This window comes from Ictalurus furcatus, chromosome 7 (assembly GCF_023375685.1).
Source record: "Ictalurus furcatus strain D&B chromosome 7, Billie_1.0, whole genome shotgun sequence".
NCBI classification, from domain to species: Eukaryota; Metazoa; Chordata; class Actinopteri; order Siluriformes; family Ictaluridae; genus Ictalurus; species Ictalurus furcatus.
This window is the reverse complement of record NC_071261.1, coordinates 21,485,907-21,557,995: the sequence shown is the minus strand read 5'-3', so window position 1 is coordinate 21,557,995 and position 72,089 is coordinate 21,485,907. Positions and strand designations below refer to the sequence as shown.

Below are 72,089 nucleotides of genomic sequence, written 5' to 3'. Positions count from 1 at the left end.
AGAGAAAGCCTAGAAGGAGAAGAGACTGTCAAATCCTTAGCTAGCTGCCATTTTTTGCCACTTTGTTCACCAGTTCAATTATGCAGGTACAGTGCTGTTAAAAAAGTATTTGCCCTATCCTGATTTCTTCTGGTTTTGTGACTTATATTTTCTTCTGTGTTGTGACTTCCTGGATGAGTCGTTGCTGTGCTCTTGGAGGAATTTTGGAAGCTCAGCCATTACTCTGAAAGTTCACTATTGTGCCGAGTTTTTCTATTTGGAGATAATGGCTCTCTCTGTGGTCCTTTGGAGTTCAAGAGCCTTTGAAATAGCTTTGTAACCCTTCCCAGACTGATGTATTTCAATCACCTTCTTCTTCATCATTTCTGGAATTTCTTTCAATTTCGGCATAGTGTGTTACTGGGTAAGACCTTTTAACCAACTTCATGCTGTTGAAAAAGTTCTATTTAAGTGTTGATTTGATTGAACAGGGTTTGCAGTAATCAGACCTGGTTGTGTCTAGTCCAGCTGAACCCCATTATGAATGCAGTTTCATGTTTACAATTAATGTTTTAGTATAAAAAAGTAAGTTACTAGAAGTTTGTAATTTCAGATTATCTTGAACATCATGTAGATTTAAGTAAAATATAGTGTTTGCACAAAAACTGATTTATTTAAGCCCTAGATTTTTATTCAGCCACAAAATCAAGGCCCATTTTCTGGCTATCTAAGATTTTTGCCATTGGTCTGTCCTTGCCTTTATCATGGTAACCAGCAGATGAACTGATTATATTTTGGAATTTATCCAAACAGGATGAAGGTCACAGCAAGGTCAAATGTCTGAAATAGTTTTTCTTCAATAGTTTCCGTCCTGCTTGATGTATATTTTAAGAGTATTAGTAACATACAGGGAAATACTAGTACATATACAATACATTATACAGATTAGTAACAAGAAGGACTAGACTTGTTGCTGGTGGATGCATCCCTGTCAATCCCACTGACGTTGAGTTTGACTTCATTTAAGTTTAAATTATAACTCACATTCAGTCGGTGTCACTTCTTTAGATTTGCACTGAAAAAAAAACAAGTCTATGTGCATGGATTAGCATGCAATCATGTTTTGGTTGATCAGATGCATTTGACATGCCGCATTTCTGTAGTCTTCTCCTTTCATATGTTAAATCTTACCCTCACATCTTTTTTTTTCATAGCAAGTGCCTTTTTTTTTTCTTATAGTACCATTTCTACATTCCGCCCAGAACAGAGGAGGAGGAGAACATTGGAATATTGAGAGAGGGCAGACTATGGATTACCTCAGAGTAGTAAAAGAAAGCACACAACGTTTCCAGTTTATTCCATATACTATATGCAATTATGCTTATGTTTAATACCAACATTAACAATCTTGATGTTTAACCTGTTTATGTCCCCCAGATGCCACTAGGCTATATAAACCTAGACATATGCCTGTCCATTAACATACAGTTGCAGACAAGTAATGAAAAATACTTCACAGAGAGTTCATACCATACTAATTTTATGTTGACCTTATCACAGCACAACCCATTGCATTTTATAAGAAGTAACAGTGATACTAAATGTCAGGCGGGCCCCCATCACCAATCTGAACAAAAAGATTTAAATCATTTTCGTCTATTAAACTAATGACTCGATTCACTAAAAAGAATCAGTTTACTCATCACTAGAATTAGTAAATATCGCCATCTAGCGGACACACCTCGGCACTTCAGTCACGTTTTAAGTTAGACCCTAAACTAAAATCCGAAAATATCGAGTAAGAAACCAACTACAGTCTCGTTTATTTTTTAAATTATCTGTGCATTATGTAAACATTTATTAATTTATCCACGTATACGTCTTTGTTTATCTGTATCTGTCATAGACGCCACAACCATGAAGGTGCACGTGCTCCTATTTGACTGGATTGAGATAGTTAGTGCTTGTAATTTAACAATTAATTTGTCAAATTAAATGATTTTTCGATACTGAATCTAGGATAACGCGCATTTAACCATTTAAAAATGTGTTAACCCATCTCAGACAATTTTAAAAGTAACAGGGTAACAGAATTAGCAAAAAGACAAATTGTGTGTAACTAGCATCCACGCTAATGGTATGAGGACATTAAGGGTGATTAATAATAATAATAATAATAATAATAATAATTTATTTCAAAGTTAGTTTTGACATCGTCAGTCAATACCACAATATCATTTTAAAAACATTGGACTTCCTGTTGAACATGAGTTGTGAATTGTGGAATATCCATTGACTGTATTTCATAGGGGTGACAGTGTTAAGCTTAAGGGCTGGTTAAAATGGTAGACCATCTTTACAGGCTGGTCAAATGGAAACATCGCTACTAATGCAGTAGAAAAGATCAAACATTTGTTGATCAATTTAGTCAAATTATAAGGAAGCTGGAAAATAACTTAACGCCTAGCAAAGGTGGTGTACAAGTTTACCTAGCTCAGTGTGTGGTCAGACCAAGCTGTATTTCTTAGCAGAGCTACTTTTTCAGCCTGACTGTAGGATAAGCCATTGGCATAATTCTATTTTTAGGTTTAATATAGCACAGTTTTGCATGTAACCAAAAAGCCCATATTTGTTTATTTCATAATATGTGGATTTAATAATAAGAAGAAGAAGAAGAAGAGAAGAAGAAGAAGAAGAAGAAGAAGAAGAAGAAGAAGAATTCCTTACATTTATAGAGCGCTTTACTAGACACTCAAAGTACTTTACATTGTATGGGGGGAATCTCCTCAACCACCACTAGTGTGCAGTATCCACCTAGATGATGTGATGGCAGCCATAGTATGCCAGAACGCCCACCACACACCAGCTATTAGTGGAAAGGAGAGAGTGAAGTAGCCAATTCAGAGATGGAGATTAATATGGGACCATGATAGAGAAAGGCCAGTGGGGGAATTTCGCCAGGACACCGGGGTTATACTCCTACTCTTTTACCATAAGTGTCCTGGGATTTTTATTGACCACAGAGAGTAAGGAACTTGGTTTAACATCTCATCCGAAAGACGGTAGACAAAGCCCTTCTTTTCTGTCCCCTCGGATGGAGTCCATTTCCTGTTACCAGGACCCACTATTTGCATTCTCTGAAGCCATGGTGGAATGGTATGAGCAAAATAATTCTGATTTGAGTGGACACAACCTGTGCGCAAAGTGGGAAAGGGCTGTCCATCATATCAATTCATTAAAAAAACTATGCTGAAGGTTTATTTTTATACAGTTGATAACAGTGGGTATTTGTCGAACTACACATGATATTATGGAGATGCCCTTTCTGCTCTCTGGACCTGCCTGATCCATCCAGATGCCCTATCTCTGTATGGAGCGCTCATCACCTGGAGACTACATTCTGCTACTGAGGACGACCCCTCATAGCATGGAAATGCCATGGAAATGGCTTTGGACCTCAATTTCACACGAACAGTTGCACTATGGTAACTGTGGTTACTGCTATAGCCTTAGGACTGCAATTACCACATACAATTTTGCACTCAAGTCTCCTTTAGTGAACAGTGGATTAGTTATAAAAAAAAAAAAAAAAGACTTCATATTGAAACCATAATGAACTTCCTTTTGCTTTTACACTATCTGTTGTTACCCAGATGAGGATGGGTTCCCTTTTGAGTCTGGTTCCTCTCAAGGTTTCTTCCTCATATCATCATAGGGAGTTTTTCCTCTCCACTGTCGCCACCGGCTTGCTCATTGGAGATACATTCACACATTTAAAATCTATCCTATGTTTATATGTTTCTGTAAAGCTACTTTGAGACAGTGTCCATTGTTGAAAGCGCTATACAAATAAAATTGAATTGAATTGAATTAATATAGACTTAAAGCTAAAACTCAACAATGGTTCTTCTCAATGTTTCTTCCTCATGTTGTCTCAGGGAGTTTTTCCTTGTTATTGTGGCTTCTGGCTTGCTTATTAAGGATAAATCTAAATCTGTATCCACATATATGTAAAACTGCTTTGTGACAATGTCCATTGTTAAAAGGGCTATATAAATAAAATTGAATTGAATCTACCTATGGACCAAACATACCGATACTAGATACTGCACATGGAGTGGAAAGCAGCACCCCCTGCTGCTAATGCCAGGCTGGAGCAGATGCCAGTTGAAAACTCTGTGTGTGCTATGGCTTAAAATAGACATATGTAACACGGTGGTTTAAATGCCGATGGCGAAACTTTATACATTTGAAATAGGCTATTGTGATGTGTGTAGAAAGATAAATGAAAATGCCTAAGCTGCCAACAACCAAAGTAGACTATTTTCTTTCTTTCTCATTTGAGTGTTTTATTGTTTAATATTCCTACTTCCAGTTATTCACTTCCACTTTTAGAGCCACAGAGCTTTCTATTCCTGTACTTTCTGCCATCAGAACTCATTAGGGTCAAGTTAACATTATTTATCAGCCTACTTGTTCTTGAGTTATTGAGGCTTGGATTGAATCCCAATCAATGACCAGTCAAGCATGGTAAATAACTACAAGAACCTATAAATATATAATAACTTTTATAATGGTAGGCTATGATTTCCACAACTATATAATTTTATTATTATTTTAAATCATCATGGATCCATTGGCTATGCTTCATGGACTGCAATTTGAGAACCACTTACAGCAACTCGTAACCTAACTATCCAGCCATCCATTTTCTCTGCTGCTTATCCTACACAGGGTTGTGGGAAGCCTGGAGCCTATTCCAGGGGGCTCGGGGCACAGGGTGGGGGACATCCTGGCCAGGGTGCCAACCCATCGCAGGGCACAATCACACACACACTCACACACCCATTCACACACTACAGACAGTATGGAAATGCCAATCAGCCTACAGTGCATGTTTTTGGACTGGGGAGGAAACCGGAGGAAACCCTGAAGCACAGTGAGAACCTGCAAACTGCAGGCACACAGGGCGGAAACAGGAATGAAACGGTGAATGCTGTGATTCATTGAAACATTCATCTGTAAAACATTCATCATAGAAACTTTGCATCCCACTTCATCTAGTTCAAACACAATGATGATGAACTTATTTGATCAGACCCAGACAGATTTATTGATCTTTTTTTAAACGAGATTGCCTCTGTCTCTTCCTGTAGGGTACACTGATGGAAAGAGTGTGCTACTACTGACAGACTCTTCCGGTTTGCCTTTGGGGGTTGATCTGTTGCTGTGAGTTCACGTGGCAGGGAAGAAGTAGATAGAGATGACAGTAAGGGTGCCAAAGGATGCTAGGATTGCTCTGCCATAAAGTGGCAGATCCAATGTGTGGAGACTTGCCTCGATGACCAAGGACTAAGAATTAACAATAAGCAACTTCACAAGTGAGCATTACACTGTCCCGTTATTGAAATTATATTTACTTATCCAATGTTAGTTGTGTCTATGCCCTTCCACATTTCTCTTTCTCTCACCCCCTGTTCCTCCAGGGTTGCTGCCAAGAGAAGTTTTTCTCTTTCCTGAAGGTCATGCTTTAGCCAGTGGCATATGGTGGCTAGGTGCCCACCGATGTAAATCCAGAGAGAGGAATACCATGCCCAAAAGTGTTTAGCATGCACTGGCCACCCACATTCCCCTGTCACGCTTTTAAGAAGCACTCTTTACTGAGCCAACTGAAACCATGGTAAGACAAAGAGGGAGAGGGGAAAGAAGGTTCAGAGAGAGGATGAGAAAAAAGAAGTAAAAGACTGGGATCTAAAAGACAGAAAAAAACAACAGAATTAGTGTGTGTTGTAGTATCAGAATATCAGATTTTTTTATTAATTTACTTGAGGAACCAATGAGCACTGTGATTAGATATGACTAGAATCAGGTCAAGACATAAACAGAGAATACCATGCATTAAAGCCTTGAGCCAGAGGCAATATACCAGACATTATAAAGATAGGGGTAAGTGGCTTATGGCTTATGTAACAATTAAAACTGAGTCACAGAAAGTGGCACAGAAGTGCAGCTCCAAGGTCTCTGGTTTGATCCTGAGCTTTGGTTACTGTCTTGTGTGGAGATTTTGCATGTTCTTCCTGTGTTCCTCTGGGTTCCATTTGGGTTCTCCAGTTTCATTTCCAAAAACATGCAGGCAGGTGGATTGGCTACTCTAAATTGGGCCTAGGTGTGAATGAGTATGTGAATGTGTGTGTGCATGATGCCTTGTGATGGACTGGTGTCCTGTCTGGTGTGTATTCTCTTGACTTGTGGTTTCAGAATAGGCTCCAGATCCATCACAACTGAGTCAGACATAAAAACAGATCCAGAGAATCGTCCAGAACAAACATCACAATATGACCATCTGGAAATGTCTTTTAATTCCTATTAGCTTAAGTCATGTGTTGCCAATTTGTTTTTGATTTATTTTTGGCTCTTTTGGTTTTATTCATTCTGTATATTAATTCCTTCCAGCATTCTCCTAACAAAAATTCCATGTCAATGGCTGTGCTATTCTGTTCAAATGAATGCTCTCCATCAGCTTGCCGTCTGTCTCCACACGGCTTTAGTTGCCATCACTGCTGTGAAGAACTTGCCCTTTGCATGGACCACCACCCTCAGCTAGCAGACCTGCCCTTTACTTATGTCTACACAGACACACACACACACACACACACACACACGACACACAAACACAGTATGACTTTAAATGTCACATGCATAAACCTGTAATAGGCTATATGTAGGTTTAGAATCCTTATCTAATTATATCAATTCATAATTCCTACTTTATACAATATATGGCTATGCATACAGTATGTCTGGTATAATTTCTTATATTTTTCCTTCTACTATTTTTAGTTCTTTAATTTGGAGTATTTCTTGGTTAAGAACAAGTGGGACCGTGGTTACCGGCAGCATTGGAGCCTACTTGTGTTGTCCCTTCGTTTGGTGCTCCAGTTAGAAATGACATCAGTGGATGTCACGTTTGTATAAAAGTGAAAACCTGAACTATAGTCTGATTGACAAATAGTGATATAAGTTATGGTACTTGTATATGATTGTGTTTGTGTTTTTTATTCAGATTTTTCCCTGGAAGAAGAGGGAAAAATCTTGCTCAGTAATGCATCCCCAGGTCTCCAGTTCTCAGTTCCCCTTCAGGGAACAGAACTCAAGAGTAACGTATAGACAACATTTGGATTCCTGTATATTGTGTACATAAACAACTTAGTATACAGTCCCCTCCATAAGTATTAGAAAGGCAAGGCCAATTCTTTTGTTTTTGCTGTACCCTGAATACATTTGGGTTTGAGATCAAAAGATGAATATGAGACAACAGACCAGAATTTCAGCTTTCATTTCCTCATATATACTTAAATAAATAAAAGGTGCCATGTTCTAAGTTGTTTAACACATCTAGATGTAAATATCAGGAAACTTAAGCTGAAGTTCTGATCTATTATCTCATATTTATCTTTTGATCTAAAACCAAAATGTTGTTTTGTTTTTTTTTAAAGAAGAACTGGCCTTGTTGTTCCAATACTTTTGGTTGGGACTGTATTTATAATTAAACATGAGAAGACTTTTAATAGTCCTTTCCCTTTCTTAGTGTTCTGGAGTCAGTATTTCATTTGGAGGGGACTGTATATCCTCTCCTCAGATTAACTTTATTTGAATACTACACCATTACCTCTTTGGTTCCACAGCATTATGTGTGTGTGTGTGTGTGTGTGTGTGTGTGTGTGTGTGTGTGTGTGTGTGTGTGTGTGTGTGTATGCGTGTGTGTGTGTGTGTGTGTGTGTGTGTGTGTGTGTGTGTGTGAAACTGTTTGCAGATTCCTGGCAAGCGGCTGGAGCCCTGTTAGAACCAGAACATTTGTGAAAACAACTATGAGGTTAGAGGACCAGTAGAAAATTAACATGAGTAGTAATTAAGCCTTTTTCTCAATTTGCTCACTAAAGAGCAAGCAGCCTCCTTCTCGCCATAGATAGGCTAAATGGTCAGAAATAAATCCAATCTTTATTGTCAAAGATAATCATTCTAAACCAGTACAACTGGATAGAAAACAGAATGCAGTCATAACAGCATTGTTATGGCTACAGTATGAGCAATGAGTTAGCTTTTTTATTTATTGGTATGTTTTTGTACTCCAGGTTATGAATAATAGTTCATAATGAACATTCTGAAGACACAATCATTGAAGAACCACAACGTTGAGTCCCACGGCAAACTTCACACTCTCATAAGCCTCTGAGTGAAGCAAAGATCTTCCTCTTTCTCTCTAAAGAGAACCCAGTTGGTTTTTATTTTTGCCACTCTCAGCTGCCAATCTCTTGGTGGAGGAGAAGTGAGATTGTCTGAAGTAGAAGATTAGAAAGGCTGATTCAGTTTATTTTATCTGCTGTGACAGGAGCTATCTGTACTTCTTCCTCTCAAGCCTTTTGAACTTTCGTTCAGTGGACTAGGCCTTCCACAGGAGTGTAATAAAAAGCAATACCTTTTACAGGCAAAGGTTAGCACAGCCACAAAATACAGCCTCTCACACACTTACATTTACTTGCACGCTAATATACGCTCCAACACACAGCCCTCAAGTTCTAACATGCTTACAGTTGCTAATATTTATCATTACTAAACATATATAATGTGTGTGTGTGTGTGTGTGTGTGTGTGTGTGTGTGTGTGTGTGCGTGTGTCCGTCCAAAATGGAAGTGTGTCTCTGGTGAATCCTGCTGTAGGTTTTAAAGAGAAAGACAACAAGAGGAGTATTTGAATCAAAGCATACAAGAGTCTTCTACATCCTCCAGGGCCTCAAACTAAACTAGGGGAATTGGTGTGTGAAAAGAATGTGTTTGTGTTTGTGTGTGAGAAAGACGCCTCGACAGAATATTTGAATAGAGGGAAGGAAGCAGTCGAACCCCACCAACAATATGAATTGTTCATTAATGAATCATTTCGCTGTGATCTTTTTGAATGTGGGAATGAAATTCTCAATACAGCACTAGACAATACAATACAGCAAACTGCCCAGCACTGAGACCATTCACAGCATGATTGTCTCTGTGTGGTGTGTGTGTGTGTGTGTGTGTGTGTGTGTGTGTGTGTTTGCATAACAGTATTCGGACTAGTGAACTGTCCGCATGACTCATGGCTCTGCACTCTACTCCAGCTTTATGTAGCACACTCTCCAGCATTTGCTGAGTGTTATGTTACCTATTGATTATTTACTAAGGCCTGTGTCTGTCAAAGCACTGTCATCTATCCCCTGATCATTAGTCTCTCAGAGATCCAGCCAATTTCTGTGAGCTCAGCCAACTGAGCTGCAAATCCAGCAAGCAGGTGATGAGTTCGGCCACAGGTGGCGCTCTCTCAGAACCTATTATTAACCCTTTCCACTGTCATCTGAGGAGGTGTGTAGGAGACAATGTGAAACAGTGGTAAGAGGAACTTGTTGTTCATGTTTTCTGCCTTTAAAATGTTCTTCTTCCTCAGAATGCTTAAACCTAGAATATAGATTAAACTGAGTTTGTTCAGTTTGGCTGAAGAGAGCATGAACTGGATTGGTGATATACTGTAGCACATTTGTACTCCACTGATGTATTTTATCCCAGGAACACAGAGTTTGCATTTGAACACACAATACACATTGTGTGGAACTGGATCTGTATCAGGTGTGAGTATCAGATATACAGAGCTCTGATGAGTAGATACCTTCCACAGTTGGTTTATATATATATATATATATATATATATATATATATATATATATATATATATATATATATATCAAAGTCAGCTACCAATTTTTCTTTGATGAAGAGAAGAGAGACTGTCTGGAGTCAACCTTTTTTTTATGCATTATCTTTTGTACTAAATCACATTTTGAGTGAATATTTGTGTGTGTGTGTGTGTGTGTGTGTGTGTGTGTGTGCAATTTTGAAAACCCCTTGACACATACAGTAAACTGTACATATATCTTAGTGGTGAACTATAAATTAGAAATTATTCTGTTAAAATAATGCTTGTATAAATACTAGCGTTGTGTGAACTTACCCACAGGCAGATAAACTACTCCCTCCAGACTAGTATAAGCACTTCAGAAGCACATTTAGGTCTTATGACATCCCCAAGAACTATGCTATATGTACTGTATAGAAAACACACATAATCCAGAAGCTCAGCGTTGATCAGCTGGGTCTGTACTAAGTCTTAAAAAGAAAGAAAGAAAGAAAGAAAGAAAGAAAGAAAGAAAATGAGACAATTATATTGACCATGATCACCTCATAGTGGCAGATGAACTAAACAACCATAGCCTGGAAGTATTATAATGAAAGAGAATGCACAGTAATTAATATTATTTCAGTTTTGGGTTGTAGTAGTAAGGATAGCTGTGTCAGTTGAAGTACAATATAGAACAAAAGAAAAAAAGAAAAACATGCATGAGTACACTGGCCAGTTAATGATCCAGAATTCTGCAGTGTGACACTGTAATGCTCAGAGCAGCTGGCGAATAGAGCAGCAGGAGCAGCCCTGGGATTTGCTAATGGCAGGGTGGTTTGACAACCAACCCAACGGCCAAAGCTCCAGAACACTCCTAGGGGCTTTAGAGTAAGACCCGCCCTCAGTGCATTTAGCGCAGCTTCTTATTGGCGCTACTGTGCGTGGGGCACGATTAGTTCGTGTTGTGCGCAAATCAGAGGAAACGCATGCCACAGCATATTGTTAACACTCTGAATGAGAAACAAGAGCATTTCAGATGAATGAAAACATGGGAAAAAGTAATTTTTAAAATGCATTAAAAAACGCATTAAAAAAAACGTGTTATCTAACTTTAAGGAATGTCTGGCATGATGTGAATGAGTACAGGCTTCAACATGACTTGGACGTTTTCAGAGTAGGACGCAAGATATTCACTGGAGAAGTGCGTGTGTGTGTGTGTGTGTGTGTGTGTGAGAGAGAGAGAGAGAGAGAGAGAGAGAGAGAGAGGGTGAGAGAGAGAGAGTGTGTGAGAGAGTGAGACACAGAGTGAGAGAGTGTGTGAGAGAGTGAGAGACAGAGTGAGAGAGACAGACAGCGAGAGAAAGAGAGAGAGAGAGACAGACAGACAGAGAGTGTGTGTGAGAGAGAGACAGACAGAGAGAGGGTGAGAGAGTGAGAGACAGAGTGAGAGAGACAGAGAGAGAGAGAGAGAGAGTGAGAGAGACAGACAGCGAGAGTAAGAGAGAGAGAGAGAGAGACAGAGAGAGAGAGATGTGTAGATGATGAGCTCTGTCCAGCAGTAAAGGTGTCGGTGAGAGAAAGGTCTGAGACTCGAGTGTGAGTAGCGGTGTGGGGGAGGAAGAGGAAGAGGAAGAGGACCAGTGCTACACTGCGCATGGCTCACAGCAGCCAACCGGCATTCTGCTCACGCTCGGGGCGACCCGGCTTCATTCCGCCCTCAATGCTGGGGTTTTTCCGTTCTCCGTGCGCGTATTCAGTCAAGGGCAGTGTATGAATGCGAACTTCTAATCCCCGAGAGGGCTTTTCGGTTTCTTTGAATGTAGGCTGGATTTCCTACATGGAGAACAGATTGTCGGGGATTAAGCGGCGCTGCGTGAAGTACATACACCAAGGACACAGGTCCGGTAGCGCCGTAAAGCAGAACTGATGCTGGATGAAGAGAGAGAGAGACAGAGAGAGAGAGAGAGACAGAGAGAGAGAGAGAGACAGAGATAGAGAGATCATCATCTGCCTTCTGATGGATGCGTACGAGGTATCCGAGCGAGCTGCGATTGGATATTTGATATAATAAAGCAGCACTTAACGTGCCATCGGATCCGCTCGACTGACCTCCTTTTCTTTTAAAGCCACTAACCTGACAGTGCAAAAAAAGAATAAATAAATGATGAATTCTGCACAACGGACCATGAATAAAAGGCGGCCTGGTTGTGCATCCCTGGATTGTTGGATTTCAGACTGAGCTTCAGGAGGACACATGCAGCGAGTTCCTGGTGAGTGCATGAGGAGCTTCAGTACATAAACAGGATACCCGGGGCACCGGCTTCCAGCTGCTCGTTTTCATACACTGACATGTGACTGAAAACCTCCAGACCAGAGCAGAGTCAGTTTAACACTGATAAGGACCCGGCTGCTCTGAAGAGATAAAACATTAACCTTTTTATTTATTTATTTATTTTTTTTTGTATGACCTGCTGCTATAGTCAGTCCTGAAACATATTAAGGCACTTGAGGCAACCTTGAGGATTTCAGTCCAAGACCAAGTTTCTTTGTATGCAGTGAAGATTATTAACACTCAGGAATTTCTGCCAGGAGTATATGTATATATATATATATATATATATATATATATATATATATATATATATATATATATATCCTAATCTGCACATATACAGTCTGCTTTCAGTGGATTTGTGCTGCATGTTTGAGTGGCATTTTAATGAATTATTTACCTGGCACCCTGTTTCAGTTGAGTAGGATGGTGAAGTAAAGCTCTGGACTTTTGATTGTTGGATATCTGTTTTTTTTTTTTTTTTTTAGTTTTAAATCTGACTGAATCAGTGCTTATCCTGCTGAGTTTGAATTGTCTTACTGCTGAACAGTTTGATAATTTTTTTTAAATCAGATTTACAAAACCTGCACATGATGCACAAGATGTCGGACGACAAGAGCAAGAAACAAACTGCTATGAATTGCTGTACTGAGCCAGTCAATTAGTTAGTCCTAAGTACGACTTTCAGCCATGTGGTCACTACCTCTCCTTCGTTACACCGATGTTCCACCACGAGTGACGGAGAGCTTCATTTTGTCAGGTTACCGCTTCCCTGACTACAGCCTCCTACAGTGCCTGGTCTCGGCATTCCGTCCTACCAATGAGACCGGAAACTTCTGGACTCACTTCCTCCCAATATTTATCTTCGGTTTTCAGTTTATAGAGATATTTGAGTGGGAAGGAGCCCCAGCCCCTGGGGAGCCCTTCTTTTACCCAGCCTGGAACTATTTCTTTGGGGTTCTCTATCTGCTGCTGGCCAGCAGTATGGCTCATCTCCTCAACTCCATGTCACTGATCATCAGAGAGATCTGCTTCTTTGTGGATTATGGAACCATCAGTGCTTATACTGTTGGCTCTTCTTTGGCTTACTATTACTACATTTACCCACAGGCAGGGATACCAATGACTGGGCTTGGGACACCGAATGTATCAGAGACACAGTCAAAGAAGGAAGAGGAGCCTCCCTTGGCTCCATCTTCGAACTCTTTTTTCTCTCTCCTGCATTTCCACCCATTTTTTGATAGCTTGTACATCCCCTGCTCCTGCCTGGTGGCCATCGTCTGTGTGTTAACCTGTTGCAACACCAGACAGCAGTGGAGGAAGTACCGCTATGCTGTGCGCACCTTCGTTTTCCTTCTGCCCTTCTTCATTTCATCCACACCAATTTTCTACCGGCTCCTCAGCCCGTCACCGTATCCTCCTTCCTGTCAGATGCCTTCTTCTTACCCATCACCTACAATGGCCACCTTCTTCTATCGCCACTGCTTCTGGCTGGTGGTGTCTGCAGCCTTTAACATTAGCAAGATCCCAGAACGTTTTTATCCAGGAAAGTTTGACATCTGGGGGCACAGTCATCAGTGGTTCCACTGCTGCACCTTCCTCTCCATCCTTGATGAACTCCATATGATCAAGGTAGAGATCCGAGCCCTGCTGCTTCACCCTTCCTTGGTTATAGCACCCACCACAATTCCCCACCTTCCTGGCCCGACTATCTTCTCCACCTTTGGGCTGATGCTGCTGCTACAGGGGTGTATAGCTTCTATTATTGTATGGTTTGGGTGGTGTGCACACCAGATTTATGGTCCTGTGCAGAAAGGCCTAAAGGCACACTGAGTGGAGCCAAGCCAGAAACTCCGACGTATTTGGTCTGACAGAATTATTGGTGACATTGTTGCTGACAGTACCCATTATTTAATCACACAGGACAAGATTAATTATTTCATTTACCATTTATTACCCTGGGATGCTACAGTTGTGGCCACTACGCACAATTCAATATTGATATGGGGATGGCGTGGCTGTTTTTCTTACCACGTTAGCACTTACAGAGCGTTCAAGAATCAGCAGATAATTCAATCCTAAGGGGATTCACCAAACAAACAAGCATGTAAGGCTTTCCGAGTCTCCTAGGGGGACTTGCTGATTCTCTTTGCTGGTATCTCTTACATACACACGCACACATACGCACTTCCTCCCCTTTTTAAACAGGAAGTAAAGGAGACGAAAAACTTCAACCATAGTCTTTTAGCACAGAGGAAATGAGAGCGCCGCGGCTTTAGTGTTGATGAAAATGTACTCGAACAGTGCACAATTTTAAACCCATGGTTTAATGCAGCTATACTTCAACCTGCTCTCTCTGCACTGAAACTGAAAGCTGAATAATGCTAAAAAGTAATGTTAAAAAATGCTACTGTTAATATAAAAAAATCATATACTACTGAATAAGGATCAAGATAAAAATCTCTGCTTATTTAATATTGTAACCTATGCATGGCTCTTGATTGTACTTTTAGGTGCATTGTTTAAATTAGGAGAAGAAGGGATGTGGTGAGCATGGAGATTTATAAGTTCAGATGAAGAAAAAGAAGCCATAACATAGTTTCGTAGACATATCAACATGATTTTTAGTAGGGTTTCCCATTGGTGAGCTGAATTTGCACATAATCAACCAGTTGCTTTCGGAAATAGTGCACTAAAGGGCATTTCAGTGATTACGAGTGCTTTGCCTGTTGTTTACTTAATTACAAATCCATTATTAATGTTACATTACTCCTTTGTAGACAACAATCTCCCTAGTTCTACCAGTGCCCTTCTTTCCATCACTTACCTCTTGCAGCTGGTTCTGAATATTACTTGAACCCAAAAGAAAGCGTAAAATATACCACTGTGACAAACAAGTGCTTAGATGTCAGTGCTAGACTTGTTTCGGCCTGTGTACAGTAATAATTCCTTGGCAAGAGTGCACATCTAAGATTAGATTCCCTTCTTACATGCTTCTCATTGTCAGTACATGTATGTAGGGAAAAAAGACTCGAACTGAAATGCTTCCTGAATGCAGGCCTTGGTGCATATAATCTCTCCCCACTCGGTACACAGTTACTGCATGCTACTCAGCATTCTGTCATAAATCTGTCATTACAAAATCTAATGCTGTGTTATGTCTGGATAAAACGTCAGTGATACCTTTATGATAGACTGTAGAGAGAAGCCTTGCCAGTAACGGTTACTATGAGTACATTTTCACAGTTTAAAAGACTAATGTTTATAAAATAGAATATAAGTTAACAATGTGTGTAAATCTCAATTCTGAATGTGCCTGCTATATTTGCTTCATTCATTTATGACTCGATAATGAGTCAGTGGTGAGTGAGGCGTTTCTGTTGTGCACTGGAATATTTTGCCTCTATTGGCTTGCACTTATTGGGATTTTCTATGTATATGGTGCATGGAATAAATCATGACGGGGTGTGCTGTTATAGGAAAATAATCAATGCCGTGGTGGTATGAAGTGGAGCGCTGTTACCACCCCAAAGCTGAATATTTTCCAATAAAGCATGTTCTGAAGTGTTTTATACCTCTTATACCACAGCGGTTGTCCAATGATTAATGGCACCTTATGTTATAGTATGTTACAGTGTTCAACCATACAAGTCCCTGTTACTATAGAAATGATAACAAATTAGAACAAGTTCATTAAAATAAACCCATCATTTGAATTACAGCAGGTACTATTGTCATAGCTCTGCTGTTATAGAAAATTGATCAACACTTTCCGACCAATCAGATTCAAGAATTCAAGAAAGCGCTGTGGTATACGTGTCATTATATAATGGTCTGTCCTATTTCAGTAGACATTTCATATCCTCCTAGTTCAGGTTATACTATACTTCATGAATCCAATGTTATTTATAGTACATTTATGATTAAAGTATGTCTTTACTGTGTATGTCTATGCCATGATAAACACAAATTTCTTATGTATCACAAAATGTGTGGTAGCACCAGCTTTGTGTATAGACTTCATTATGCTAACTCTTCAAGAATATACTTTTGCTTAGAAAGCCTACTGTCCTTTCCCACAATAATATTGCTAGTTAATATAGGTAATATATTGTGAAGAATATCATTTAGCATCTGGTGCGAGTGTGTGCATCCAACTTCAATGTTATCCCTCGTTCTGCAATCTATTTAACATGACAGAAAGACCTCATTCTTAAAACATGTGAAAATAATGCAGCTGAAACAGAATAGAATTAGTGTTAATATGTTTGTATCAATTCCATCCTAATGTTATCACTACAGACATATATAATACTCTGTAGGGAAATCTAGATAGTGCGTACATTACATTAGATGATTATAGATGTGTAATAGTCATTTATAAAGGTGTCTGATGTAAAGTGATTCGACCTGACAGATGCAGTTACAGAACCACTAGACTCAACCAGTCCTAGTTCTCAGGGTTAAACAAAAAGGCAGGATTGTGATCTGACGTTCCCGGACACGCTATGCTTCATGACTGATTTTGATTCAGTCTTATTTATGATTTACATATGTAGATCATTCTACTTCTATCTTAATGACTGAGATATAGTTATTCAACTATAGATTAAGAGTTAATATAATTGTATGAGTAGATTGTTATTCCTTTTCACTGTAATCAAAGACTATTATTAGAAATGAATAAATTTAACTTCCTGGATCAACAAGGTCTGTTTGCTGTTTAATGAGTGTCTGTGTCAGATGCTGTGCGAAAAACCTTTTTTGGTTTGTGAACGGAGATTCCACGAAGCTGAAGCGTATTTTGAATAATTCAAATTTCAGTGTACTTCACTGAGCAGGTGCACATTTGCAAATATTTGCCTTAGCTTGTGTAAGCTTGTACGTGTATATATGATCTCCTATATATCTCCTAAAACATGTCAATGGGTAGAATGTCTATGGTTAAATTGCCTCGAATGTGAATGTGTGTCTGTGTGTGTGGGTGCGCATGGGGCCCTGGCATCTCATACAGGGATCCCAGTGCTCCCGGGATAAGCTCCAGCTCCTCCATGACGCTGACCAGAATAAAGTGGCTACCCATAATGAATATATATATATATATATATATATATATATATATATATATATATATATATATATATATATATATATACTATGTGTGTGTGTGTGTGTGTGTGTGTGTGTGTGTGTGTGTGTGAGAGAGAGAGAGAGTGTAGGCAGTTCAGCTTGGCTGAGTTACAGAAACAACTGGGAGGGTAAGCATTATGTCCTAGCAACCTCCCACAAACCGTCTCTCTCTCTCTCTCTCTCTCTCTCTCTCTCTCTCTCTCTCACTGTAATATGAGATTGCTGGATGTTACGGAAGCGTAAAATGATTCTGGAATGGCAAAAATAGACAGGGGAGTGGGAAAGCAGAGTGAATGAACGAGGGCACATGATGAGGAGGCATTATTAATTTTTCCGTTACGTCTTTTTGACCTGATTTCAACAGCGAACATGGTAGCGTGGTGCTCCCATTGCCGCTAGAGGGAGACATTTAGCTACTATTAATGACCCTAACATTCTGAAGGTCAAATGTAGAAGTAATGTAGATTCAAATATTGTTGATGAGTTAAAGAAAATGATATATGTTAGAAATTAAGCCTTAAATGTTGATTTTCAGGCGTGAAAATTAATTAATTGTACTCCATTACTATGTGTAAGTATTATTTTGACTTATTTATACTTAAGTACTATTGAGATTGAATACTTGTACCCATGCTTTATGTTTCCAAGAAGAAGAAACAACATACTATTTACTCTTTAGATTATGAACCTACTAAATACTTGTTAGAAGGTCATTTCAATGTTGTCTTCACTCATCTAGCCAGTGACTGTATGCTATAGTATATATCAATATCACTGGCTTACATTTCAGTTTAAAGCATCCAATCAAGTTCATCACTGTAGAAAAAAACTATCAAGAATCATACCAATATGCTACAAAAAGCACTTAATGCCATAGATACCTGTGTGCATCTGAATATGGATAAACCACCACACTGTAGTGTGGAACTTGAGGATGAGTACCCTGGCCATACCTCAGTAAAATGTTTCACTATGCTGGAGTAATCAAATATACATACAAAATGAAGTGTCTTCTTTGTCTCCCTAGAAGGAATGAACAATCTAATTTGAACAAGCATGTGGAGGTAAGTTTTGCTAATTTGCTAAATTAGACTATTTTTGATTTGCTATGCCAGGTTAGGCTTGCATGCATTCCAGTAGCTAACATAATTAGCTAGGCAGCAAGTCAAATTTTAACTAGTGATATTATAATATTGGTTATTTACAGGATATTTAACTTCTGATTAATTCATTAGCAAATTGCATAGCATTAGCAGAGAAAACGACAGAGTTCTAGATAAGTAACAAAACTAGACAAGCTTTCACATGAAAACATGACATTGCTTCATTTTCTTGGTTAAAAACATTTACATTTTCCCTTTTAATACTTAAGTGCATTTAAAAGTATCAACTTTTTTTTTTTTTTTACTTTCACTTGATACTTTAAATTTTAATTAGGTAAGATTTTGACACATTATCTATACTTTCACTTAAGTATAATTTCTCAATGAGTTTTCCCACCCCTGGTGATTTTCAATCCTGAACAACTGATGTGATGTGAAAGAATACACTCTGAAATGTAGTTAAAATCCTTTAATCACAGAACTTTATATAATTTAAAAATAAAAAATACAATGTGATCTGTCTAGCACAATTTATACTAGACCATGTTTTGCATGATGACAAATCTGCTCCACATGTTTGTGTCATGTGCAGAGATCTTAGTGAAAGTTTAAAAAGCTTCTAGTTTCTGTATTTCATGTTGAGGTGAATAATATTTTATAGGTAAATACACACTTCATTTGTAGTAGTGGCAACAGGATGCATTTGTTAAAAACTAGTAAATCAGAAGTGAGGTTTGTTTTTTGTGTGTGGCTCATTATTAAGCTTAATGACTTTCATCATTTCCTGTCTCAGAGATTAACACTGGTTTCCAAAACTGTGATTGGTGGAGCCGAGGTAAGGTTAGCATGCTTTCTTAGCTAACATGGCCAGCGCTTTATCATGCACCTGTTTATGGAGTAGGACAAAGCTGGAAGGGTTCAGAATGCCACGTCCCTCTTCATTTACCTGGCCCATCAGCACGTAGTTTACTCCTGAGACAGCGAAGAATTACAGAATTAAAACCTTTATATTGCGACTGGAGTTATATCTGAACAAATAAAATTAGTTCTTTGTTCTGCCAACAGAATAGATAAAACAGTTAAATGATAGCTGTGAACCATGAACATACTGTACCTTTACGCAGCGCAGGGCATTTCAAGCAGGGAACAGTAAGAGTGATGGACATAATTGGGCCTCGCTTGGTGATGTTTAATTTGCCTGTCTTATAGGTCTTCATGATGTACACATCCACCTCAACACTACCATGGGAGCTTGGTTTCACTGATGTCACCTTCCCTGTCAGCACTGAGAGAAGAGGAAAAGAAGTGAGACAGACAGGGACATGAGAATATTATCTTATTGTTTTATTAGTGGTCTTACATGGTTCTAGAAATTCTGGGAGTGTATAGAATTGAAATGTACATATTATCACACCTTTAGACATTCATTAGGATGCTGCTGCCTGACTAATTTCACGTTAATGACTTGAAAACTAGCAAGAAAACTGAAGATAGAAATTCTGAAAAGAGCTGGGAAAAGACCAGAAATGGTTTGAAAGTGAGGAAAAGGCAAATACCATCTCACAATTTAGTTTCCTTTTTGGTCGAATACATAGACTGTAGTAAATTTCTGATGGGCATCAGGTTATGCAGACCACTAATAATAACTGAAAGTGACAGGGGTCAAAGAAAAGAAGTTTACCAAAGTGGCTGGGACAGAAGCTGGTCAGAAGAGTTCCTGTCCTCTTACATGGCTGTGCACACTGTGGATTCTGTATCGCTGTACGGAGAACAAAGATCGATAAGATTGTCTCACACAAATACAGAATGAAGTACAACCCCAATTCCTAAAAAGTTGGGACGCTTGCACGTCTGGAAATGCACCATCAATGCTGAAAGGTATATACAGGTTTTAGAGCAACATATGCTTCCAACCAGATTCCATCCCATTTTTACTTCTGAGAGACTCTGCCTCTCTAAGATACTTTTTTTTATACCCAATCATGTTACTGACCTGTTGTCAATTTACCTAATTAGTTGCAAAATGTTCCTCCAGTTGTTTCTTTTTAGTAACACTTACTTTTCCAGCCTTTTGATGCCCCGTCCCAACTTTTTGAGACGTGTTGCAGCCATCAAATTCATAATTACCTTATTTTTTGCTTTAAATGGGAAATTTACTCAGTTTAAATATTTGATATGTTTTCTATGTTCTACTGTGAATAACATATGGGTTTATGAGATTTGCAAATCATTGCATTGTTTTTATTTATATTTTAAACAGCGTCCCAACTTTTTTGGAATTGGGGCTGTACTAATCGTCAGATCTACTCACGTTTCTTGTTTCCGGTAGGGGTGATCTTGGTGCTCGTGTTGGTGGCAGGTTTGGTCTTTGGTTTCGGGGTAGTTTTCACACCGGGCTTAGGTTTGGGCTTGGCTTTAGATGGAGGTGTAGGCTTTGCTGGCTTAGTGCCTGGTTTGGCTGTGGCCTTAACACCAGGCTTAATATTTGGTTTAACTTTAGGCTTTGGAGTTGGTTTAGCTTTAGGTATCACTGTTGGTTTTGTTGCAGGTTTTGTTGCAGGTTTTGGTGTAACCCTATTGGCAGGTTTTTGTGGAGGCTTAGGCTTGGGCTTAGGTGTAGGTCTTGCTGGTTTAGGCCTGACTGGTTTGAGAGTTGGTCTGGGAGGCTTAGGCTTCTGTGGCCCAGATGAAGGTTTCAGTGTTGCTTTAGGTTTAACAGTTGCTTTAGGTTTAGGTGTAGGCTTAGGTATAGGTCTAGCCATGGGTTTAGATGTTGTTCTAGGTTTAGGAATTGAGTTAACAAGGTCAGAGTCAATTCTAGGTCCAGGCACAGTGTCCAGGGTCGGTGTTGCAGTTCGAGAGCCACGTGGGATGCTCTTATAGTGTGCCATGAAACCTGCCCCTGTCAAACTGAGGTCAGACACAAACTGCACCAACAGCTCATTTCTTCTGCTCACGATTGGCCTGTGGTAGAAAGAAATTATTATATGATGTATGTTTTTCAACTTCATCTCTCTCTACCATATCTGTAGCATATGAGCCGTTACCACAACCATTTATTTTGACAGATTTCCCTCTACTTTGAAAACTTGGAACTGACTTATTGTGGAAGTCTAAGGCAAATTGTTGAATTCTCTCAGTAAACATTCATGCCATTTACACAAGGTGTGTAAATGTCTATATGAGCTCCAGTTTACATGAACATGATATGAGCAGAGCATAAGGAAGATCATGTAAATTGCATGGCACTGTACCAGCTAAACCCAGACAATGATAGCTGAGTTGTGCCTCCCCTTCACTAGCGACACCAAACTAGATTATCGGTATTTAGAAAAGTTTTATATTTTATCGGTCTGGTATTCCTACCAACAGTGGTAACATCCGACGTAGGTTTTATGATAAATCCAATTTTTTCTGACCATGTCATACCTCAGTTTCCATAAAACAAATCTTAGGCTACTAGCTGAGCTGGAAAAACTACATGGAGAAGAATCTGGGTTCAGCCCCAGATGACTAACAGTCCAGTTAACGCCCCTATTATTGACTGTTCCAACAGCTTCTTTATTTCTAGAAATATCAATTTAGAAATTTCTAGAAATGTGTTGAACTTCTTGTCACTGGTAAAATGGTATAGAAGTGGTGGGCAGAAATTAGGTTGGAAAATGCTGGAATATCAATTTATATATCTATATTTTATATTTATATACGTTTATTTCTATATAGAATGTATATTATTTGTTTATAGACTTCCATGCTTATGTATGTGAATCATTAATGTGAATCATCTCAGATCTCAGCATGTACAGTGCATCTATCCTTTAACAACCCCATTCAGTGAACTTACACATTTATACTTTTGTACAATTTCATTTTAAAGTTCTTGTTTGACAGTTTGGGGAAAAAATCTGGAAAAGATTTCCTGCGATACATTCTACAGAAATCCTTTACCGCACTATTGACCCAGAGCAAACAAAAACCTCCTCCCTTTCCTGTTATGTGGCATCAGTGGACATCCTAGAAAAACAGGAGTGTGAAGGGGACTTTAAAATATGTTAATGTGACTCACTCTGGTGCTACCTCGCCGCAGAATTTGCCTATACGTCGTGAATTGTCTGATTCTCCACCGTTAAATAGTGCCACGTAGTCAAAGCGACAGTATTTATCGGTCTCCAGGTCCAGCTTCTCAAACTTTACCTCAATCACCTAGGGAATCATATACACACACATATGCTGATTAGATGTTTGATACTTCTGTTTGCATTGTAGCTTTATGTAAAGCCTTTAGCAGTTTTTATTTTTTTAAAAAGTGAAGCTAAATCATAATGACTCTTTTATGCAGCTTCTTATGCTTCTCTCTCTCTCTCTCTCTCTCTCTCTCTCTCTCTCTCCATAAACACATCCATTCAATGGAGTCTTAGTCTCTGGCATCACACGTACACATACATGCCTGCATACAAACTCACACATATCCACATCCACCCAAATGCACACACATACTCACAAACCAGCACGCTAATTACAGTTTCCCCATGCCAAATATAATAATTTCACACTGTCAGATTGAAGAACGGTGGCAAGAGAACAGACTGAGAAAGAGGTGTGAAGTGAGTCTCGACATGCTCACCATGTTGGTCGCTACAGAGATGTGCCAGGAGCAGCTGATGCCTGCTGGGTAATTAGAATCTGGCCAATTTGGAGTCTTCACTGATCCATGAGGCTTTGTCAACCTGCCACCACAAAACTGATTCTCTGTGTGGAGCGAGAGAGAATTATTTTTCTTCCTGAATTCATGTTTCTGTTTTTATTTATTATAATATCTCTTCATTTTATTGGGATTTTTATTGGGATTCTATTATGAAATAGATTGACATATACACTGATCAGCCATAACTTAAAAGCCACTGACAGGAGAAGTGAATAACATTAATTATCTCATGACAGTGGCATCTGTTCAAGGGGTAGGATATATTTGGCAGCAAGTGTACAGTCAGTTTTTGGAGTTGATGTCTTGGAAGCAGGAAAAAAGGGCAAGCGTAAGGATCTGAGCGACTTTAACCAGGGTCAAATTGTGATGGGTGGAAGACTGGGTCTGAGTGATAGGCCTTGTGGGGTGTTCCCAGTATGTAGTGGTTAGTACCTACTAAAAGTGGTCCAAGGAAGGACAACCAGTGAACCAGCGACAGGATCATGATTGCCCAAGGCTCATTAATGCATAACTCATCTAGTTTCATCCCACGAAAGTGCTACTGTAGCACAAATTGATTCAAAAGTTAATGAAGGCTATGATAGAAAGGAGTCAGAACACAGTGCATCACAGTTTGCTGCATATGGAGCTGCATAGCTGCACACCGGTGGGAGTGCCCATGCTGATCCCTGTCCACCATGGAAAGTGCCTACAATGGGCACGTGAGCAGCAGAACTGAACCATGGTGTAATGGAAGAAGGTGGCCTGGTCTGATGAAGCACGTTTTCTTTTACATTATGTGGCCAGCTGGGTGTGTGTGCGTCACTTACCTGAGGAAAAGATGGCACCAGGATGCAGTGTGTTGCTCTGGACAATGTTCTGCTTGGGTCCTAGCATTCATGTGGATGTTACTGACACGTACCACCTACCTAAACATTGTTGCAGACCACGTAAACCCCTTCATGGCACCCCTTCCATTATTCCCTAATGGCAGTGGCCACTTTCGACAGAATAATGCACCCAGCCACACTACAAATTCCCCAGATCTCAGTCTGATCGTGCATCTCTAGGATGTCCTGGATAAACAAGATCGATCCATAGAGGCCCCACCTCACAACTTACAGAACTTTAAGGATCTGCTGCTAATGACTTAGTGTCAGATGCCACAGCACACCTTCACAAGAGGGACCTATACAATATTAAGCAGGTGGTTTTAATGTTATGGCTGATCAGTGTACATATCGTTAATCAAACATTTCATTGTCATTTTTGCATATGACTGGATTAAATTAATCATAGGAATATAATTTAAGGTTAAGGTTATATATATATATATATATATATATATATATATATATATATATATATATGTGTATATATATATATATATATATATATATATATATATATATATATAAATATAATTTAAGGTAAATAAGGATTTAAGCTTAAAAAATGTTTTAAGAGCCCAAATGATATCATTGTTGACATTGTTGAGCAGCAAGCAAAAGCTTCCAACCCTCCACATGTGGCTTTCCACCGCTGAAGAAAGCCAGAAAGCCACGCCCTCCCCTGCCCGAGTCAGACACCATCTCCAGCATCATGAGGTTGGAGGTGGAGATAAGAGCCCCAGGCCGGAAAGTTCCACAGAAGCGGCCCAGCTTCTGCACAGTGTAAGAGTGACCATTGTACACATCCACATAATCGTAGCGACAGGTAGGGTCAGCCTCCAGGTCAAAGATACGGAACTGGAGCATGACCACCTGACCATCTGGAACCTGTAGATACGACTCAGTGTTAACATTGTTCTGTACTTCAGCTTTAATGGCATTACAAAATTGCATTTTATACAGAATTCATTTCTCAAGAACTTCTCCTGCATGTTTCAGGGCCCACATTTTACTCAAAGAAATCTAAATGTGTCAATAAATCAAAGATGAGTCAAAGATGAGATGTGGCTTTTTGCATCTGAAGGCTGTTCTGTTTATTACATATAAAATTATTAATATATACTCAATTATTCATATATACTTAACTGGTGATATAAAGGTGTTTAAAGAATAAAACATGCTGGGGGTCTTTTTGAGCTCTCATGAAGTTAAGAATACAGAAAATAAGTGTTTTATTCCTCTTATGCCACAGCAATTTGCCAATCATTACACATTTTAATTTATTAATAAACATTACTGTTTACCTGTTTATAGTTACATTTACTGTAAAACAAGATAATTCTTATCACTTAAGTTATTGTCAACAGAAAGCAACGTCCTCTGTCCTGAAAATGTTCCCATGGCATTACAGATCACTGACACTCGAGACTCCTTACATAAACGTTAAATAAACATCTACTTATAAAAGGCTTTACCAAAACCCATGTATTGTTAGTCAGTGACGTGGAACATCCATCATGCAGGTAATTGCATGAAAAATGTATCCAATCAGATTAGAGAATTCAACATATTAACTGAGACATGCATTCCAAAGCACAAAACAGTCACTCAGAATAAGTCTTTAAAAAGAACGATAAATCTGGAGTTCTAATTGTTCTTTGGTTGAACTTCTGGGAAACGTTTAAATGTTCCAAGTGGAACTCAGTTACATTTATGATATTTGGCAGATGCCTTTATCCAGAACAACTGACATTTATCTCATTTATACAAACAAGCAGTTGAGGGTTAAGCGCCTTGCTCAGGGGCTCAGCAGTGGCAACTTGGCAATGCTGGGATTTGAACTCAGCACCTTCTGATCAGCAGCCCAGCATCTTAAACACTGAGACCACTGCCCCACTGCCCCATGGGATGCCAAGAACCCGCCCCTGTAGAACTGACCCATGAAGAACTCTTTTCAAGAACAAACGATTTGCATTACAATTCCAATGAAAACTTTTACAAATCATAAATGGTAAAGTAGAAATGAATCTCTGAGAAATATTTTTGAGAATATTATGTTCTCTTTTTTTTTTTTAATCTATAATGTCTGTGATTCAGTTTTTACAATTGTGATGTGGACAGTTACTCACGCTGATGTACCAGGTGCATTTGGAGTTAGGTTTGTAGTGAGTGGGGAAGTCTTCACTAGCCACAAAGCCTGAATCTGTTGTTAAATGACCACCACATCGGAAAATTGGCCTACAGAGAGAGAGAGAGAGAGAGAGAGAGAGAGAGAGAGAAATAGAGAGAGAGAAATAGAGTTAGAGAGAGAGAAATAGAGAGAGAGAGAAATAGAGTTAGAGAGAGAGAAATAGAGTTAGAGAGAGAAAAATAGGGAGAGAGAAAGAGAAATAGAGAGAGAGAGAGAGAAATAGAGTTAGAGAGAGAGAGAGAGAGAGAGAGAGAGAGAGATTTTTTTTATTATTTTCGCATTTTGTAGGAAAATATATCTTTCGTGTGGCCATATTGTTGGCACCAGCAATAGCAATCTAGGAAGGCGGGTTTGCCCACACAAACACACTTAAATGCATGCACACACACACACACACACACACACACACACACACAGGGCAAACCTCCCAGAGCCAAACAGCCGCACACTGTTCCAGAACTTTAGGAAGGGAGGCTGAAAACAAACACACACACACACACACACACACACCCTTAACACTTTAAAAGATTGGTGTTATATGGAGTCAGTCACTACACTGACAGAATGATTCCTCTCACACACTTTTCTCTCTCTCTCTTTCTCTCTCTCTCTCTCTCTCTCTCTCACACACACACACACTAAATAATTCAACATGAAACACATTAATTTCAAGATGTAATGTGCTGGTTTGAATGCAAATGTATTTGAAAGCATTTTTATTCCTCTCTCTCATCTCTCATATAGACACAAACACACATAAACTCATTAAAAGCTATAAAGCAGCCTCCGTTTCAGACGCACATCAAACATGATGCCATTCAGTGTTAATCAAAGGCAGTCGTGTCATAAAACAGTTTCTGGCTTTGATACGCTTTCATCTCTCAGAATGAGAATTTAACAATTATTAACAGAGATCAATCAACTTAAACGTTGTTGTTTTGTCTGGCACAAACCCTGATTTACTCAAAACCATGCTTGGGGTCATTCTGTGGATCGTGAAACAGCCTTCTGAAAACTTCAGCTACTCCTTTAGTGAATGTGGTGCTGGAGCAGACTTTCAGAGTTTCAAACAGACTTCACTTATTTCTTGATTTAAGATTTAGACAAAACAAACATTTGTAAATACACTAAAAAAAGACTGTGGTTGGTTTATGAATTTGCCTTTGTAAACAGCAGTCGAGATAGAACACATTCCCTCATAGGATTATTCATTTCTGTACGTGATACAGTTTTGAGAGATATTCAGAGTGTTGAAGGTTGTTTAGGAAAAGCAGCTTTTTATTTTGAAGACCAAAAGAGCAGCAGAAAGAATTTGAATGCCATTAATCAACACACTGACTAATATACTGCCAGACATCAGTAACACCCCACAGCATGAACCAAAAAATGTCCTAAATCAGTAATAGCTGCATAAAGAGTGGTTTTACTCAGATTATATTAAATTCATTAAACTAAATGAAAGGGAACAAACAAACTTTTTAAAAAAAGCAAAAACAAAAAAACTGGCAGATGCTTTGTATATACACGACCGGTCAAAAGTTTGGAGACACTTGACTGAAATGTTTCTCATGATCTTAAAAGTCTTTTTATCTGAAGGTGGATGATTAAATGTTTGAAATCGGTGTTGTAGACAAAAATATAACCGTGCCAACGTATTCATTTATTTCATTAGAAAAGTAACATTTTATTTACAAATAAATATATTTTCAAAAAATGGATGACTTGGAGCGAAATATTCTGAAAAGCAGCCAATAAGTGTCCAGCATAGGTGGGAACTCCTTTAATACTGTTTAAAAAGCATCTCAGGGGGATTCCTCAAGAAATAGGTTGAGAAAATGCCAAGAATATATTTCTGGAAATTCTAGGCAAAAAGGGTGTCTACTTTGAAGATACTATACTACTATACTAAATACTAAATTATTTTGATTTATTTGGGATTTTTTTTTATCACAACATAATTCCCATAGTTCCATTTGTGTTACTCCAGAGATTTGATGACTTTATTATTATAATAAAATGTAGAAGAAAAAAAAAAAGTATGAGTGTGTCTAAACTTTTGAACGGTAGTGTGTGTATATATATATATATATATATATATATATATATATATATATATATATATATATATATATATATATATATATACACACACTACCGTTCAAAAGTGTGTGTGTGTGTGTGTGTGTATATATATATATATACATATATATATATATATAATATATATACATATATATATATATATATATATATATATATATATATATATATATATATATATATATATATATATATATTCTACTCAGACTACGGCATATGCAACATATGATAACATATGATGGTTTGATTAAAACTGACTCTCTCTTTCACATACACACCTCCCACTACAATAATAATCTCAAATTAACCTCAACAATAACCATGCTTTCTGATAGACAAAACAACAGCACAACTATTCATTCTCTTCAGACATGCGAAAATGAAACAGCTCAGTTCTGCAGTAACATGCCAACCCTACACTCACTAATTACAGCACAGTGAGTGCATGCATTCACACACACACACACACACACACACACACACACACACACACTCACCTTGTGAAGTTAGTTTGACTTTGTCCTTGCGTCCATCGCAACCCCAAAACCAGGAGGCCCACACACCACACACACACACCATCCCTCATCCTGCCTTTCAGAGAAGAGAGGACAAGGACCGAGCGAGAGGACGCAGGACAGGAGGAGACTGTATGGGCGTGGATAAGGAGCAGGGTGGCTATGAACGGGGGATTGAGAAGAGGACAAGGGGGAAGGGGGGAGGAGAGAGAGAGAGAGAGAGAGAGAGAGAGAGAGAGAGAGAGATTGGGAATAACTACCAGATGCTGTTGGTTTTGGAATGATGGAAAGATAAATGCCCTCACACCCAAACACACACCTAAGGGCTGGTGTCTCTCTCTCTCTCTCTCTCTCTGTGTGAGAGAGAGAGAGCGAGAGAGAGAGAGAGAGAGAGAGAGAGAGAGAGATTCTGATATGTTTGGATTTTAGCTGTAATGTTTATTAAATGGTCAAGGATTCAATATTTAAACAGTGATACTGATGTTTGTATGCGGGAGCGAAGGTCCACAGGCTGAAGGACCAAATGCTTAACTGCCTTCCTATTGGATGCCTGCCCTCTCTCTTTCACTTACTCTCTCTCTTTTTCAGAACGACTGAAGGAACCCACAAATATAGAAACTGATTTTTTCCAAGGCCACATAACCACATGTGACTGATGGTTTAACCCTTTTCTGTTCATTCACTTCATTTCTTCACAATAGTCGTGACTGAGAGTTTTTCATACAGGATCCTGTCTTGAGATCTGCATGCTTCAAGTTCAAGTTTGGCAGAAACCCCCCCCCCCCACACACACACTAAGACCACAGGCACAAGCAAAACATCTTATTAAACCTGCCTTTTTGACCTGTCTGTCTCTCTAACAATCATTTTCATCTTTGAAATGTGAGGAAAAAAAGAAATGTGAATGCAAGACAGCTGTGTCTGTCTGTCTGTGTGTCTGTGTGTGTGTGTATATATGTGTGTGTGTGTGTGTGTGTGTGTGGGGTGCTCCGGGAAAAACCACTGTGTGGCCACGTCAGGACCTTTTTAAAGCTCAGGCCACATTCTTGCCTTAACCTAGAAAAGACTGAGGTTTAGGACAACAATTAAAATAAAAACATTTCACTTCCACACTGAAGGCCTTTTCCAATGATCCTAACCAGTGAATTTTGCCTAGAGAAATGTCACCATGTTATAAAAGGAAAGTTTTGATTTTATTTCTTTTTTTATATACAAAGAAATTCACAAAAATACTTAAGAAACCACTCAAGATCACTAAAGCTGAGTACGACATGATTAAAACAGAATTACACAGAAAAGAGAAGCATGTTAGAGATTGTCTGCCCTGTCCTAAACACTCTTTACACGATTACTGGTGTTTACTAAGCCTATCATTTTCTTCTATGATTGCCGAGCACATGTAACTAAGGCGAGACACTATAGTGAAAATGAGACCACACGTGCACCACTGTGCGTTTTCGATGCCCTATGACTGTCCACCATGCTCATACATTCTCCTACCCATCATGCACCTCTGTTACTGACGATGCCACTGGCTACAATATGGAATTCAATTTGTGCCAAAAGTATTGAACGTAACTTTTCAAGAAACGGAACAAAAACATACAATGAAAGAAGAAAAACTCTCTGAAACTGAAACACGGTCTTCAATTAAACAGCGTTCTTTGTTAACAGTTTCCTAAGCTTCGTTTTCTCTAATCATGGTTTATGAATACGCAAGTTTACATTCACCATTCTAGCACAAACCTCTTGTGTGGGCGGGGCTTAACAGTGCTTTACTCTCAATGGCTAGTTAGATTTGGATGAACAGCTCCCTGCCCAGGAAGCAGAGACTTCAGTGTTGTGAATTCTGGAGAACGTTCTGGATGCGGTTCTCTGTGTAGTAATATTGTTTGTACTTTGTAATGGAAATTACTTGCTTACTTAGTCAGTATATTCATTCGTAATTAATATTTGAGGTTTGAGTAGTCTCGTATGACGTCATCTTCCTCTTCAGCTGGACACTCGAGCTGTCGATCCAAATCTCATTATATATTTTTGTTCGTTTCTTGAAAAGTTATGTTCAGTACTTTTGGCACAAATTTAATTCCATACTACAAGGTCTTTTACTTTGTATACGGAGGAGAAAATAAATGCGAAGCAATCATTAGCCAAAAACACTTTCTGCTGCCCAAGCGACAGAAATATTAACGAGCAATCCATGTGGATTAAACACACGCTGCAGATAGTACAAGTACAAATCTCTGGCCAGAAACTACCCCAGTAATATATAAAAATACTAATGAACCTCCAAAAAAATAAATCAACCTGTGAAATTTGGTCTAAATGCACATGTAAACTGCAGATAAATCATCTGCAAAAGGCAGTGATACTGAGCCGAAGCCTGCATATTTTCGCTCGTTTTAGTAACACTGTAATCAGTTTAATGGGGCTGGTCAGAGTTACAGAACAAGACGCAGTCCTGTGAGTTCTCAAAGCTGGAGCTGAACGGAACAACTGAAGAGGTCTAGTTAAAAAGTCAAACCATCTCCAATGCAGTTATCTAAAAGTGAACTGGGGCAGTGTGCAGAGCAGTGGTGTCACAGTCTTACAATAAAGTGGCCTTTTTTCACATTCATCATTTAGCAGCCGTTGCAGCTTTCTGACCTGCGCTCGGCTATACGAATAAATACAGCTTTTTTTTTTTTTTTTAAGTTGTATAAAAACAAATCAGAGTCACTTTAATTTAAGAACCTAACAAGGTAATTCCACTCTCCACAGTGTCATTGGTAAACTTCACAACATACCGTACTAGTTTACATTTACTGTACATCTTTTCTGAAAAAGAATAAAAGTGCCCAAAAGTCAGTGTGCTTGGCTGTTAGTGCTATAGTCTTTTTTTTTTTTTGTCAATATCCCACTGCTGACATCATCAGCTGTGAGTATGAAGTCATTTTCCCCACCAGTCGTGGGCTAACATCATCATTTCAGTGTCTCATATCAGTTGCATGGCCTCCTTTCTCCTCTTCATCCTCCATTTGTGAGGTAACTTCCTGTTCCTCAGCTGCCATTTCCTGATCGCTGACCAGTGTGGTCATTCTGGCCTGTCCTTTCTCTTCCTCATCTGCATCTATCCGATGCTGTGCCTCTCGGACATCCATAGCAGTTTCTGGCTGCATGCGTTTCTCGCCGCTGGCGCCATCTTCTGTCACATCGAGCACGCTGCACAGCTCCATCTCATGGATCTCGACGTCAAAGGGGGCAGCAGGAGGCACTGAAGGAGGAGATTTGCAGCCCACACATCCCTGCAATGAAAGGCAAAGACAGAGCACGATTGTCTCCAATGTCTTCCATGATGGCAGTTGAGGACACACTGACACCCATGAGCCTAATAACACTCAACACAATATAGTACAATGAGACAGTAATTAAAAACTTAATAGATCATACGTCATTCAAGCTAAATATATTTTAAGGATTTAGCATTAACATGATGGATTACAATGTTAGATATTAATGTGGTATTGTCATGATCCCAATACTTTAACCTCAGTACAGGTAACACATTAAATACAGCTGTATCTATACTGAAATAATAATATGGTTAGGAAAAAAACTTGGAAATTTTCTAAAATTTCAAAATCGTTATCATCATAACAAGCCAACATCGTATGTGTATTACTTTTAACCTTTTCCCACTGAGGCTCACATCAGAGCACTGTCAATTCTCCAATCAGATTGGTTAGAAGGGGGATTGAGTTCAAATCCATCAATCATCCATTTTCTCTAACGCTTACCCTACACAGGGTCGCAGGGGAGCCTGGAGAGTATTATTTATTTATTTGTTTGTTTTTTAACGCCATGCCAGCTTCTATGGCTATTTTCATGGTGAGAAATGTCTAAGGGACTCTATATAAGGTTTTTAAAATCTATTTTTGCTAAAATTGCATTATGTTTGATTTTGTTAAAAAATTCTTCCAGAGTGTTGACAATAAAAAAGCTTTCTCATGGGGTTAAGACCAGTACAGTCTAACAAAATGTGTTTCTAGGATAATGGATTTCTGGCAGAAGGTTCATGTTGGTGAGTCTTAAAGTAGAGACTGTTGAGGCAACGAATATTCATGGCTCCTATAATGTAAATGAAAACAGGGAAGAAGCTGTTTACAGACGCTCCGCAAGTTACTGCTACATAATAAGCATCAGGGTGGCAACAGTAACTCTGCTTCATGTTGGGCGATATCACACCGCCCTGTCTTTGATTATTTTCCTAAAACAACCACCCCTGCTGTGTTTTATTCTGATCCCAGAGACCACAACTTCCTAACAAGCTGGGATATGTGAAGAAAATAATTTCACTGCTGTAATGTATATGTGACCAATAAATGCTGCTTCTTCTTTTATTATTCATTAAATACAGTATTCCAGTAAAATAAAAAAAAACAACCCACTGTTAATTGAAATGAACTGCTATTTTTTTCTTTGATAAGTAGTGTCTCTCAGACTTGTAGTAATTGTCAGGCTTATGCTCACCCTAACTGTTTTTCACTTTCTTTAATCAGGACAGACGAACTGTGACGAGAGACGTGCTAACGGAAAAGCCCACAGCAGACTCCTTGATGGAAACTTACTGATATATTGATGGCACGTGGCAGGCGTCCTGTGCGGATCCAGGGGTGAACCCGACTCAGCTCCCGCTTCTGTTCCTCAGTAAAACGAGGCTGATGCTTCTGCATGGCTCTCAATGCAACGCTGTCCTCACTCAGTACAGTCTGTCTGTCTCTGTCAAACACACACACACGAATTAATTAAGTATAATCGAACCTCTAGTGTGTTTGCATAAAGTGTGAGTGAAAATTCTACTAGAGTTAAAGTTTATGCCTTGGTTGCATTTCTTAAAGGAACTGTCTTTCTATCGAATTTTACGTTTGTGTGTCTATGTATTTTATTTTTTAACCTGATGGGCAGTTGATAGGTCATCATGATCTTCTCATCTGTGTCAGCCATAAGCAGCCAGATGGGATCCTGCAGTACGCACTTAATGAACTGGGCTTCTCCGTTGCCACCTGCTGTCTGCTTACGCGAGTGGTCATTCTCAGACGAGTCTATACTGCCAAAGTACTTGCTCGTGTGGCTGCTCTGGCTGCTTCCTGTAGGGAAAGCAAGACACCAAGTTAATCCCATGTGTAACAGCTTTAGTAAAATGAGAATACTGCAAAATACGATTTTGAGTAAGAGAACTTATTTAATCTCTTAATCTAAACTTCCACACAAACAATCACCATGTTTATTAGCTTCTCTATGGTCAAACCATCAAATAATACTGTAAATGACAAAGGCTTGCCACAGATACCATAGTTGGGGTTTTTTTTTTTACTGAGCAAGCCTTGACCATGGCATCCATACCAAACATCAACCAAACATTAAAATGTGTTCTTCAAACAATCATGGTTTAGACCTTACCAATCAATACTGTAAGGTACCATAGTAAAAACATATTAAACTATAGTAAATTGTAATCGGAGTTGTAATAATATTTATCTATCTAAATAAATACTTCAACTATAAAATACACCCACTTTTAAAGAATCACTTTTATTTTCAAGCACTACTTACTCGTTCCACTCCCAGAGCTGCTGCATCCGTTGGAACCAGACCCTGAGGAACCTAAACCAGATCCTGAGGACCCTGTGCCTGAGGACCCAGAGCCTGAGGCAGCTGAGCCTGTGCCCGATCGCGAGTCCTCCTGCAGCAGCAGGTCAAGCAGATCACTGGAGGAGGACATGGCATCCTGATTTGATTCATTGGCTTCTCCCTGGGAAGAGGAATAGTTTCCACCGAGTTAGATGAGCAGTAAGAAACACAGTCAGGTTTCACTACATGGCTGGAAGTCACTGAAAATAAGCTCTTTAAAGTTCTATTAATTTAAAGCACATTAAAACTAGGGTCATTAGAACTTCCACTTACTGAAGGGCCACCCCTTTCTCTCAGATAAATAAGTTCCTATTTTCACAAAAAAAATTTTTATGTATTCCAAAAACAATATAACTCTTCTCACATTTTCATTCTCTTTGGAGTCTGCTGCACCTCTCTGATTGGCTGCTGCCGGTCCTCCAACCCCGCCTGCTTGTCCACCGGCAGGAGGTGTGGCCTGTTGCCCAGAGGCCAGTGCTGTCACTGCCTCGAGCCGACTGGTTGGCGACTCCTCCAGCTGAAGCAAATTCAGAGGGGAGGAGCATCGGGATTGAAAAAGGGGTGACTCTGTCCCTTCTCTTTCCACCCCTCCTTCCCTCTGGCTGCAGGACTGAGGTGTGCTACTGCGGGATGGGATTCTTGGGGCTGGTGTTATTGTCTGAGTGGGTTCTGGAGGGGCAGTGCTCGCTGTGGGGTACTGAAAAGACACCGTGGGGTTGTAGAAGGGCTGAGACATAGTTGCAGCAACAGGCTGGGCCATGGTTGTGCCAATTTGTGGAAACATGTAGTTGGGAAGTACCAACGCCATCATGGGGGGCACCATGGGAGGCGCCACTTGCGGATTCTGAATGGGAAAGCGAAGGCCGGTATGCATGGAGGGGTCAGTGATGGGGTGAGAGAGGGGTGGGTAGAGGGGATAAAAGGGCAACATGCCTGGTGGATAGGGCACAGAGGGCAGGCTATTCTGGGAGCCCACTGAAGGAGGCCAAGAAGATGAGGTTGTTGGAGGAGCCAGAGGGAAGGAAGCGTTAGGCACTCCGTCTTGTGCAGGTGCACCTGTGGAGAGGCTTCCTGTTGGGCCTGACTGGCCTAAAGAGGTCCCCTGCTCCGAGGTCTCCTGATGTTTCAACCTCTTACCACCTCTACCACGCCGACGACCACTGTTGCTCATTGTGGGGTAATCACGTGAACAGCGCGCACCTGAGAGAGAAATAGAGAGAGAGGAAGGAATTGGTATATGAAAGCACAAATAAAAGGGTTTCCATCAATGGCTAATGCAAAAGTAACTTTACCAAACATATATATTTTTAAATGCTACTGTCAAGTTGACATAGGAAGGACATGTCAGCAAGTTGAGGGACTTTTCCATCATGACATTGCATTCTGGAGACATAAAGGTCATACAGTGACGGCAAACCACAGCCTATGAGGTCTGCCTGTGAGGAAGCCACACCAAACCAGGTGCTAATGACTGATGTAAGAATTCTTTTTAATGGTGGCAGTGTACAACTGCACATGTATGGCCAAGAAAAGGAATGCATGTCCAACTACCATAAGACATCCAGTACATCCTTTTTTGAGTCTTCTTACTGATGGAAGAGGAACTAGCTCAGGAATGATGGTGATGAAGGTCCAAATGCTTTCATAGAAAATGAAGACCGATGTTGACTGCATCATGTACAGATCCATTAGTTCGGTCATAATTAAAGGGATGAGAGCCACTGGCGTGAAGTAATTAAAGCCAGTTATCTTTGTTCTTTTGGGAACCGGAACAACCGTGGCTGTCTTAAGGCGTACAGGAAAAGTATTAAGCATGTAAGGTCAGTTAGTTATATTCACAAAGACAGAGGACAGCTGGTCAGCTTAAGGGTGATGAAAGAGATGAAACAGAATTATTTTGCCGACAATATTCAAAAGCAATTGCAAACTGTATTTGCAACTGTGGTTCCCATTTACGGACGCATAAATTGTGACATAATTCAAATGAAAATGCAAATCGTGTATTACCATTCGCACTTTCATTTACACGAACGTACAGCGTCTGCCAATTTTCAAAAGGAAACGCAAATCCCTTCCATTTGCATTTCCGATGCCTTTCACAGAAACCTGCCAATCAGTTTTAGGGGTGGGATTATACTATGGGGCGTGTTTGTATTGGGAAGTGATATCACTCACAGTCGACCGCATTTTAGTCTGAGCCAGCCTCCATTTATACAGAGGCATACACTCCCACTGCAGCATCAGGGATCATGTCATTCAGCACATGACCATGAAGCAATAAACCAAGGTTATTTGCCAGGATTAGGGCATGTTGCAGAATAAGGGCATGCTGAACAGAAACTTTCCTGGAGGCGGAGATGATAAAGCTCTCTTCCTGAAACTAACTGATATGCTGGTCAACATTCCTCTCAATCTCCTGCTGTTGTTTGTGTCAGTACTTGTGAATAGACAATGTGTTGAGTCTGAATACCTGATATTCAAAGCATTTCCTGTAAATAAGTAATGTGAGTGAATGGGATTGTCTTAATGAAAAAATACATTTAAAAAAAATAAACAAAAAAACAAACAAACACAAGACGAGACATCAAAACACAGCTATCTTAGCTGCCAGAAGAGATACAAGTGTGTGTAATTCCCACTTGTCTGTTTCTGTTTGTGTATGCATGTGTGTATATGTGCACATATAATCATACCTCTAGTGACTGGTGTGGTGGTATGCCGGCGAAGTACTGAAGCTGGGTCGAACACTCTCAGCTGACTCAGATCCCTAAACCGACACAAGAAGTTCTGCTCCTCTTGCTGAGTATGTGCAGAAAGCACCTCTTTGGTCAGTCCCAGCCTTCCTCCTCCACTTCCTCCTCCTGCTGCTGCTGCTCCTCCTCTCCTGACTCCATCTCTCTCAATTGTAACTGCTGGGCTTGGTGGAGCTGGTGGAGGGGGAAGAGAAGGAGCAGCTGCAATGGCTGGAGGAGGAGGAGGCAGAGGAGGATGAAGAGTATGAAGGACAGGAGGAGCAGGTATAGGAATTGTAGGGGCTTCCTCCATTACAATGTCTGATAGAGAGAGAGAATAAGAGTCTATTAATAAACCTATAAAGGTGCAAATATACTTTACTTTCACCACACGTACGTGCATGTGTGCAGCTTTGATCCGAGTGCCGTTGTTCACATACTCACTTGTGTATCTTATGTAAATCTGGAGGATTAACAACGGCATCCACTAGATGGCAAGTCAGAGCCAAAACATCTCTGTCCATTTGGTTTCCAATTCAGACTATAAATATTTAGCGATTTCATGCACAGTGGCGTTAAACAGACCGAGTTTGTTTCCCTTTAAAACTCAAACGATAACAGTAACAAGGGTTAGGGTTACAGTTAGTGCTAGTACTCAATAATGGTCTAGAGTGGTATATAAGAATGTGATTCCAGATGTTAGCTTGTTTATTCAGTAGCGGACACAGTGTCACATGGGGCTATACTGCCCCCACTATTTATGTTGGTACTGCACTACAAGGATGCGTTGCGTAATTCGTGGTCGTGGTTATCTTGCATGCACGCATGTGTAGTAAACAGCACATATAAATCAGTCTTAAGAATATTCAAAATGTTATGACTAGACAAAAAAGACACAGTCACACGCAAAAATATGTACAATAAACCTGCTCACCTGACTCTGGGGGTTTCTTGTCTCCCACATGGACAATGGTACTGCTGAAACTACACTGCGACGTTACTGATGCTACACTCTCTGCCTTACTGTGTAAAGTCAGGGCTGGCAGTGATGTACTCTCACTAACCAGAGCTACTGACGGACCTAGAGCACGCATTCACACACACACACACACACACACACACACACACACACACACACACAAACATACCCACAACACTCCAAGTTATAGCAGCAAATTCTATCATACACTATCATACACTACATGTGTTTTACTCTTTCAAGTTAGTGTGAAACCAGGCACGGGATGATAAATGGTGATTACCTTTAGGGTTGCTGGGGGTGACTTGCTGCTTATCATCATCAGAAGTGGAGGACGCGGTACAGGAGGAGGAGCCACACTTCCTCTTTACTGTGTTTGGGACATTACAGCTCTCCAGATACCTACAGCCAGGATGCACATCTGTTATTGTACATACACACCGTTATTTGAACACTTGCTTTCTTACTTATTAGTCTATATCAGTGAAATTGATATGGTTGTTATATATTTTAGTCTGATTCAGTTTCACATTGCACTAATAATATATTATATATATAAACATGTGCAAAGGGTTGTGTGGCTGTGATTTTGTGAAAGGCCATCACAAAAATCTTCTACTCAATAATCAGTATTAATTAATGAGTATTTTTTTTTATTAACCATGTTTTTCTGAATTTATATATAGCCTGCAAACAAAAATGCATTGCATGATTGGTTCACTTGTGCATTTGGTTGAAATAGGGATGAATCTTATTTTCACTGTGTAGTTTTACTGGAGGGTGTGTGCCTTCAACTGTAATTGCTATGTTCACACAAAGCATACAGAGGTTTTTTTTTTAAGGTTTTTTTTTTGTTGTTTTTTTGTTTTTTTTTAAACACACCAGGTATTGATTCACAGATGAAATCTTGTCCATGTGAAAGTGTCCTGAGAACACATGATGGCTGTTGCAATGGTAGTAGAGGAAAAACTGATGAAGACAGGTGTTGTTTCTTACACACTATAGATGTGTCATAGGAACAAGAACACACGTCTGACTGCACACACTTACCGTATAATGCTATCTAGGCAGTTGATTTGCTGGTAAGAGTATGCACTGGGCGGGTCCTTCCTCACCAGCTGAGAGAGGACTGGATCCTTTGAGGGTGGGGCCACATCTGTAACAGTGTCCACTATAGCTCGCAAAGAACCTGTTCAAAGAAGAGAAAACAGTTGAATAAGCAACTGCTAAGAGACACCTTGCAAGGAAATATCTTCTGCGAAATAGATCACAGTGTAGATTGAGAGTTTTGTATGGATGCATGTGTGTACCTGTGGCAGTGTGTTTCCTAGGAGGTGGGCGGTTACGGGAATCGATGAACACTTGTTGGCCACTCGTCTTTACCATGTGAACATCCTTACAGATCTGCTGGAAGGTCATCTGCTCAGGGAGAAAACAGACATACAACAAGGCCTTTAACGCATCTCTGCTTGCCTTTCGGACATCTCGGTCTGGATGAAGGAAAACCATCTTAAACTTAACCTGGCAAAATCTGAGCTTCTCGTCATCCCAGCCTGTCCCTCAACCAACCACAACCTCACTGTACAGCTTGGCTCACTCACACTCATGCCAACCAGGACGGCCAGGAACCTTGGGGTGATTCTTGATGATGGCTTGACCTTTGCAGACCATATCTCAGCAACTGCAAGGTCCTGTAGGTTCATCCTTTACAACATCAAGAAAATCCGACCCTACATCACCAAACAGGCTACACAGATTCTAGTCCAGGCTCTTGTTATCTCTAAACTGGACTACTGCAACTCACTGCTTTCAGGGCTCCCAGCTAGCTCCATCGAACCCCTTGAGATGATTCAGAATGCTGCAGCGCGCCTCGTCTTCAACCAGTCCAAGAGAACCCATGTCACACCCCTCTTCATCTCCCTCCACTGGCTTCCTGTAGCTGCCCGCATCAAGTTCAAGGCCTTGATGCTCACCTACAAGACCTTGTCAGGAACAGCACTCTCCTACCTCAACTCTCTCCTGAAGGCCTACGTTCCCTCTCGCAATCTGCGATCGATTAGCGACCGACGTTTAGCAGTTCCAACTCAGCGTGGCGCAAGGTCCCTTTCCAAAACCTTCACACTAAATGTTCCTCAGTGGTGGAATGCACTTCCAATCTCAATCTGGACCGCAGAATCTCTCACCATCTTCAAAAAACAGCTAAAGACCCACCTCTTCTGTGAACACCTAACAAACTCATAATTTAAAAAAAAAAAAAAAACATGCGCTTACACCTCTACTCTGCACTTTGCTTCTTCTGGAATTCAATTAATAGATCTCGTATGGTAGCACTTCTTGTATTGTTCTCTGCTTGATATCGCTTTGCTTGTATCTTTCTCATTTGTAAGTCGCTTTGGATAAAAGCATCTGCTAAGTGAATAAATGTAAATGTAAATGTAAAAACAAGCTCTCTGTGGGCCTTTATCTCTCTGTACATCTTGCCTAGCAACTACTGTGACTTCAACCTCATAATCCTGAGTCATGGTTAAGGACATGTATTCTGATCTTTTTGATTTACCACAGATGATTAATCAGATGAAAAACAGCTATTCCAAAACTCACACAGTGAAATGAACTGAATGATGAGAAATATCTCATCCACACTAGCAGGCAGTGCTACGTAAAAGACTACATCTCCCCCCCCACTGATGGCTACTCAGTGCTCTGCTCTTTGGCACAAGCCTAACAATTAATTTTTCCAACAGCCTGAGAAACCAGGAACCCATGGTCTCCTCGCAGACCGATCTACCCGCATGACTGACCACTGATCAAGGAATGGCTAACTGATGATTAAAGCAAACTGTGCACAGAAAACGACATATACTCACTAGCTGTTCACCTAAAATGTAAACTAACATTATAGTAAAGTTAAATGTGAGCCTGATTGGAATAGTTTTGAGTCACTACATAGGGAACATTGTGACTGTAGAGTGTACTTTGTTTGTGAGTGTGTAATATCAGGTCATTCACCCTGAAGGACAAACCAAGCCTCAAGTAAGCAGCTCTTTAGTCTAATTAAATTCATCCCTTAAGTCTTCAGTCCTTAAGCTGCTTCCTACGTCAAATCCGAGTCAACTCCTAAACTGGAAGACTTTAATGAATTGATTGTAGTAGGATAGTGTGATCAATGTATTTTGAATTGTTGCAAAAACAATGATGTGGCCTATTAACTTGTCAGAACATGCTGACTTTCAAGTGTAAATCTCATAAACTCAGCTCCAAGTTGAGTCAAGTTATGGCTAAGACAGTCCAAAACCAAGTCAAATGGATTTAAGTCGAAAATCTCAGGTAGAATCTCATTGCTGGTGTATATGTGTGTGTGTACGCAGAATCGACAGATTGGTTTATGCTCACTTTGGGTTTAAATCGGAATAGATAGTGTTTGGAATATTTAGTACACTAAACTGATACAGAGAGTGTAACTGTGCTACACGCTGAGTGTGTATGTGTGTGTGCTCACCGGTTTGTGAAGCTGAGCTGGGTCCTCCAGAGTGGTGCCGTTGCTCTCTGATGATGAAGCGGCACTGGGTTGCAGCTCATGGGAGCCATTACTTGCCAGACTGCCATAGCCCTGCGAGCTGCTGCTGTGTACGGGCTGAACCAGAAGCCGGTGGATCTGCTCGCTGAGCTGTGCGATATCCGGAGTCAAGGCGCTTTCCTCCAGAGCCCTCGGCAAGGTGAACACATCCTCATTCAGTGGAGAACTGAAGGAACAAAGGGATGACGAGGAAATCAGAACACAGAAGAAGACATACCTAGGTGTATCTTTGATTTGCAGACCGCACAACAATACACAGAGGTGGACAGATCATCAGCGTGTCAAATTCCGAAAGATCTTCGACAAAATCGATTGTCCTTTGGTTACAAATGCTCTGTGTGTCCAGAAGAGATATAAAACAATGCTAAAGCCTCAGGACTTGTTATGCAAACGGAACTGACTAAGGAGATCACCACTTATTTTCATGTACACCATAAGACACAACGTTTACACTTTAATATGTAAATGCTTTCTGTGTAAGGAAGCATGTGTAGTGTGGGTGGGCAAAAGAAAGGGAGAGACTGTTTACATAACCATGTGAAAGATGCAAGTCAAAAGGGGGAGTCGTCTGTGTGTGTGTTAGAAAATAAGGCTGTGGAACAGGCACTGGATGAGTCAGTGTATAATGGGAGAACTGATTATGGAGTAAAGCTGTCTTGCGGATAACATAATGAACAGCAGAGGGGGTAAGGAAATAACTGTGTGGGAAACATCCCCAACATTGTGCCTATGTTTGTCTGAGAAACTGCACATGGTAGTGCATGTGTTACTGAGTGGTTGATGTGGGTGGATTGTGATGAACATTAAGGATGGATGTGGGTGTGTGTGCAAGTAAGATGCATATGGACACCTCTGTGTCAATGCACATGCTCTGTGTGTGTGTGGGCATGTTTTTTATATCTTGGTCAGGACCAAATATCCCCACAACGATAAGAATATTATAATAGTTTTGACTGTGTGTGTGTGGCTTTTCAATGTGTTGTGAAAACACAGGTATGCGTTATATGATTACAAAAATGAGAGAAAGATACATTTGAATATTTATAATCAGATTACAGTTGTTGTTTTTTTTTTTTTTTTGACTGATTACCTGACTACACAAATTCCCAATCAGCTTCTCTGCGAGATCATTTTTAATGTATCCGTTACGGACTACATCTTTATTCATTTGTAATCACCGCCATGCTGCATTTAAACAGTAATCTAAAACACAGTTTTGTCAGGGGGTCATAGATATTTATGAGCATACATATGAGCAACGTCCTTACGTTCGGACTTTGTGGCGACCCACGATGAATGCCACCTTCCTGCTCCAAGGGTTAACAAAGGAGGACCAGGAGGTGTCGATAGTCAGATACTCTCCATTCCGGGCACACATTCGCAGTGGAGAGTGTTCAAACGGCTGCCCTGCAAACTGCAGAACTACGGAGAGTCAAAATAAAAATAATGTCAGTTTTAGACTATGCATTCTGCTCTTTGATTTAATGTAAACAAATTAGGACAAAAGCACACCATCTGGTCATCTGTTCATCACCAATATTATATTTAAACAACTCTAGTCTCCGGTAACAGACAACATTACTGTATATGAGATTATACTCTGTAGTTGTTGCCAAAATGGGGGGAGGAAAAAAAACAACAAAAACTGTGTAGGGAAAAATAAGAACACCCTTACACAACTCAACTGATTATCAGGAAGTGTGACAACTTCTATAAAGGTGTGACATTTTTGTTAGGACAGTTTTACCTTTACAAATGCTATAAAATGATAATCAATTGAGTGCAGTAATTCTGTACTTTTTTTTTTTTGACAAACAAGCAGACTTTATAAAAAGCTTCTAAACAAATCCCAAAGCCGTACATAAATAAATGCCCACAAACTTCAATGAACTAACGCAATGTTATTATGAAGAAATTCTTCAAAATTTCTCCTGAGTGAGAGAAAATGATTATTGTTGTTAGAAGGGGTTCTATGAGCTACTGTTTTTCCCACATGGCTTTTGGACATTGGCTTATTTCTTGGTATTAAAAGATAATGGCATAAAGGAATTTTAATGCGCTGTCTGGCACCTGAAATTAGATTCACCTAATGGAGAATTATGGTGTCCTTATACATATAAAACCAGGAACTTGAAAAAAGTGCACTTTCATTTTCAGACACCTGTATTAAGAAGCCATGTCATGTTTTTCTTAACTAGTCATATATTAAAACTGAGTGAATGAAAAAGGGAGAAAGTAAGAAATAAAGGAGAAAGCAGAATGACAGTATATTACACAGCCATTACAAGTGTTATATATTAATATCATCACTGGCTAGTCTCAGTAAAACCATTAAAAAGAGAGAAGTTAAAAAGAAAAGAGAGAAAGGTGTATGACAGTAAATTGCTATTATAATGGTCACATGTTGAAATCATCATGCTCGCTCTTTTATTTAGTAGTACAACCATTGAAGTCTGAGGTTTACATAAGAGGAATGGGAACTTCCTTTTTTTAAGTGGGCACTCATGTTTTTTGACCAATTTGCTGGAACTATAGGTACAGCAAGTGCAATGAAGGGGTGAAACAGTGGTGCTGAGTGCACTGACATTTACTAGTATTATTTGTTGCTTGTTAATGTGAAATATAATTAGCATATATAAAATCTACAAACATGTTAAATATTACATACAGAACCCAATTCATCCATAAACTACACCCACTACTAATCACCATGTACTTTACATGCTCCATATATACAGTGGGGTCCAAAAGTCTGAGACCACATTAATAATTCCACCCACAGAATTGTCACTCATTCAGTGTTTTTTTTTCTTTCTCAGCACTCTGTATAAACTCTAGAGACTGCTATGTGTGAAAATCCCAGGAGATCAACAGTTTCTGAAATACTCAAACCAGCCCGTCTGGCACCAATGACCATGCCATGGTTATTTTAAAGTCACAGACATCACACTTTTTCTTCATTCTTATGTTTGATGTGAACATTAATTGAAGCTTTTGACCTGTACGTGCATGATTTTATGAACTGTGCTGCTACCATGTAAATGGCTGATCAGATAACTGCATAAATGATCAGGCGTACAGATGTCTCTATTAAAGTGGAGAATGAGTGTACATAAGCATTGTGAGTTTCCTTTTAAAGGTGGAGCTGAGCCCTTTTCTAGGTGGTGGGGAGCAATTTCCTGGCCAGGGAAATGTAAACAGAAGCACAAGAAAGAAAAAAAAACAGAGAGAGAGAGAGAGAGAGAGAGAGAGAGAGTGAGAGTGAGAGAGTGCGAGAGAGAGAGAGAGAGAGAGACACTCACTCTTCTTATGGATGGCCACCATCATTGGTCTGTCCTCTGGGTGGAGACAGAGCAGCACTGGGGTTCCCACCAAGTCCTGAGGCAGATAACCCAGCAGTGGCACAGCTCTCTCGTCAACCTCCTGGAAGAGACAGCTGGGTGTGTGACTGGTGGTAAAGATCCGCTTATCTGGAGGTATACGAGGAGCTGATAGAGAGGGAAAAAGAGATTGGTGGTTCAGACAGAACAAAAAGAATCACTTTAATATGTGGATATATAAAAATGGTTAAAATTGTATAAAGGTGATCATATCAATTATTCCTGTACAGTAACTTTTGATATACCATCACTGCTGAAGTCATATTTATGTAATTGAGTGATAGAGGGAGAGAGGGTGTGTCTTACCCTCGTATCCAGAGTGTACTCTCTCAGCGATGAGCAGGCAGCAGGGTTGGGGGTCTGCGATGTCAGAGTCTCGCAGTGTGAGCAGGTACGGGGTCAGCCTGAACGGGTAATATCGCATGTCTCCACTGGAAGAGCCATCTGCGCTGATCCTGCAGAACATGGACTTCTCCTGGGTACACTCCACTGGAGGGGACACTACACACGTGCAGGAACAACATTTCTTATTTCTTAACAGGAAAAACGTGTCTTACTAAGAACTAACATAACTAAAAATGATCAGCTGAATAAACATTCATATTATTCAAAAAACATTAAAGGTTAAAACTGAGAAAGATTAGTATGTCATTATAAATGGTCATGCTTATAATTGATACAATAACAATTACATGGACTATTTACTAAACTGTAACAGTGATCAAATTAATTCTCAACAACCCTAGTCACATTTCCAGGCACTACTGATGAATATTCCACACTAGACATCCAGTATACTTTGCCAAATAGGTTCTCCAGCTTTGATTAGAAACTAGTGAGAGCGCACTTAAAGGCACTCACACGTGCACACACACACACACACACACACACACACACACACACACACACACACACATCCACACACCAGATCCGATGCAGGAGGCCCATGTCGGTAGTCTGCAGGGAGCAGTGCTGCTGTAGAAAGTGCTGACGTCCTGAGGGGCGAGGAGCTCTGAAAACAGTGCCCCTTGCAGCTTCTCTGGTTTCCGTCGCAACAAAGATGAACCCTGCGGTGAGATATACACCACCTTCCCCGACAGGAATGACACAGCCATGGAGAACGTGTCCTAAAAAGGAAAGGAGAAAATGTCAAAGTGATAGTTTGCATACATCACTATTGACTTTACTGTTACCACGTTACACGACCACATCATTACATCTGAGTTTTGACGTAAAATTTGATATTTAAGAAACCTTGACCTGTAATTGAATGTATGCTAGTACACACACACACACACACACACACACACACACACACACACACACACACACACACACACACACACACATTCTCGCTGACAGGCGACTTTTTTTCCCCTCCCCAATTTGGTCACCTGCCATTTCCCACCCACTAGCCAACTCTCTCATACAATAACTACCAGAGAGTGAAGGCTAACACATGCTTCCTCTGAGACACATGATGCCAGCCACTTCTGCATCACAGCACAGCATAATGCACTTGGAGGAAAGCTCCTTCTTCAATCTTCTGCATATGAGCTCACACACACAATCGGCTAGTGACAGGGAAGGGAGAGAGAAGATGCCATTCCACCGACCCAGAGCACATGGCAATTTTGCTACTTTGGCTCCTTGTCACAGATGGCTGGGGCATTGTCCGGACTGAATCTCATGATCTACTGACAATATGAAGAACGCTATTCTATTGCACCACTCGGAAGCCCCTGATAGGCAACGTTTATTCTTTGCCAGTGTGGCGTAAGTGAATGCCTGATTTAATTAATGAACAATCATTCAATTGCACAAGAATAAATTACACAAGACCACAGACTTTAAAAAGGCAAATGTCAAAAAAAAAAAGGCTAATGCAAAAACTCTGTTAAGAAGGAACAAAACGTTTGAAGTGAATATTAATCTCCAATAATAAACCAACAATGAATGAATGAATGAACAAATCAGTACTGTTAATGGTGTTTTCCACCATTTTCCACCATTTCCACCACACTTTTTTCCACTTATGATAAAGAGTTCACCAATATCAGCTACCAAAATGATGCTTGTGGACCAATCAGGAGAATTTAAAACCAACCACTTAACCCAGTTTATTGCTTCTTTCATAACATATATTAATATTTGGGGTCATTTCCTAGGTGGAATCTCTTGGTGGATTCTATGCACTTGTTCACGTGTTCAATTTTATGATGATTTACAATTAATTTACAATTTTAAAATTTGGATAAAAGTGTAAAACAGGCAGTCTCACATGCACTAACTGAACTCTTTGTGAAAAAGCAGGACCCTTTAGTAAAGAAGAGGCTTTGATGGATATTATAACCTGAGGCAGAGTACAGGTATTACAGCCCTCAGAGAGAGGATGAGAGAGGGAGAGAGAGAGGGAGAGAAGGGGGGTGCAAATGCATTACCGAGATGGAGAAAAAGAGAATGATAGAGGGACTAGTGCATCAATAGAAAAATATTGTACGAACACTTGAATGTGTATGTTGTGTCTTTGTGTGTCTGTGTGTGTGGGGGGGACGTACTGTGTTTTTCAGCGTATATTCTGAGGTAATGTTATCAAGCTCTTCTATGGTAAAGGTGGAAAGATCCAGACTGCAGCCATGACACTCTTCAACTTTCCACTGGTGATAATACTCCTGATTAGCTGGAAAACAAAAACAAAAAAGTCATGAATGTATACTTTAAAAGGGACAGTTTTCATGTTTCGAGCCCTCTGCTGCCTGCAAAGCAAACTGTAATTCCACTGAATCAACACTACTTACTCCATGGTTGAAACTCCATATGCCAAAGTTGCCTTTTAACGAAAAGGGGAAAACGGAGTACACAAACAGTTGCCCCTCACCTTGGACTTGTTTGACGCAGCTAAGGGCGTATTTGAGGGCGTTGATGGTGCTGGAGCGTCCTTTGGTCTTCTTCTCAGCAGGTAGGCGAATCTTGAGCTCCTTCACTGCCCTCATCAGCTCCTTCTGGGTCTGCACGCGAGCTGACTGCTCACTGCTGCAGCCACTGGTGGATGAAGGGTCCTGCTCTGAGCCTGCACTCAACAAACTGTACGCCAGTGAGCTGCTGGGAGGAGACAGACTCTGGGAATTTGTGCTGGGACAGAGAATAAAAAGAAACAAAGAAAGAGAGTTGGAAAGTGGCACTTAGTGTATTAGCACTTACCATGACTTTCTATTTAGAAAACAAAACAAACATTATTCTTTTGTTCTATATCCCTCTCTCTCACATTTCACATCTCTTACCTCTTGTTACTCTCAGTGGTCTCCAACATCATGCCAGAATCTTTGCCATTATGACTTGAAGAGCTCTGGTAACTTCGCATGGACTGTCGGCCCCTGGAGCCGTTTTCTCTCTCCAGCCCTCCTTCGCTCTCCCTCTCTCCGGAGTCGTTGCCGCTCGATAGAGCGTCCATATCATCCGAATTCTGCCCCCGGTTATCACTGGATAAACCTGCGGATCCTGACTCGCCTCCCGGAGATGACCCTGTCCTGCCATTGGCTGGATTTGATGACGGTGAGCTGCCACTCATGCCCGGTGAGCTGGTCTGAGGCACCACCTCTTCTTCCTCCTCAGCTCTTCCCGCTCGCACCCTAGAATCATTGCTGGGGGCGGAGTCTGAGTTGTCATCACTCATAGTACGATGAGAATACCTGGTGATGAATCTCACCAATCGCGTTTGAAAAATTAAAGAATTTAACTAGGTTGGGCTGCAGGAACTGTAGATGCAAATCATTTTGGGTTGAATCTTCCTCATGAGCTAACGTAGAACACTCTAGATATTTATTTGTAAAACACAGCGCCCTTTATGAATCTTAAAAGAAAGTGGCTGGAGAACCTGTAACCTCCAGCCCCTTGGGTGAATGATGATGAACTGTGAGATTATACTTTTTTGTGCGCAAGAAATAAATAAATTGTTAATTTCAGAAACGTTGGAGGCCAAAAAACATGCAGGCAAAATGGCTGCTTATGAAACAGTCTTGGATGCAATCTTGCAGCCAGATGGACGCAAACAGAGTGTGAAAGAGAGAAAGCAGGAAAAAAAAAAAAAACAGCATCTGAAAGCTCTCCTTTTTCAGGACCTGTCTGTTCCTCTCCTCTGTTTTTTCTGTTTGTTCTGGTCCTCCACCAATTTTTCTAGACGCTAGGGAAGAAAAGAAAGAGGTGCATCAATTAAAAGGAATATTACACTTGGTCTTGTTCTTTTACAGTTTGAATGACCAGCACACATTTGCAAACAAGCATGTCACAATTCCATTTGGAAACGTTGTTGGCTATTGGTTTTCAGGGGGGAAAATGCCTTAAACAGGCAATTGTGAAAAATGACTTAATCAATGCTACAAATTACAGCCATAACAGTCTCTCTCTATCATTTTTGTAAAACTCTGCTCTCTACCATTATTACAATAACATCTGACTTTTTATGCATTTCTTATGCACTCAGTCTGCCACAACCCAGCAGGAGATCTGGGATCATATGGCGATATGCTTGGAGATGAAAGCTGCACATGTAGAAGGTCAGAGAGTGCCTCTGTTTATAGCATCCAGTACAGTCAGCAATTTAGGCAGTGCTTCAGTGCATCAACATATATAATCATTTATGTTTTTTTGTTATGTTTTTTTTTTTTTTAATAAATCACAGCTAACATTTTCTTGTGTTTTAAGGGAAATGACATGTTACACCAAAGTTTTAACATTCACTTAGGTTTTTTTAAAAATAATTTTACATCCATTTGGCAGTTATCTGGCTGTTCATTTTGGAAGCTCTATTTAAGACTACTTAAATGTTCTTGATTTAGATATGATGAATCAGCAGAAGTATATCGCATGCCTTCTTCTATGGTTGTATTAAATTATCACTGAGTCTAGTTGCATACTTGAATTTAAACAGGCGTGGCGTGAGTAAAAATGTTGACCTTTTTACTATACAGACATCTTTGTATATCTAACAATTTTTAGTGCCCCGAATGCTTACACTATTTCTGAGTGACTCGATCTCTATAATGTCTCTTGGAAAGATTTCAAATCTCTTAAGCTCCTTGGTATACAGTAAACTCTATATTAAGTATATACATATATAAAGTGTTGCAGGTCTTCATGTCATTCTTGTTTCTCAGATCGCTGGTGATGTTTCAAGAAATCCAATGCTGTTTTTGACGCTGCTTATTTTAGGATTGACTCATTTACAGAGAAATGCAACTTTGCAGATAAATTTTACTGTGTATCAGTGCAAGATATCCACCCACAGAGGCTTGAAAATCTTAGTGTTTGCTTGCATCACTAGTACTGTTTGGCTCACAGATGACTGGTTCCTGGAATGTGCAGTCTGTGGACTTTATTTCCATGCTAATCTTTTGGTGATGACTTGCTGAAAATCATGAGCATTGAGACAAGATGTATTGAAAAGGTATAACATACACCCTTAATGAGTTAGCACTAATAAACCCTCCGATTGTACGTTTTCATGTAGCCATCCCAATGACTGTGCCATTCACTACAATGTAATATCATTTGTTGCACGAGTCATGACAGAAATACTACTGCTGCTCTGTTAAGCCCTTATACACCAGTATTGGCTTCAACTATAAGCAAAAATACTGTATATAATACAATGTATGGTAGTCTCTGATGTGTGTATACTCAGTGCGATTTGATGGTCATAGAACAGTCAATCGACACAGAACCTCACAGGAGCTGTCTGCTCCAAACAAAGAGATGCCCGAGTAGAAAGGCTGCCAGGTGAAGTGAATAACATTGATTATCTCATTACAGTGGCACCTGTCAAGGGGTGGGATATATTAGGCAGAAAGTGAACAGCCAGATCTCATAGTTGATGTGTTGGAAGCAAGAAAAATGGGCAAGCATCAGGGTCTGAGTGACTTTGACGAGGGCCAAACTGTGGTGGCTGGTCTGATGAATCACGTTTTCTTTTACATCACTTGAAGGCCGGGTGTATGTATGTTGCTTATCTGGGGAAGAGACAGCACTAAGATGCACTATTGCTAAGAAGACAAGCCGGCAGAGGAAGTGTGATGCTCTAGGCAATGTTCTGCTGGGAAACCCTGGGTCCTGGAATTCATGTGTATGTTACTCTGACACGTTCCACTTTCCTAAACATTGTTGCAGACCCAGGACACCCCTTCATGGCAGCAGTATTCCCTAATGGCAATGGCCTCTTTCAGCAGGATAATGTGCCCTGCCACACTGCAATGATGGTTCAGAAATGGGACCAAAAAAAAAAAAGAAAGTCTGATCCATGGAGGCCCCACCTCAGAACTTACAGGACTTAAAGGATCTGCTGCTAACGTCTTGGTGCCAGATACCACAGTACACCCTCAGAGGTCTTGTGGAGTCCATACCTCAAAGGGTCAGAGCTGTTTTGGCGAAATAAGGTGGACCTACACAATATCAGACAGGTGGTTTTAATGTTATGGCTTATTGGTGTATGGTATTTAGGCATTGCTTCAAAGGGTACCTTTAAAAAAAAAAAAAAAAAAGCGTGACAGTCCTAGTGCATACTCTCTCTATGAACATCTTTTCTGAAGAAAGAGCAAAGGACAGAACAATTAATGACAAGGTTGCCAAGACTGCAGTTTTGACACCAAATATGGCCAGCAAGATCGTGTTTTATAGCAACCGATCAGAATTAAATCCAATAAATTTCTGTAAACAAAGGCAAAGTGTATATGCAGATAGTGTGTCTTCCTTTTCCAATGCCTGAATTTATGGGCTAGTTTCAGGTCTTTTGTTTGGTTTTTAACATGTAGTTCAGCTGGAAACCCTCTTCTGTCACAAACACTATGACAAGGGTGATGGGAAAGACATGGAAAAATTCACAGAAAGCAGCTGCAGGATTCGTTCACCTGCAGAAAACATTTACCCACAATTTTACTAGATGACTAGCAAATGAGGTTTGTTATGTAAATTAGTTTTTAAAATAAATATTTGAGGGAGTGAGACAATACAACTAATACAAAATTTATTTGAAACCTATACAACAGTTGTTTTATTTATTTATTTTTTTAAGAAACGGCAGGAATATATAAACCGACCAACAGACCGTTTTATAACACACACACACCATCTGCCTGTTGCCGCGGAGTCGTGATGCCGTTCTCATAGAAACGTGCTTTTCGCATCATGACCAGTCGCCATTAAAGACAAACAGCGCAATAATAATAATAATAATAATAATAATAATAGAAGACTCGCAGGACAGAGCACGTGCTAGGCGGAAACCATACATCACTGTATTTAACCGTTTGTGCATGGTTTATACGGTGTGATTGTGCTAAATAGTCTTTAAACTTGTTAAATACAAAACAAGTTTGTTTTATAATATAAATAATAATATTCGCTATTTATGACGGTCAAATCCCAAGCGGCTCCCTGCTGAGCATGTACTTCATTCCTCCCGTGTAGAAACAATGATTATCAGTATCATGCCCTATGCAGTGCACTTATCTAAAAAGTAGGGAGGGTTTTGGATGTTAACCAGTAACCTAAGCACCTGCAAGTTACAGCACTACAAACACTCCCACTGAAGAGACTTACATGCACCCACCGTACACCGGTAAAAACACAGCGCTGCATGCAGACAGGAACTGTTTCTCCACGAAGATGACAAGTTCCTACTATCTTTCATCTCCATGTCGGTGTTACACACGCTTGTTGTACCGAGCCACAGGTCCCCGTGAGCGCTGCCGCCGGATTTCCGCCCCCACGCCACGACCGACCTATTGCGTAAAGCCTTTTGGACAGCGCGCGCGCTGATTGGCTAGCAGCTCGCGGTGACCGACCCGCGCGCTTGTAAACACACAGCGCACGTGTCCGAAGCGGTGGTTTCGTCAAGCCTGGCTCAACGCTGAATGGTGGAAATGACTAGCCAATCACATAAGTGTTTTTTACTCCTCATATAAGCGCACTGAGCAGCCCGTAAACAGCGGGCTAGGGTTTATGTTAGACCAGCAGGTTCACTACGTACATGATAATAAATCTTTCTGCCATTATAAAGATCACACACGATGCTGAACTCAGATCAGACAACGCTGCGTGATTATACAGACGTCACACCACCTACACACCAATTACATGTAGTGAAGCAGGTATCTCCTTAGGGGTATAAAAAAAAAAAAAAAATTTAAAAAAAAAAGGCCATAGAGTTATTATTATTTGTGCATTTGTGCCCGATGCTCCCTGTTATAGTCTCCAGCTTCCCCGTGACCCAGTAAGGATAAGCGTTATAGAATATGAATGGATTATTATTATTATTATTATTACTACTACTACTACTACTACTAATAATAATAATAATAAGTTTATTTATAGATATCATTTCAAGACGGTACAAAACACTGATCTTGCTGCTACACTTTTCTCCATACTTGCATACAATACTGTTCTGGTTGACTGTGTAATTAGTGTGCACAGTCCTCACACTCTTGTGTATTTGCACTGTATGTAGTGCTGTGTACTGTGCTACTGTATTATGTGTTGCACAATGGTCCTGAAGAATTATGCAATGCATATGAGCTATGTGACAATAAAACCCACTTGAATAACAAATGGCAATGCTGCAGCGAAAACACAATCTGCAGCAGATACTGTAAGGCAAAATCTAATGAGATTTCAGTATTGAGAATATATTTTGGCTTGGAAAGTAGACCACCAGTGATAAAAGACCTGAATGTACAAGAAAGATGGTAAAACTGAAAGAAGTGATTGAAAAGTAGAGGCTGGAGCATGTAAGGCTGCTGAAGGTAGAATAAAAAAAACATTGTATTCAAAAAGAAAATAGATCACAGCAAAAAAAAAATAGGATATATGTTGTGTCTGATGAATGTGTTTAAGAACTCAGGAAGTTATGAATAAACTCAAGTCTACTGAGAGTTTGATCTGGAAGACTGATAAGAAAATGATCATCATTTAACAATGGTGTAAACCAGTGTTTCAACACATTTCATGTTAACTACAGGGTGCCAGAATTTGATGGTGTGAAATGAAAAACTTTAATGAAGTATAAACCAAGGGAGCATGTCACATTCCCTGATCTCACAGCAGGTCCTGATACTGAGCAATGCTTCTCCACCAGATAAAGATATCCCTCACAGGGCTAAATGCTAATGTAGACAGAGCTATATGTTTAGATCTTGAAAACAAAATAGCTGAAGAAGTCAGGTTTGGGAAAATCATGGATATGATACTAAACAGTTCAGTACAGTTATATGTAGTGCAGTCAGATTCAAGGTAGTATTAAATAATGTAAATAGCTAAAAACAGAGAGAAAGAGAGAAATTTCATACAAATATTGTGCAAATGAAACAGTGAGAGTAACGTGATGTTTGGTGAATGGCGTGAATGGGGTTTTGCTCATGACACCCCAGAATTCCAGAAACGCCATTGCCTACTCACAGGCTAAGTAAGTAAGTAATAATCCTAAATATTAAAGCTCCTCAATAAGGTACTAAAATGTTGCCCTCTCTGGTAGAGAAATGCTATTGTAAGCTACTTGAGGAGGAACATTTTATGAAGTTGTTTATGCTGTCCTCTTCTCTACTCTGTGGATTAATCTCATGGCTGTCAATGGCCAGTTAATATAAATTCAGAAAAAAATTCAAGGCTGCATCCAAAAACAGCATAATTCTCACTAAGTACTGTTCCTTAACAGTAATAAACCCCTTAGTTAATCATAAACTCACAGAGACAAAGTACACCGATAGTATGCCGTTTGGGATGTGGCCCAAATACACTTGACTCTGAGGACATTATCTGCTCCCATTTCCTCAGTATTGCAGAAGTGTTAGAAAAATGAAATACTTGATGCTGCACATTGATGCGACTGTCACAGTTACGGAGCACCAGCTGAGTGCTGGTCTGTGGGGTGAATTTCACCAAAAAGGCCGTGCATATACAGATCGCACACCTTCCATCCAATCAGAATCAAGTATTCAGACAGAACATGGTATAAGAATGTGCATTTCATTTTCAGTCATCATCAGACAGAAGCTAGAGATGAGACATTTTCGGACAGAAGCTGCAGTGGATGCTGTCGCACACCAGGAATTCACTCACCTGTGTTTGTGAGAGTCATATGACATGTTCGAGTACAGCTTGCATCCACCTTTAATAATTTTAATGCACTTCATTTGAACACCAAGAACTTGCACTAAAAAGATGACACAGCTGGTCCGTTACAAAAAAAAATACAACAGTGAGAAGATATGTTCCAGAGATAGCATGCGTAAAACAGAGAAGACCAGAGATACACCGTGTGTAGTAATCAAACTGTGATTACTGCTCTACAGTGGCAGCTACTTAGAAACTGACATGGTTCATTTGTGTAGTTTTGGTCATGCAGTTTCCTGCATGTTATTCCCATTCTAAACCCTCTTGTGTGTTGAAATGTTGTTGTTTTTTAAGTTTATATATAAACACTTACACACATTGTGTGTGTGTGTGTGTGTGTGTGTGTGTGCCTGTGAGTGTGTGTGCGCGCGCCTGTGCTCGCTCCCCCTACAGAAACCTTGTGCTTATCTCAAACGTACAGCCTCACTCAAAAAAAAAAAAAAAAAAAAGTCACAGGTTGCACTGAAAAGACTCCTGTGTGCAATTAACAAAAGGTCCACAGTCCAAAGCCTTAACCATTAAGCCACCACTGCCCTAAATCTACTATATATTTAATTTAAGAATATATCTGGTGTATATTTTCTTTGCCTATTTTACATCTAATACAATTTCCCTTCTCATTTGAACAAGTGCAATTTCTGAACTAGGAAAAACAGAAGAAATGGTTGTCTTAAATGAAATTAAGACCATCCTAAGGCAATGGTGAATATGAGTCTTGGACAGAGAGTATTCGTGTGAAAAATAACATGTATAAGTGGATCCAAACATGATTTGAGTAAAACTGGCAAGCATTCTCATGTTTATGAAGCTCTCGCTGAAGTACTCAGGTTCAAACACGACAAAGCCCACATGCTGGTATGCGTATCAAGGGTTTACTGACGTCTAAAAGTCAATCAGCTGCAGATTAAGTTGCCCCTCACGAGGTCATCATCTGCTTGGCATTTGAGTTGTCCTGATGACTTGCACCTTGTCATTGCAAATATTCTTGTAATGTGCCATTAATAATAATAATAATAATATTATATGATGTATTTACAAGGTAGTCATTTTTTCCACCATGTTCATTATTGTTTTGCCATTTCCCTGCATTTCCTAATGATCCTAAAGGATTTCCTAAAGATTGAATGATAGCACTCAGAAAGCAAATCTCTGCCATTCTTAGAATGCATTTGGGATATTTAGTAGCTCAAACGTCATCAAATTTTTTTAGACACTCAGTATATGAATTTAGATGAAAATAATGACCATGCAGTAAGCCGAACTGCAGTTGACTCCACACCACTATGTCTACAAACTCACAAATGAAAGTCATTTGTGCGGTGATTTTTTTTGTGTCCTGCAGGAGCCCCAGTCCTGATGCACGAATCTAATATAGTTTACAATTCATTGTATAGGACATAGCAATCAAATCATTGGAGATCAGTCTTTCACTTACTTCTAGGACCAGGATTTACTCTTTACATTTGCTTTGGATCATTGTCTTACTGCATAATCCAGTTGCGCTTGAGTTTCAACTTACGGACTGAAGACCGGACATTCTCCTTTAGGATTTTCTGGTAGAGAGCAGAATTCATGTTTCCCTCAATTATTATAAGTTTCCCAGGCCCTGAAGCAGCAAAGCATCCCCACACCATCACACTTCCACCACCATGCTTGACCGTAGGTATGATGTTCTTTTTGTGGAATTCTGTGTTTGGTTTATGCTAGCTGTAACAGGACCCCTGTCTTCCAAAAAGTTCCACTTATGACTCATCAGAACATTCTCCCAAAAGGTTTGAGGATCATCAAGGTGTGTTTTGGCAAAATTCAGATGAGCAAATTCAAATTCACATGTTGTTCTTGGTTAGCAGTGATTTTCACCTCACGCCACACTTCCATGTATGCCATTTTTGCCCAGTGTCTTTCTGATAGTGGCGTCATCAACACTGACCTTTATTGATGCAAGAGAGGCCTGTATGTCCTTTGATGTTGTCCTTGGCTCTTTTGTGACTTGCTGGATGAGTCATTGCTGTGCTCATGGAGGAATTTTGGAAGGTCAGACAATTCTGAGAAGATTCACTACTGTTTGAGTTTTTCCATTTGGAGAAGATGGCTCTCACTGTGGTTCTTTGGAGTCCCAAAGCCTTTAAAATAGTTTTATTACCCTTCCCAGACTGATGTATTTCAATCACCTTCTTCCTCATCAGTTCTGGAATTTCTTTCAATTTTGGCATCGTGTGTTACTGGGTAAGACCTTTTAACCAACTTCATGCTGTTGAAAACGTTCTATTCAAGTGTTGATTTGATTGAACAGAGTTTGCAATAATCATGTCTGGTTGTGTCTAGTCCAGCTGAACCCCATTATGAATGCAGTTTTATAGATTTTTGGTATTAGTAACTACGGGGCCAAACACATTTTCACACAGGCCCAGTTGGTATTGGATAAGTTTTTTGCTTCAATAAATAACATTAATTTAAAAACTGTATTTTAGATTTCCAAACGTTGCCTTAAAAGATATAGACAAAAACAGAAGAAATCACTTTTTTCACAGAATTGCAAAACATGAACATATAACATTTAGTCATCCGCTCATTGCATACCTGCACCACATTTGTGCGTCATGTGTTATGTTTACAGTCAATGCCATAGTGACAAATTCGTGCATGTTCACAGCAGGTTTTTCCTGATGAATGTAGCGGTCTCCTGTAAGCCTGCCTTTGTAATTGCTTATTAATTAAATGCTGCATTTGAGGCGAGGTTGCACAGCCTTCAAACACCCCCCCCCCCCAAACTTCAACTTTTCAACTATCAGGTCCTTCCCTGTTTACACAGCAACATAAAATCATCATGGCTGCCCAGTGTAAAGTCCCCCTTCTCTATTTTAAATGTGTTTATAGCAGTATTGGTTTCAGATCAATTAATATACAGACACAGACAGTACTTGGTTTATTCTACAACACTGACCATAATAATCACAGATTTGCGAAGATAACCATCAATGTTATCACTCATATATCTAACCTGAGCTGGCTGGCTACTTGATATTGTCCACTGTTGTTGCTGTACTGCAATTTCAGTCCAAACTGTTGCTGCTGTATGACTGAAGTTCACTGTAGTAGAACAGAACAAATAGCCACTCAGGCCTGTAACTGTAAAAGTGCAGTTAAAAGAGATTTTTATGAGCTTTTGTAATGGCATGTTTTGTTTCTCACTGTGCCTGTCAAACATGCAGAGATGGGAAATTCCATCATTACAAGCTGCGAATTACCACTTACAAGCCAACATAAACGCAGCATAAGTAAGGGAAATGACCCATTTGTTCTCACAATTTTCCATGGGTCAAAGGGTGCCCCGACTCATATTTGCCTCTATCCTGTGTCTTTTCAAATCATTACACACTAAGCCTGAAGGACTCACATTGCTGAGTCCCCTGTGCAATGAATAATAAATATACCAGCCTCAGTCTTATATTCCATAGCTGCAAGTATCATGCAATCATATCTTAAATGAAACAACCTTTTTGTTTTAAATTTGTAAAACAGTTTATATTAATTAGATGCACAGATTTATTCCTGATTTTTATTTCACCGACTATTTTTTTTGTTTTAAACTACCATTCAATACCCCATGGAACTGATCCAGCATGGGGGGGGGGGATTTTTTTTTGTTTTTACATACAGCTGCTTTAAACAAACAGCAAAACGAACCTGCTCAGACAAAATGTTCCTGGTTGTAGAATAAAGTCCATCTGATCATTATTTGCACATAACACATCCATGAGCAATAAAAACCAGCTGTTGTCATATGTTTTGCATATTCATATGTGATGTGATATGTGTGATTTACTGAACAGTGGGTGTGCATGGGTTGTTAATGCTGGTGTGCTGCAGGTGGAGCTGACATGGGCTGTATAAACTGGTTAACTGAGCAGGCTTGGCTAGAAGGGGGAAGGATCTGTGTTACCTTTTCATGCTTTGACAACAATCTGCTTTAGGACGCATTCTCAAACTAGCTTCAGGAGTGAAATGTGACACAAATACGTCTAAATAACACCACCAAAAATAGTGACAAGAACTAAACAGTGGTTTCAGCATCTCAGGCACACAGAAACAGAAATATCAGTACCACTCATACATGAATACATCTAGATTTCCAGTAAAATGACAAAAGCTTTTCGACAACATAAAACATTGCATCACTAGAGCTCATGATCACGATAATAAAACGATTGGCCTTACCTCTGTAGATTTGCAGTGTTGTCTCTTACTGCCAGCCTCCTGTTTCCAGCGAGTCCTAAAAAAGTCAGAACTATTCGATTTATAACCTGTATTTTGTTTAAGCTGGTCTTCGCGTTGCTTCAAGGTCGCAACTGAGTGCTTATTGTGTGGCACACTTTTTCGCTTCCCTGTGCCACACCAGACACGCAGTAGTACACGTTCCTGAGCGTCCCACTGCAAGCTGAGCGCATACGCGATTCCCATTGGCTGCCTGCGCGCCCAAATCCAGCCTATTCACGCCCAGGTCGGCGCGGATTGGCTGGAGGGGGAGGAGCTAGCAGCACGGGGCCCAGCTGTCACGTTGCAGCATGCCTGCTTCACAGCAGACGTAACCGGCGCGATGTTTGAGGCTGTGTAGTGGCCGATGTAAACCTAATATATGCGCGTCACATAAGATCTGCGCTTAAATGTCGGAGCTAAAAAGCTCCAGAACACGTTTCTTAATATCCCAAACTATTGTGTACCATTAAAGCTTTCTTCCTGAAACAGGAAAAGTCATTATAAATCTGGAATATCGCTCATATATTCTGTTATAAATAATACACGATGGGAAACGTCAGAGAATGCTGATGTTATTTAAATTGATATGAATACTAAAGAGTTTATCCAGCTTTTTGCATAACTAATTCAATGAATACAGTCGTTTACTTAGGTTGAAAGGTCAGATTGTGGCACTTTCAACCCGACAACCGCTTTTTGCCACTCCTGTTTGACGTTTTCACTCTGTCACATCGAAATATTACGGTAAGCTTTGAATAGCCTGTGCATCCACAGTTCCTCGTGCCTCAGTGGCACGTATGTAGTGACGTCACGACTAGGCCAAAGTCACGCGGACGGCGGAGTGCTGAGGTGCTCATGCGCACTGGCGAACTTGGTGAACTGTCTGTCTGAACTGTCCTTGCAGCTTATTTATGATAATGAGTAAACTCTTCAATTATACTTATTTAATTTAGATCGTATAATCACAGAGCACAGGGGCGTATTACAGTGAGCCAATTCACGTTATTAATGTGATAGTAAATTGTAAAGCTCGAGTCTGAACGTTTGAAAATAAATTTAATTAGCGTTACAACACTGCCGTCTGCTGGTCTGGTCATGCAACTTCATCATTTTGGGTTTGTTTTTAATGGACGTAGGTCTGAGGAAATGTGTATTGACACTTGATCAGTGCTTTTATTTCCGCTCATAGCAATACAATCCCATATCCAGATATTCACCCTTCTTACAAACGAGTTGTATCTATTTATTTCATGCTCAATTACTCTCTAACTGAGAATGAACAGAATAAACTTAATCTTTCAGATCTATAGCTTATATCTAAACATAGTTACACTTCATATTTCATGTTTTCCTCTTAATCTCACATAATGGAGGGCCATGGACTGTTACAGGTCTTTGTGTTTCTGCACCTCTCCTCTCACTCCTGTTCACATCCGGATCTTTTTTCAGCAGCTCTGCGGCCAGCTCTGGCCTGCCGATGCGAGTCAGACATTGGGCAAGCAAAGGACATTTTGGTGTGAGGGAAGGAAGGGCTTCTCTCCATGTGGTTAGGATGTGGAAAATCTGCAATGCAAGGCTGTTTGGAGCTCGGAGTTGGGCCAGCTGGACAGATGAACGGCGCAGGCGAAGGCACATGACCAGCAGGGATGCATCTTCTTCGGACAGCTCGTTACAGAGCCAGGCTAGCAGCTTGTCACAGAGGGGTTCTGGCAGAAGAAAAGGTTAAGGAGGGTAAATAAAAATTCATAGAGAGGGTGGATTTGAATATTTCTACTCACCTGCCTGATCATGCCGCAATAATTTTGCACTGATTGGCCGAGACAGAGATTTCACAGTCTGAAAAATAAGACAATAGCAAACTCTTGTTATAACATGTTCTTTGGGATCTCTTTGAGCTAGAGTGAAATTATCTTGGAATCTTACAATCAGCTAAAAAAAAAAATGGTAGAAGCAGCACACTAGATTAATTCAAATAAATCACAAGAGCTTTGGATATGGCTTTATGGAAGTAAAAATGATTTGAACACGTTGTAAGCATTGCAGGTTTATCTGGACCTAAGCTTGTTTGTATTATTTCACCTTTGGAAGTGTGAGTGACAGCTTACAGACCGGTTGTCCTAAGCAATAATCTTCTGATACAATTGCTTCGTCTTCTCTCCATACCAGCTGATCTTTAGGGATTTGGAAAAGTAGAGCCGTGCCTTTGTAATGAGGTGAGCTGTAGTTTCCAAATGGGTCCAGTTCCTTCAGCTGCAAACAGAGCCAATTCCTCCTCTGATTGTGAAATGTGAGTGTGTGAGTCTCTGTGCACTGGTCACCTGTACAAACATGCATATGCTCACATAAACCCAAACAAGAACCTAAATTGTACTGTATATGCACTTCACACTAATGTTACATTACCCTGAGGGGCTTGGAAAATGCTTTGTCATTGAGTGTGTTTACATGTTCAAAGTAATCAGAAATAAAACAAAATAAACTTTTGCCAATAATTAATCAGTAATCAACCATCCATTTTCCATACCACCTATCCTACACATGGTCACCTATCCCAGGGAACTCAGGGCACAAGGCAGGGGACACTCTGGACAGGGTGCCAATCCATTGCAATGTAAAATCACACACTATGGACGATTTGGCAGTGCCAATTGCCGTCCAACTCGTGTCTTTGGAACGGAGGAGGAAACCCCTGAACCACAGGGAGAAAATGCAAACTCTGCGCATAGGGGAGAAGCAGGATTCGAACCCTTAATCCCAGAGGTGCAAGGCAAACGTGTTAACCACTAAGTCACCAGGCCCTAATCAGTAATCATTGATATGGTAAAACCTTCTGTGAAGAGAGATTTATTTAGCTTTTTTTTTTAAAAGAAGCATAGAAAGGGATGAGAATCCCTAGCTGCGATGAGAGCACCGCGCACAGCCAGGCAGGTGCGCAACTGGTTATCCGCGGCAGAAGCCAAAGCCGGTTTAGTATGCACCACTGTGGCGAAGCACAGAGTTCAGTCGGGTCCCCAAGGCGTGCAGCCATAGGACAGGGGGAAAAAAGGCTTAAGAGGAGGCGGGCAGCCTAACGAGCAGTGTGAGCATGGGCAGCTTGCAGCGAGTGACACAGCTAACATGGCTAGTGAAACAAACATGTCCAGAGGAGGTTAATCCAAGGGATATGCACTCAGGTAAGGGGCATGCCCTTACCTGGCATTGGACACAAGCTCCTATCTGTCACAGCCAGACTTGGTGCAATTGGATGCTTCTACAGAGGTCAGGTACGGATGTCCTTCTCATAGGTGGATCTCGAACATGAGGTGATGAAGGAGAACTATATGTTTTCTGACACTGGAAATTCTTCAGGATGGAGGGTCCTGTGGTTTCTTTGTAACGTGAAAATCTGCATTTTTTTGTCTAATTAACTTCAAGTGAGAGAAAATTCTAAGTGAACAGAGGCCTATGAGGAGACACCTGTTTATAGCTGTATTATGTAAGAGTTAACAGGAACTAATTTGTTTCATGGTCATTCCACAACATTAAACATAACTATACAGTTGTGCTCATAACTTTTCATACCCCTTGCAGAATCTGCAAAATGTTAATACTAATGCATAATGTTTTTTTATTCAGTACTGCCCTGAATAAGCTATTTCACATAACAGATGTTTACATGTAGTCCACAAGACACAATAATAACCGAATTTACACAAATTAACCTATTCAAAAGTTTACATACTCTTGATTTTAATATTGTGTTTTGTTACTTGGATGATCCATGACTGTGTTTATGTTTTGTGATAGTTGTTCATGAGTCCCTTGTTTGGCCTGAGCAGTTACACTGCCCACTGTTCTTCAGAAAAATCCTCCAGGTCCTGCACATTCTTTGCTTTTCCATCATTTACATATTTGACCCCTTTCCAACAGTGGCTATATAATGTTGAGATCCATCTTTTCACACTGAGGTGAACTGAGGGACTCGTACACAACTATTACAAAAGCAAACAGTCACTGATGCTCAAGAAGGCAACACGATACATTAAGAGCCAGGGGGGTGTAAACTTTTGAACAGGATGATCTTTGTAAATTGTTATTATTTTGTTCTCATTTTTTTTTCATTTACTACCGCCCTTCAGAAGCTACATGTTTACATTTTAGACAAAATAATAACAATATGTGGATAAAAAGTATGATGTGTCATTGTTTAATAGATAAAAATTGTATTTGTTGGCAAACACTTTGGGTCATGCTGTTTATGGAAAATAATCAACTTTGGGATGGTAACACCACTACACATCATGTCAGGCCCCATCACAATAACCCGCTGTTGATTATTCATCTATAACAGCACAGTTTTATTTATTTAGTCCTATTTATTAGGCATCTTTTGTAGAGGTGTAATTCAGTAGTTTATCTAGAACAATGAAGGAAGTTCTGGGAAAGCTGATTGATAAGGGCATAACATGTAAAGTGAGCACAGTCAGCACTGTCCCATACAGCTCCAACACAACACCTGATCAAACATGACTCTTTAGCTACCTGTGCTGGTAATGTTGCCGCTGAATTTTAGCAGCAGCTGCTCTCCTTCCCTCATCGATATCTCAACAGATTGCTCTGGAGACCCACAGTAAGCCTGGGCATAGAGCTCAGCCAGTCCCCAGCTCAGATCTCTACTGGGCAGGACAGCTAGAACCACACTGCTGGGGTCATTCTGTCTTTTGTGGATGGCTATGGATACTTTACAGGTCCTCACTGACTCCTGCAGCTCCTCAGCAAAGAACAGCAAGCAAGAAGGTCTTACAGAAGATAGGAGACGAAGGACTATCAGCCTGGAGAAAAGAAGAAGATTCCATCAGCACAAACGTAAACAGGAAACAGAGAAGCTGTCAGTAAAAATGTTGAGTAGGTACCGCTCATAGTTCTCCAAGACCTCAAAAGAAACAAGGTCGTTCTGCAAGTTCCTCACAGTGGCTTTATCCAGAACATTCCAGTGATTATCTTTCCAGCCCAGAACAACCAGCTGCTCTTTAGTCAGCTTTTTTGATGACTTCACTGAAGCACTTAAAACTCTTATTTGTAAATAAAGTACACATAATACAGAACTGTAGGGTTTATAAAAAATTGCAGTGATAACTATAAAACAAATCATATTTGTGAAAGATTCCTTATGCTATAATTATCTAACAAAATTCAATATGTTTGAGTTTCTACTTTCTTATATCACTTTATCTTATTGAAAATAAAATATTGCTTTACAGCCAAACAAAGAAACAGGCACTAGATGCCTCTACCTGACCCGATGGTATGAGATGTTGTCAGGCATAAGAGCTGTGCTATCAGAGTAAGTGCAGGTCTTCTCCTCTCCTGTCTTCATCTTTTTAGGTTTAGGAGGACAGGGCAGCGTTAGGGTCAAAGGTCGTAGAGGGCTTACAGTCAAGGGGTGATTCAGATAGAGTAGAGGGCTAGTAGTGAGGATGAAGTAGCAGGAATCATTTCTGCACTTCAGTGAAGACAAGAGCAGAGCATCTACAGGCTGTACCTGAGGAGTAAAAAGGGAAAAAAACAGGCTTTTTTAAAAAAAACTGATCTATTATTAGAGACAATGAACAGCTAATGTTGTAGAGAACAGAGCCATGTGAAGCCAATAGACTGCCATTCGGGTATTCCTAACGTGCTGTATGACGAATGTATATCTATGGACAATATGTAATGAGAATGCTAAAAAATTAAATGTTGTGTATTTCACTGCTTTACAGGATACAAGAACAACTGCCTTTAACTTGTGCATTTATTGTCTAGTGTTGTTTAAGCTGTGCTGGCTGACTAGCCGAGTTATCTAGAGAATAGAAAATATCTAGTCAATATTCTCTCCAAACATAGCTAGCTACATTAGTGTGCATAGTCTACTTTTATTTAAATTCAGTTAAGCAAGTAAGGCAACCTGGGTGTACTGGAGGAAAAAATTCTATTATGAAGCTAAGAAAAAAGAGACTATGGTTTATGGACTTTGCACATTTTTCTCAAAAAGCATTCTATGAATATCAATAAGGTATTGTCTGAAGGAAATGAAAAATACATTTGGTTCTTACATATAAATTGAAAGACCTAATAAGGTTCCCTGCTATAGGCTGGTGCCCATATATTCCTGCTTCACTTGTGAAGATGAATGAATGAATAACCCTGAACTGGCTATCTAGGTCTCTAATATGTACAGTATGCATGGAAGTAGCAATGTATGACTATCTCTATGAATGACAAATCTATAGATCTATAAATAAATTAGAAATTTAAATGCTATGGAAAAAGATTAGTCCATGACTGTGAGAGTACCATTGCTTGGGCAACCACCGGTGTGATGAAAGATCCAGGTGGATAGTCTAGACATATCCTGGAGTCCACACTCAGTTTGAGACACAGACCTCTCTTTGGGATTGTGAATGTCTCCCTCTGCAAACGGGCTAAGACCACGAATACACCAAGAGTGTACACCCTCACCACTGCGAATGTACCCTGAGAGAAAACACAGACCTAATGTGCCAACCACGAAACACATCCATTGATGTAAATCGATGTTGATGACATGATTTTGATTAACTGAACAATGCAATTTGCTTTCACAGACCCTGCAGCCTCCATAGATGCCCTCAGTGGCTGCCGGAGTGACATAACTGATCCTCTGCTCTTGGTCCACCACTTTCACCACAACCTCACGGTAATTCAGGCGGTAACAAGCCCGAAAAGGTACAGCTACAGTAAGTGGGAAGGGACACTTCATGTTGCTGAAGTTTTCAAGTCTGAGAACGCTGCTGACCAGCTCCTCTGACCCTGACACCATGAGAGAGCTGAGGCTGTCCACTGCCTTACATGTGATGACCTTTGTGACTTCCAGGGGGGCAGTTATATAGCACAGGACTTTGGAGGAAGATCTTGCTGAATCTGTTAAACTGTGAGAAAAAGGGGTTTTCTTAGTGTTTTAACCAGATTTACTTCAGAACACGTATTTAAAATGTTGCATGTGCAAATGATCAGATCTGCCAAGGAAAATATAAAAACATGAATGAATGAGATGAAAATCGTCCTGGGAAGTCTGCTAAGCCCACTGCACATTACATGTAAAGTTTTATTAGGTTAACTACCATATAGAGGCACTTTGTAGGTATACAGTTACTGACTGCTGCAGTGTCCGGATTAACACATGGGTTAGATGGGACTGAAGACCCAGGACCTGAACTCGCAAGGGATCTATTGGTTGGCTGGGGAAAGTTGAGGGCGGGAAATTAATTTTGCCTGATTTAATGACAAATGATCAAGTATCTGTACAAATGTCTAACTTTGTCATTGAGGAAATATATGATTAGTGAAATTGCCTGTGTGACACAGGGGTGCAGTGCATAGCATTGCTGCCTCACAGATCCAGGGTCCTCAGTTTGATCCTAAGCCTGAGGTACTGTCTGTGTGGAGTTTCACATGTTCTTCCAGTGTCCGTGTAGCTTTCCTTCAAGTTCTCTGGTTTCCTCCCACCTAGCTCCCAAAACATGCCAGTAGGCGAACTGGCTACTCTAAATTGCCTCTATGTGCATGTTGCCCAGTTTTGGAAGTATATCTGGGGAACGTCACACTCTCTCACTTTGCACCCAATGTTTCTGGGATAGGCCCTTCGATGTTGTTACTAATGTGGATTAATGCTGCTTTTAGGTGCTCATTGGAGGATTCTACATACCAAAAGGTTGACTAATAACTTCAATCCTACGAAAAGAGATACACATCCTGCTTTTTCTTTGATTTATTAAAAACAAATATAAGCAATTCTTGCAACTGAAATGCATCATTATATTTATTATTTTCCCATTTAGACTTCATTAACTATTACCATTTACTGCAGTGTGAACAAAACCTAACAAAATACTTATTTCTGTCCTTATTTTATGAGACACTTATGTGGAAACAACTGTGAAAAAAAATATTGAAAAATGTTATCTCTTAAAATGCACAGTCAAGACTTTTACTGCTGGGAAAGTGAAAAGTTGATTTATATGTCACATCTCATGAACTCATATGCCATCCAGAATCCCAAGAGTCTCACACTAATGGGTATTCAAATAGGAAAATTGCAAGGTAGACATGTCTGAATTTGGTAACCAATGGAAACTATGGAAAATGTATAGAAATCTCTCAAGCTGATGTCTCCAGCTTGGCACACTTGTACAGGGAAAATACTAAAAGATAACTTACCCTACTGTAATACACTTGTCTGTCCAGCTTGTATGTTCTTCCATAACCACTGTGCCAACCATCTCTGAATTTTTGTCTCTTTCATCCTCCTGTACTGGTTCTTTCTTCACCTCTCCAACATCCTCTCCAAGACGTCCATGGCCATCATTTCTTGGGCTCTTCAGGACTTCGCACAGAATCCTGTCCTCTTCTTGTGTTACAAGGTCGATTGGGCTTTCATTAAGCAGTTCATATGGTCTAGTCTTTCTCTCAAACGCACGACAGGTCTCTGCTTGGGTATTCGGGTTGCTTTGAAGGGCACATTTCTGAATGTCTGAAAGGAGTGAAACATAGGAGGTGTATTCTGGGTCAGTGTTTGTGTTTTGAGCACCACATTGCTCTTTAGAAGATATCTGTGGAAGGAATAGTCTGTCCTTTGAATGAATCATGAGATCCTGAATCATGAAATCGTCCATTGTTGTCTCAGCTTCTGTACTTTGCAGTTTTGCTCCAGAGATGATGGTGATCGCTCTGTCAAATTTACTTGTGATCAAAACCAGTGTCTTCTCGATGCTGTGCACATCTCCCAAAACACTTTGAATGAGATCATTGATATAGACATGTTTGTGAAAATTACCTTCTCTGGAGGCTCCTGCAGGGAAATCCATCACAGAAATCTTTTATGTTGCCATGCGACTGAGTACAAATAAACAAAATAAAAGTACATGCAAGAAAGAAAAGACAAGAATGACTTTCTCTCACCAACATAACTTACCCAGTTGTTTTGCTTGAGTCTCTCTCTTTGGGAGCATGTGCCCATGATTTGCGTGCCTGTCTCGCTCCATGAATGTGCGTACTGTTGTGCTTAGTGCTTCTCTCAGGGAGCCTACTCTGTGTGTGTGTAACTCACTCCACTCTTTAAAAAGATGGAGAACTTTCTTAACGGCCCTCGCTGAATCTCCTTGCCCAAGAGGATGCCCAGAAGCTTGGATAAACTCTGATCCAGGTGCCTCTGTGCTACTGTTTCTCTCTGAATGTAATAGTTCTTGTAGTCTCTGGATTGTAGCTTGCAGCAAGGTCATTATTTTGTCCTCAGGACATGATCCAAAATGAAGATTTGCCCCCAGCATTGTGGATCAGACAACTGGTTCCTGTCAAAGTCTACTTTCAGAAATCCCACTTACTGCCTGCGATTCTGTTTTTACCTTTCCCTTTTCTGTCTTTGTCTCTTCTCTCAGATTTGGCAGTATTTACAGTTTTAGTGTAGTAAAAATGGGTGGCCATGGCAATAAGAGGGTGTGCCTGAAGACAAAGAGGGCCCTTAGCAACAGAGGACCCTAAAAAAGAGTAATGTGTGTGTTTTAGAATGGCCTCTGCTCTGACAGACTGCACATTAAAGTCCTTTTTAGCCTTCAGACATTCACTCCTCCTTCTCTCTCTCTCTCCCTCTCTCTCTCTCTCATTCTGTCTGTTGCTTTTTCTCTGTCTGCATCAACATTTTCATAGAAATACAAATGACACCAATATAAACAGGTAGGAGCATACATATATTTAATATATAGAATGAAAAATATGTGTACACATTAACTTTATGCTCTCTCTCTCTCTCTCTCTCTCTCTCTCTCTCAGCTCTGATGCTCTCAGATGCTCTGTCCAAATGTACTGAACAAAATCACTCACAGCTTCTGCAGCCTGAGAGCCAATTACTTTGGGAATGAGCTACCACAGTAATCTATTAAAGCTCAACTGCAGATAATGGCGGAAATGTGTAACCTCACATTTCATAAGCTGAGAGCTGTTCAGTGAATATTTCATAAGCACAGAGATAATCAGCATGCTAACATTTCAACATGTTGAGTAAAGGCCCATGTGCTTACAGAAATTTGTTAGCTTATTATATCATTTTACAGGGTCTGCTAACAGAGAACTGCCACGATTGCCATGGTTGAAGCTGGGTGATTTAAGGTATGTTTCCATGCCTACAACACACACACACTCACACACACACACACTGCATGTGGATATAAAAATGTTAACATGACATTAATGCTATAGTTTTGACAATTGTGTCCTACTGTAAATCCTTTCACTAAAGTACTCTCACACTGTAACAATCAATAGTCTGAGGTACAAAAATTTTAAACCCTCTCCCTGCCATAACAACACTGGTGAAGCTTAAATAAGGCTTAAATAAGATATCAACATGTGGCCATTTCCCAAAACTGACAAGTCAGTTAAAAACTGAATTTTGGATGTGAAGAATTCAAGGAAAGCTTCATCTTGTTATATGGTGCTATTACTTTTGTCCTAGTTAATTAGCCACCCTTATTTGTCTTAATTTACAGATTTCTTTTTGGATTGCTTTGTTTCAAATCATTAATTTGAAATGAATAAGTTTCATAAAACTTTCATTACATCGGTGTTTCATTAAATCTGTTTAAACTTAATCCATACATGCAGTGACTCGTGCCAATTATACGGTTTGAAGCCTATGAGTGGAGGATTAATGAGTGCACAGAAACTCAGTAGCCTAGGTAGGATTCAAAGGTTTTTATGAACTAACTGGATTTTCATTATACATTTGTTGTGCAAGCATGCTCCTGTGAACAATTTACAAATAAATTCGTTCATTTCCAGTTTGATAAATGAGGCCCATTCTATATATATGTAAATGAGTGTGACAAACCATGTTGGCAAAGCATCTAGTGTTGCTAATGGGCTAACACTGGAAACTTTAAACCGGGTTCTATGCAACTAGAAGCTTTTATTATGTCAAGACAAGGATTTTAGAAATCAGAGGCCAAAATGCAAATGAATGACCTAATATTTAAAGTGTATTAGAGGCTAGTTGTAGAGTTTTAATAAGTTTATTGAATTTAGTGTCAATCTCCTCAACCACCACTAGTGTGTAACATCCACCTGGATGATGTGACGGCTGCCATAGTGCGCCAGAACGCCCACCACACACCAACTTTTAGTGGAGAGGAGAGAGTGATGTACCCAATTCAGAGATGGGGATTATTAGGGAGCCATGATAGAGAAGGTGCCAATGGGGAAATTGTGGCAGGACACCAGGGTTATACCCCTACACTTTTACGATAAGTGTCCTTGGATTTTTAATGACCACAGAGAGTCAGGACCTCGGTTTAACGTCTCATCCGAAAGACAGTGCTGTTTCCACAGAATAGTGTCCCCTTCACTATACAGCCCACAGCCCACACGGTGAGCGCCCCCTACTGGCCTCACTAATACCACTTCCAGCAGCAACCTTAGTTTTCCACAGAAGGTCTCCCATCCAGGTACTGGCCAGACTCAACCCTGCTTAGCTTCAGTGAGAAACCAGGTGAGAACTGCAGGGAGATATGGCTCTGAATTGAGAGGCAGGGGAGGAAGAAAAAAAAAAAATCACATAACGTTGTTAATGGCGCCCTCGTGTGGTCATCATGTGTCACTACAACAAAGGAGGACAAAATTCTGACAGGACTGGGAAAAATACAATTTTATTTAAAAACTGGCTAAATGTATGGATCTGTAGTTTTTGTAAATGTGTGGAATTGTAAAAACTCCCTGATGCAACAACAACGAAAGAGTTGTTAATGTTATTTGTGGTCGGCTCGGCTGCTGCAGTATGCATACCCTGAGGGGTTAAATCTTTAACACACACACACACACACACACACACACACACACACACTTACTTTGGAGGCCTGTGAACCGAACACGAAATAATTATACACACTTTACCCACAAAGCGCAGTTGTAATTTATTATTTATATATATATATATTTTTTAGCCTTTTCATGACCTGTCCTGTGGATATGAATGCAGTGAAGTGCTCAGGCTCAGGTAAAGCCGCGTTTTTGGGCGGTTTATAACGCGGGGAGAAGGCGGAACGGATGAATGCTCTAACTTCCACACTACAATACTACAGGGCAGCACGCCCACATGAGCTTGGTGGCTAAACAGAAAAAGAAAGTGGAAAGAAACCGTTATTAAAAACCCCAAAGCGAAATTAGTCAAGCTGTAAAGTGGATTTAGTCTGAAACGGCATCCATTTGAGGTGAGTAACGCAAACAAGTGATGAAACGCTTTCTAAACAGCTGGCAGGGAAGACTTGTAGTTTCTCGGATTCATTTAGTGCTTTACCCGCTTTCCCTTTAAGCACAGAGCGTTCCTTCAGCAAACATTTGCTGAACTTTAGCTCACCTGTTGAGTGTCTTCATTAAGAAGACTCAATGCCGCGTTATGTGAGCAAGAGAAAGGCTTTGGCTCTGTTACAGTGTTACATTGACTTCCACACATGCATGAAATGTAAGTTAATGCTTAGTATGAAGTGATATACAAGGCAGATAAAGTATGCTGAGTAGCTGGACTTTGCTCCAGGGCTGTACATAAAGAATAAGATGCCAGGTGTGTATGAGTCAGAACACCTCCTCATTCTTCTGCTTTCCTGTTTTTATTATTCACATCACAGTCCATACTTACAGCTTGAAAGGAAAGGAAATACTTTCTGCAC

General features: G+C 40.1%; 4 protein-coding genes across 4 annotated transcripts; 1 reads left to right on the top strand and 3 right to left on the bottom strand.

Annotated features, from left to right (window-relative positions):
* Positions 1-12,380: 12,380 nt before the first annotated feature.
* On the top strand, positions 12,381-16,719 carry paqr9 (progestin and adipoQ receptor family member 9). Its single transcript, XM_053629239.1, has one exon. It carries the CDS (start codon positions 12,701-12,703, stop codon positions 13,841-13,843), a length of 1,143 nt encoding a protein of 380 aa, XP_053485214.1. The 5' UTR covers positions 12,381-12,700; the 3' UTR covers positions 13,844-16,719.
* A 1,978-nt stretch (positions 16,720-18,697) lies between these two features.
* Positions 18,698-28,765, bottom strand: pcolceb (procollagen C-endopeptidase enhancer b). The gene is made up of 9 exons (XM_053629238.1): positions 28,606-28,765; positions 25,947-26,055; positions 24,447-24,705; positions 22,868-22,992; positions 22,310-22,446; positions 20,555-21,207; positions 19,925-20,002; positions 19,358-19,528; positions 18,698-19,215 (listed from the first exon to the last, which is right to left on the bottom strand). The coding sequence occupies exons 1-9, from the start codon at positions 28,692-28,694 to the stop codon at positions 19,085-19,087; spliced, it is 1,752 nt and encodes a 583-aa protein (XP_053485213.1). The 5' UTR covers positions 28,695-28,765; the 3' UTR covers positions 18,698-19,084.
* A 1,029-nt stretch (positions 28,766-29,794) lies between these two features.
* On the bottom strand, positions 29,795-59,843 carry per1b (period circadian clock 1b). The gene is made up of 19 exons (XM_053629237.1): positions 59,341-59,843; positions 48,243-49,141; positions 47,840-48,093; positions 47,520-47,641; positions 45,887-46,088; positions 45,268-45,462; positions 44,884-45,069; positions 42,850-43,003; positions 41,504-41,747; positions 39,315-39,423; positions 39,055-39,193; positions 38,288-38,406; positions 37,960-38,106; positions 36,987-37,346; positions 34,658-35,493; positions 34,216-34,414; positions 33,557-33,749; positions 33,231-33,381; positions 29,795-31,907 (listed from the first exon to the last, which is right to left on the bottom strand). The coding sequence occupies exons 2-19, from the start codon at positions 48,632-48,634 to the stop codon at positions 31,590-31,592; spliced, it is 4,320 nt and encodes a 1,439-aa protein (XP_053485212.1). The 5' UTR covers positions 48,635-49,141; positions 59,341-59,843; the 3' UTR covers positions 29,795-31,589.
* Positions 59,844-60,360: 517 nt separating this feature from the next.
* Positions 60,361-69,191, bottom strand: dthd1 (death domain containing 1). Its single transcript, XM_053630123.1, has 10 exons — positions 68,348-69,191; positions 67,594-68,224; positions 65,984-66,305; positions 65,692-65,871; positions 64,651-64,900; positions 64,272-64,494; positions 63,901-64,190; positions 61,459-61,697; positions 61,158-61,215; positions 60,361-61,085 (listed from the first exon to the last, which is right to left on the bottom strand). The coding sequence occupies exons 1-10, from the start codon at positions 68,700-68,702 to the stop codon at positions 60,721-60,723; spliced, it is 2,913 nt and encodes a 970-aa protein (XP_053486098.1). The 5' UTR covers positions 68,703-69,191; the 3' UTR covers positions 60,361-60,720.
* Positions 69,192-72,089: the final 2,898 nt, after the last annotated feature.

Coding starts and splice junctions, on each gene's coding strand:
- paqr9 (XM_053629239.1), top strand. CDS start 12,701: ATGTGGTCACTACCTCTCCTTCGTTACACCGATGTTCCACCACGAGTG.
- pcolceb (XM_053629238.1), bottom strand. CDS start 28,694: ATGAGGGATGGTGTGTGTGTGTGGTGTGTGGGCCTCCTGGTTTTGGGG. Junction 24,706..25,946: donor AATGCACCTGGTACATCAGC/GTGAGTAACTGT, acceptor TCGTATCTACAG/GTTCCAGATGGTCAGGTGGT. Junction 21,208..22,309: donor TGCGGCGAGGTAGCACCAGA/GTGAGTCACATT, acceptor TTTCTACCACAG/GCCAATCGTGAGCAGAAGAA.
- per1b (XM_053629237.1), bottom strand. CDS start 48,634: ATGAGTGATGACAACTCAGACTCCGCCCCCAGCAATGATTCTAGGGTG. Junction 45,463..45,886: donor GGCCTCCTGCATCGGATCTG/GTGTGTGGATGT, acceptor GCACGTGTGTAG/TGTCCCCTCCAGTGGAGTGT. Junction 37,347..37,959: donor CAAGAAACCCCCAGAGTCAG/GTGAGCAGGTTT, acceptor TCTCTCTATCAG/ACATTGTAATGGAGGAAGCC.
- dthd1 (XM_053630123.1), bottom strand. CDS start 68,702: ATGCTGGGGGCAAATCTTCATTTTGGATCATGTCCTGAGGACAAAATA. Junction 68,225..68,347: donor GACTCAAGCAAAACAACTGG/GTAAGTTATGTT, acceptor ATTTCCCTGCAG/GAGCCTCCAGAGAAGGTAAT. Junction 61,086..61,157: donor ATTGCGGCATGATCAGGCAG/GTGAGTAGAAAT, acceptor TTCTTCTGCCAG/AACCCCTCTGTGACAAGCTG.